Source organism: Manihot esculenta, chromosome 7 (assembly GCF_001659605.2).
Source record: "Manihot esculenta cultivar AM560-2 chromosome 7, M.esculenta_v8, whole genome shotgun sequence".
Lineage (NCBI taxonomy): Eukaryota > Viridiplantae > Streptophyta > Magnoliopsida > Malpighiales > Euphorbiaceae > Manihot > Manihot esculenta.
Window position 1 is genome coordinate 6146470 of NC_035167.2, and position 71649 is coordinate 6218118.

A 71649-nucleotide genomic window follows, 5' to 3' on the forward strand; every position below is an offset into this window, starting at 1 on the left:
TTGTAATTGGTTTTCAGGAAGTTTAGAAGGGTCTTTGTCACATGTGGGTTTTTACGAACAACATCAGAGTCTTGGACAACCTATTTTTCCTAATCAGTCATCTTTTTTGGTGCAAAAGAGTCGAACGAATAACTTCTCTAATTGTCTGACTCCTTTGCTGCAAACAAATCAGTTGATCAAGTCTACTGGTTGACCAGCATCAGGTGATCATCGATCGACATCAAGTAGGCATCCTGGGCTTAGTTTAGCTGGACGTGGCTTTCAAGCACAACGACATGGGATTCAAGCTAGTAACAATGCTGCTGGTGCTCAATCACGTCGACCATCACCACTTGGGGAGCGATAAATGATGGCTAAAAGACGTGAGCTATATCGAAATGAAATATGCCAGTATTGTGGTAAAACTTAGCATGTAGCTAAAATAGGTTGGTGGAAACCGAAACAAGTTAGTCAGAATGTTACAATTCCATATGCTCTTGTAGCACTCACTTTAGATAATTCAGCTGCAGATACAGAGTGGACAGCGGACACTGGATCCTCCAATCATATGACAAGTAAGCGTTCTTTACTAACTAAAATTCAGAATTATAAAGGTTTAAATTAAATTATGATAGGAGATGGTTCTTCGCTACCTATAACGGGTGTTGGTAAGAATTACGTCTCAGTTTAAGTATAAGGCTTCGACAGTTTATGAGTGGAATATAGATGGATTATCTGAGTATAATATTTTAAGTCTATTACAACAAATGACTATGGCGGCTAATGCATATAAAACCCAGTCTTTCGCCTCAGATAGAGCAATAGCTGAAATAATTATAGCAGGTTTTACGGGACAACTAAAAGGATGGTGGGATTACCATCTGACAGATATGCAACAATTAGAAATATTAAATTCTGTCCAGGTAGATAGTGATGGAGAACCCATATATAATGAGTCTGGGGATACTATTCAAGATGCAATATCAACTTTAATCCTAACAATTTCTTTACATTTTATAGGAGACCCTTCCCTTTTAAAAGATAAAAATGCAGAACTTCTAAGCAATCTAAAATGTAAAAAGTTAAGTGATTTTCAAAACTATAAAACTACATTCTTAACAAGGTTAATGCTAAGAGAAGATTTGAACCAAGATTTTTGGTAAGAAAAATTCTTAGCAAGACTCCCTTATTTTTTAGGAGAAAAGGTCAGAAATAATATAAAACAGCATTTTGGTAATCCAATACCGTATAAAAGATTAACTTATGGCCAATTAGTAAGTATAATTCAGAAAGAAGGATTACAGATATGTCAGGATTTAAAACTACAGAAAACTTTAAAATATGAAATGTATAGAACTAAATAAGAATTAGAATCCTTTTGTAAACAATTTGACTATGGAATAATACAAGATAAAAGTTGTAATGAGCAGTGCTCTAAAAGATGAAGTAGATAATAACTTTATATTATTATTGTAAGAAATAACTTCCAGAAAATATTTAGTAAAGCTAACAATTAAACTATCAGAAGATTTTAAAATAAATACTATAGCATTATTTGATACAGGAGCAGATTTAAATTGTATAAAATCAAGTTTAGTACCTAAAAAATTTTGGCAAGAAACAAAAGAGAGATTAAAAACTGCAAATAAAACTAATCTAAATATACTAGGAAAGACAGAAGCATTAATAATAAATCAGGATTTAGAAATAAAAACTATATTTTTATTATCACAACAAATAAGTCATATGGTGATATTAAGAACCCCATTTATAAACCTAATAACACCTTATATAGTCAAAGAAAATTGCATAGAAATTAAAACAAGAAATAAAAAGGTTAGAATAGATTTCAGAGAAAAGCCAAAAAGAAAAAATTTAAATCTAATAAAAGCACAGTCCATTAGGACAATGGAAATAAATTCAATGATAAAATCTAAAGAAGAAGATTTAAAAGATTTAAAAAACAATGTACACGTAGTTAGAATTAAAAAACAATTAGAAAGTGAAATCATAAAAAAAAATATAAAAAATCTAAAAAATGACATGGAAAAAGAGTTATGTGCAGATCACCCTAAATATATATATATATATATATATATATATTATGATTTTTATAAGTAAAATTAGATTTTTCAATTTATTAATATAATATAATCTAAATTTTTATAAGAAATTAATCTGATTAATTAAATTAATAATTTTAAATAATGAAAAATATTCTGTTATTTTTAATTGACAAAATATAGTGCAATTTGTCATTATCATATTCAAACATATTATTTTTTTTTAATCAATTTTCTTTTCTCCATTTTCATATAATATATAAATTACTATTAATTATAGCTCATGGATAGATATACAAAGATTAGAAATTAATTAACAAATAATGAATTTATTAAAATTAAATAGATTATGTAATTAATTAATTAAAATTTTATTTTAAAGAGACTATAGTTCATAAAAAGTTAACATTGGTAATTCATTTAAAAAAAATAACATTACCCAAAAAAGTGAATTTTATTATTCAAGTTTTTTTAAATAATTTTTGAATGAAGTAACAAGTTTTTTGAAAGAAAGCTTTATTTTATAATTTTATTTTACATTTTAATGCACAATAAGCTAATCCATTGAAATGCACATGCACATTATATGATCACAAGTTAGTTTTATAAATTTTATTTTACATTATTATCGTTATATTCAAAAAACAGAGTTATGCTATAATTAGTTAGACTTGCAAAAGAGAGAATGTGAGATGGTGGATGTCCACAACAACTATTGTGATGTTCAAGTTAATATACTGAAAAATAAGGCGAATGTACTGAATTGTTTAGAATTTAAGTAGTATGAGATAATAACATACCTTTACATCTATGATCTTTTTCATTTTATACTAGAAGAAGGTGGAGATAAAAATAATATTTTCTGATAATTCGATGATTATGTGATCGGCTACTTGATAAACAATATTGCCAGCTAATAAGTTGGCGATCCCGCGATTATAGGCGTAATGAAAATATATTGAAATGTGCTTGGTAATTTTATATCGAGATTCGTCCTATTTAGGGGAGGGTGAGTCTTAATGATGCATATTGTGTTAATGTGTTCGGGTCTTCTCTACCCGATCGGGACCGCATTACTCACTTATTAAACCTTTACCAAGTGGATCTATTTTATGGTTACAGTTCATGATTTATCTTCAATTATTGTTATTATTATTAAAATAATAATTATTATTAAAATAATTCTTATATACTTTTATAAGAATCTATTTAAATTTGTTTATGATAAAATGAATTATGCGGCTGAACTTGAATCTACTTACTCCTATTCATTCAAATCATGACATGTGGACTACTATCTGTCTTAATTCGACCAAAAAAAGAAAAAACAGTCTTGCACCTACGCAGACTCTTCACGTCTCAGTATGGGACAACTCCCCATTGTTTTTAGAAACAAAATTTTATTTATGAAAATATTACGGAAACTTAGTATCACCGTTCAATCTCTATCCCGATCAACCAATCTCCCCGAAAACATTCAATCTTAAGATAATGAATACTCTGTAACCTCCATCAATGGAGGAATACTTCTAACTATATCGCTGCCTAAGAAGAATGTAATCTTTTCATTGCCATTTCAATGGCGGGATTGGTAAGACTATAACCTCCGTCAACCACAAGATTCAGCCCACTCACGTACTTAGACTCATCGCTTCCCAAATACAAAGCAGCCTCTGCTACATTCTCTGCTTCTAACACAACCTGCTTCAAGTTCCCTGAAGCTTCAATCTCTTCCTGAATCTTCTCATTCTCCTTCCCCATTAACCCAAAACCAAATTTTAGCAGTGGGGTTACAATTCCATATGGCGAGACACAGTTGACTCTAATCCCATATTGGCCCAACTCTACACACAGATTCTTAGCCAAACCAACCACTGCATTCTTTGAACTAACGTATGCATGAGCAGCCTTCAAGTAAGTCATTGAAACATTACTTGCATTGAAGATAATTGAACCTTTCTTGGCAGGAATCATGACTCTAGCAGCGTGTTTGGCTGCCAAGAAACCACCAAACACGTTGACATCGAATGCTCTTCTGAATTCTTCGTTGTCTGTGTCTAAGATTCCAACCACGTTGCTTAGAAGTCCAGCATTGCTGTGCATGATATCAAGCTTTCCGTACTTGGAGACAGCTAAATCTACAGCGTTTCGGACATCGGATTCACAAGTTACATCGCAATGGGCGTAAGTGATAATTTCTTCTGAGCCCAGTTCTTGGCAAAGAGAGTGGCCGAGATCATCTTGAACATCTGCAACAATGACCTTGGCTCCATGTTTCAGAAACAGCTTTGCAGTGGCCGCACCTATTCCGCTAGCTCCGCCAGTTATCAAACCCACCTTTCCTTCTAGTCTGCTAGACACAAAAACAAATTAGCCTTTCCAATTTTTGATCTTCTGCCAACTGATCTAAGATTCTAAGTGAATGATTTTTTTTAATGATTAACCATTACCTCTTGGTTATTGAGATTGCAGCAGAACATGCTTTGCTCATCTTGATCCTCTAAACTGAACGGAAGCCGATATGCTGTTGAATTTCTCTTAGCTATAGTTGCTGGAATATATAGACTGTTTGAGATGAGAGCCTGACCACAAATTCTGGGGACGCACTTTCAGGAATAGTATCCATTTTGTTTTGTTAATATTGTGAATGCTACAGCATGTGGGTATTTTAAACCTGCGTTATATGTTTGTTTTAAATTCAATTATTTTAATTATAATAATAAAAAAAATTTAATAAATCATAATTTAATCAATCATATCCAAACTTATTGGTGTCAGCACACCCTTCAGTGCACTTAATTCATAATTAAAGATGTAAACGAGCTCAGTTGAGTTTTAAAATATTTAAATTTGATTGGTTAAAACTTTTTTAAATTTGAGTGGAATTTAAATTTTATTTATTTTGAATTTAAATTGAGGATTAATAAATTTAAATTTATTTTATTAAATAAATACACACCAATTAAATTTTTATCGATTTTAATTTTGAATAGTTTATAAATAGTTTAATTAGTTTAATTTATTTATATGTATAATAAATTTTAGTTTAATATTAATAAATTTAAAATTAAATAATTTTAATTAAATAAATATGTATATAAATTAGTTCGTAAATTTATAAAAATAAATTTTCAAATATAAACTATTTAAATAAATATTAATTTTAAAAGTGTAATTAAATTATATAAAATTGAATTTTAAAAAATTTAAATTTAATACATTAAAGTATATGCAGGTTTGAATTTATTTTTTTATAATATTAATTTCAGTCTACTTAACAAGACTGTTCATAAAATTATTTATGAGTGTATTCATAAATTTAAAAGCGAGCAGAATTTATAAGTTTTAACGAGTCGGATACTATTAAACTCAAATTTAGCTCATTTAATAAAATTTAAATTTGAGTTTAACTCGTTTAAAAATTAAATTCAATTCGATCGAATTTCAAATAAATTACAAATGATTTAATTCATTTATATCTCTAACCTATAAAGATGAAAAACTTGAAAAGTAATAGATTTTAAAACAAAAGTAAAAAACTAAGAAATTCCCTTGGATCAACATAAAATAAAACCACTCTAATTAGAACACAAGCTAACTCCATTAGCTTGTTTTCGAATTTAAGAAAAATCCAACCGACCCTATTGAAAAGACGATTGCGACAATCTTGAAAAACCTGGCAAAAGTCCAAACTCCGACTAGTCATCATCACTGAAATAAATGGCATCCACCGTTCGCATTAATTTCAATATCACCGTTAGTAACACTATTATCCTTTTATACTTATTAAAAATTTATTTATGTATATAATTGTCATTAAAAGTATATTAAAATAATTAAATTATAATATCATATTACAAATTAATTACTAAAATAATATATTAATAAATAATTATATTATAAATTCTATAATTAATTTATAAATAATAAATATAATTATATATTATTTATTTATTAATATATAGAACAAATATTAAGAAAAACTTGAAATATTTTAATAATTTCTTTATAAAAATAAATTATGTATTGACAAAAAAACAGCATAACATTTATGAAAATATAAATATTTGAGAGGATATATTTAGCGATAATAAATTTAAATTATATTTAATTTTTTATTTTTAACGGTTACCGATTAATACTAATTGTGATTTACTATATATATATATATATAATATTTTTCGTCTAAGTCATTATGTAAGAGAATGAAAATAAAATTATTTCTCTTTATTTTTTAAAAAGTGATTACAATAAAAAATCAAAATTCTTATTTTTCTTCCAGTTTTTCATTTTTTGTTTTCATTTTGGTATCAGAACATAATTGTTTCTTTTCAACTTGTAACATTCTCTCTAAAATTCCAGAAAAAAAAAAAAAAACCATAAGCTATAGTTTACCAAATTCTCAATTTGTTTTCCACCAGATATAATGTATCAAATGTCAATTCGTTTTTCAACAAAACCATCAAATCTTCTTCTAGTTTCTTATTAAATACAACATGCCAACTTCCATTTATTTACCAAACAATTTATCAAATTGTGTTCCAATCTCTAACTCATTTTAAAATTTTAACTTTCAAATTATTTTTTTTTCCAAAAAATAATTAAAAAAAATATTTATTTGTGCCTGACATTTCATCTGTCAAAATCGTCTCATCCGTACCGATTATCAATTCAACAATATTTATTTTTCATTTTCTCCTAACTTCAAAGAATGAGTACTTTTTTCCTCAATGTTGATAATTTTGTGAACTTAAAGCTCACACGAAGCAATTATCTCTTTTGGAGAGAGTAGGTTATGGAGTACACAGGGCAATTATCTCTTTTAGAGAGAGTAGATTATGGAGTTGGTTGAAAGTGCAGCATAAAAATATCTAGTTTAGAATCAGTTAAAAAAGGAGTTTGTTGTTTGGTAGAAATTTGACTAACTTCTACGTGAATAGAACATTGACACTTTTTCGGAGGAGACTTTAAAACTTTTGTCGATATTGACACAACGCAAGTTGTCTAGAATGTTTTAAAAGAACAATTTTCCAAAAATCACTGAAATGTAAAATTACTTTGGGGCAACAACTCACTTACCTTCGCAAAGATAAAATCAAGTTAATTCATTTACTTTCACAAAGATAAAACCAAGTTAATTGGAGAGCATATTCTATTTTTTACACGTATCTATGATAATTTAGCTGCGATTGAAAAATCAATACAAGATAAAGACAAAATTTTTTATCTTCTTACTAGGCTTAGACTCTCAATATGAAAACTTTACCACTACAATATTGAAACCACCTGCTTCTCCTTTTCGGAACATGCTTTGCTCATCTTGATCCCCTAAACTGCACGGAAGCCGATATGCTGTTGAATTTCTCTTTACTATAGTTGCTGGAATATATAGATTGTTTGAGATGAGAAAATGAAGTGGTGAGGATCTCCTGACCACAAATTCTGGGGACGAACTTTCAGGAATAGTATCTATTTTGTTTTGTTAATATTGTGAATGCTATAGCATGCGGGGATTTTAAACCTGCTTTATATGTTTGTTTTAAATTCAATTATTTTAATAATAATAATAATAATAATAAATTAATAAATCATATCCAAACTAATTCTTGTTTGTTTTAAATTCAATTATTTTAATAATAATAATAATAATAATAATAATAAATTAATAAATCATATCCAAACTAATTTGTGTAAGAAAATTCCTCATTACACTCGATTCATAGTTAGAAATTTAAACGAGTTAAATTTTAAAATATTCAAATTTGATTCATTAAAATTTTATTGAACTCGAGTTTTGTTCGTTTTGAATTCGAGCCGAGTATTAGTAAATTTAAATTTGGCTTGTTAAGCAAATGAGTATAAATGAGCCGAGTTTTTATCGAATTCAGTCTTTGAATAGTTCATAAATAGTTTAATTTATTTATATGTATAATGAGTTTTAGTTTAATACTAATAAGTTTAAAATTAAATAATTTTAGTTAAATAAATATATATATAAATTAATTCATAAATTTATAAAACAAGCTCTTAAATTTAAACGATTCAAATATATGTAAATTTTAAAAGTATAATTAAACTATATAGAGTTGAATTATAGAAAATTTAAGTTTAGTACATAAAAGTATATTCAAGTTTAAGTTTATTTCATTTATAATATTAATTTCGGTCTACTCATAAATTAAAAAATGAAGTGATTTTATAAATTTTAACGAGCGCGATTATTAAATTTAAATTTAACTTATTTAATAAAAATTAAATTTAAATTTACCTCATTTAAAAAATTAAATAGAATTCAATTAAATTTTTATTAAATCCAATTTTAAATAGTTCAAACAATAATTCATTTATCCCGCTATCTATAATGAGCAGAAAAACTTGAAAAAGTAGCAGATTTTAAAATAAAAATAAAAAAACTAAGAAATTCCCTTGTATTTAGCTTGTTTTCGAATTTAAGAAAAATCCAACCAACCCTATTGAAAAGACGATTGCGACAATCTTGAAAATCCTGGCAAAAGTCCAAACTCCGACTAGTCATCATCACTGAAAAAAATGTCATCCACCGTCCGGATTAATTTCAATATCACCGTTAGTTAGTAACATTATTATCCTTTTATACTTATTAAAAAATTATTTATGTATATAATTGTTCATTAAAAGTATATTAAAAATAAATAAATCATAATATCATATTGCAAATTAATTACTAAAATAATATATTAATAAATAATTATATTATAAATTCTATAATTAATTTATAAAAAATAAATATAATTATATATTATTTTATTTATTAATATATAGAATAAATATTAAGAAAAAGTTGAAATATTTTAATAATTTTTTATAAAAAATAAATTATGTATTGACAAAAAAAAACAACATAAGATTAATAAAAATAAGTATTAACATATGAAATCTAACTGCTACCAATATATATATATATGCTGGGTATTGAAGATAATCGATTAAAACAAAGATTATTAAACTATCTTTTAATAAAGTTGGAGTGATAAGAGTTGTTGAAGAGATAAAACAATTGAGAGATAGGATAGTGATAAGAGTTATTGAAGAGATAAAACAATTGAGAGATAGGATAGTTCATAAATATTTGAAGAGATATATTTAGTGATAATAACTTTAACTTATGCTTAATTTTGTGTATTTTGCTGTTATCAATTAAGATTAATTGTAATTTACTTTATACATTTACCGTCTATGCCGTTAAATAAGAGAACTAGAATAAAATTGTTTCTCTCTATTTCTTCAAGAAGTGATTATAATAAGAAAATCAAAATTTTTATTTTTCTGTCTGTTTTTCATTTTTTGTTTTCATTTTGGTATCAGAGTATAATCGTTCTTTTTCAACTTGTATAATCTATTAAATTTCAATTCATTTTTGCACAAAATCATCAAACCTTCTTCTAGTTTCCTATCAAATACAACCTGCCAACTTCCATTTGTTTACCAAATAATTTACCAAATTGTGTTCCAATCTCTAACTCATTTCAAAACTCTAACTTTCAAATCATTTTTTCTCTGCCAAAAAATAATTAAAAAAAAAACATTTGTTTGTGCCTGACATTTCATTTGTTAAAATCGTCTCATCCGTACCGATTATCAAATCATCAACATTTATTTTTCATTTTCTCCTAGCTTCAAAGAATGAGTACTTTTTTCCTCAATGTTGATAATTTTGTGACTTTAAAACTCACACGAAGTAATTATCCCTTATGGAGAGAGTATGTTATGTGGTTAGCTGAAAGTACAGCATAAAAACATTTAGTTCAGAATCAGTTAACGATGGAGTTTGTTGCTTGGCGGAAATATGACCAACTTCTTCATTGGCACTTTTTCAGATGAGACTTTAGAACTTGTTATCGATATTGATACAACGCAAGTTGTCTAGAATGCTTTTAAAGAAGAATTCCCCAAAAATCACAGGAATGTGAGATTACTTTGGGTCAGCAACTCACTTGCCTTTGAAAAGATGAAACCAAGTTAATTGGAGAGCATATTCGATTTTTTACATATATGTGTGATAATTTGGCTGCAAGGGAAATCAATACAAGATAAAGACAAAGTCTTTTGTCTTCTTACTAGCCTTAAGCCCTCAATACGAAAACTTTACTACTACAATATTGAAACCATCTACACCAACTTACTCTAAATAGGTCTCTTAGTTGTAAAATTTTGATCAAAGGTGTAATTGATTTTCAAGAAGTTCAAAAGGGTCTTGTCACATGTGGATTTTTACGAACAATATCGGAGTCTTGGACAACCTTTTTTCCTAATCAATCGGCTTTTTTGGTGCAAAAGAGTCGAACGAATAACTTCTCTAATTGTTCGACTCCTTTGCTGCAAAGACTGACATCAAGTAGGCATCATGGGCTTAGTTTAGCTGGACGTGGCTTTCAAGCACAACGACATGGGATTCAAGCTGGTAACAATGCTGCTCGTACTCAATCACGTTGACCACTACCACTTGGGGAGCGACAAATGATGGCTAAAAGATGTGAGCTGTATCGGAATAAAATATATATGTGAGTATTGTGGTAAAACTGGCATATAGCTAAAATAGGTTGGTGGAAACCGAAATAAGTTAGTAAGAATGCTACAATTCCACAAGCTCTTGTAGCACTCACTTTAAATAATTCACCGGATAGAGTGGACAGCGGACGCTGGATCCTCCAATCATATGACAAGTAAGCGTTCTTTACTAACTAAAATTCAGAATTATAAAGGTTTAAATTAAATTATGATATGAGATGGTTCTTCGCTACCTATACAGGTGTTGGTAAGTCTTTTTGTTAAACCAAAAAATAGGTTGCCACTTAATAATGTTCTCTTTATTTCTAATTTAAAAAAAATTTTGCTTTCGATTAGTTAATTAACATCACAGTTTCCTATTGATTATGAATTTTTTAACGTAATTTTTTTGTGTTAAAGAACGAAAAACAGAACACCAATTAATAACAAGATACGATTAGTTGTAGTCTACTATTTTACTCTATAATGTATTTGCCCTCTAAATCATTAAGCATGTAAAATAAAAATAAAATCATTTCTCTTTATTTCTTCAAAAATCAGTTACAACAAAAAAAACCAAAATTTTTATTTATTTATTTATTTTTTTCATTCTTTGTTTTCGTTTCTGGGTGCCCGCAATTCATCCCATCAGCTTGTAATATTTTTAGCAAAATCACCCAAAATTTATCTTATAGGCTCCGTAAGAAATAGTATCAAAAAAACAAGGCGCCTGTATATATATATATATATATATATATATATATATATATATATATATATATATATATATATATATATATATATATATATATATATATATATATATATATATATATATATTATGATTTTTATAAGTAAAATTGGATTTTTCTATTTATTAATATAATATAATCTAAATTTTTATAAGAAATAAATCTGATTAATTAAATTAATAGTTTTAAATAATGAAAAATATTCTGTTATTTTAATTGACAAAATATAGTGCAATTTGTCATTATCATATTCAAACATATTATTTTTTTTTATCAATTTTCTTTTCTCCATTTTCATATAATATATAAATTACTATTAAATATAGCTCATGGATAGATATACAAAGATTAGAAATTAATTAACAAATAATGAATTTATTAAAATTAAATAGATTATGTAATTAATTAATTAAAATTTTATTTTAAAGAGACTATAGTTCATAAAAAGTTAAAATTGGTAATTCATTTAAAAGAAATAACATTACCCAAAAAACGTGAATTTTATTATTCAAGTTTTTTTAAATAATTTTTGAATGAAGTAACAAGTTTTTTGAAAGAAAGCTTTATTTTATAATTTTATTTTACATTATTATTGTTATGTTCAAAAAATAGAGTTGTGCTATAATTGGTTAGACTTGCAAAAGAGATAATGTGAGATGGTGGATGTCCACAACAACTATTCTGATGTTCAAGTTAGTATACCGAAGAATAAGGTGAATGTACTGAATTGTTTAAAATTTAAGTAGTATGAGATAATAGTATACTTTTACATCTATGATCTTTTTCATTTTATACTATAAGAAGGTGGAGATAAAAATAATATTTTCAAAATAATTTGATGATGATGTGGTCGGCTATTTGATAAGCAATATTGCCAGCTAATAGGTTGGCGATCCCGCGATTATAGGTATAATAAAAATATATATGTGCTTAATAATGGTAATTTTGTATCGAGACTCGTCCTATTTAGAGGAGGATGAATCTTAATGATGTATATTGTGTTAATGTGTTTGAGTTTCTTCACCGATCGGGACCGCGTTACTCACTTATTAAATCTTTATCACGTGAATTTATTTTATGGTTACGGTTCATTAATTTAAAAGTTATTATTATTAAAATAATTCTTATATAATTTTATAAGAATTTATTTAAATTTGTTTATGATAAAATGAATTATGCGGCTGAACTTGAATATACTTACTCCTATTCATTCAAATCATGACATGTGGACTACTATCAGTCTAAATTCGACCAAAAAAGAAAAAGCAGTCTTGCACCTACGCAGACTCTTCATGTCTCAATTCATTCAGAAGGCGTCCGTATGGGACAACTCCGTTTTTAGAAACAAAATTTTATTTATGAAAATATTACGGAAACTTAGTAATCACCGTTCAATCTCTATCCCGATCAACCAATCTCCCCGAAAACATTCAATCTTAAGATAATGAATACTCTGTAACCTCCATCAATGGAGGAATACTTCTAACTATATCACTGCCTAAGAAGAATGTAATCTTTTCATTGCCATTTCAATGGCGGGATTGGTAAGACTATAACCTCCGTCAACCACAAGATTCAGCCCACTCACGTACTTAGACTCATCGCTTCCCAAATACAAAGCAGCCTCTGCTATATCCTCTGCTTCTAACACAGCCTGCTTCAAGTTCCCTGCAGCTTCAATCTCTTCCTGAATCTTCTCATTCTCCTTCCCCATTAACCCAAAACCAAACTTTAGCAGTGGGGTTACAATTGCATATGGCGAGACACAGTTGACTCTAATCCCATATTGGCCCAACTCTACACACAGATTCTTAGCCAAACCAACCACTGCATGCTTTGAAGTAACGTATGCATGAGCAGCCTTCAAGGAAGTCATAGAAACAATACTTGCAGTGAAGATAATTGAACCTTTCTTGGCAGGAATCATGACTCTAGCAGCGTGTTTGGCTGCCAAGAAACCACCAAACACGTTGACATCGAATGCTCTTCTGAATTCTTCGTTGTCTGTGCCTAAGATTCCAACCGCGTTGCTTAGAAGTCCAGCATTGCTGTGCATGATATCAAGCTTTCCGTACTTGGAGACAGCTAAATCTACAGCGTTTCGGACATCGGATTCACAAGTTACATCGCAATGGGCGTAAGTGATAATTTCTTCTGAGCCCAATTTTTGGCAAAGAGAGTGGCCGAGATCATCTTGAACATCTGCAACATGACCTTGGCTCCATGTTTCAGAAACAGCTTTGCAGTGGCCGCACCTATGCCGCTATCTCCGCCAGTTATCAAACCCACCTTTCCTTCTAGCCTGCTAGATCCAAAAACAATTAGTCTTGCTAATTTTTGATCTTCTGCCAACTGATCTAAGATTCTAAGTGAATGATTTTTTTATTTAAAATGATTAATCATTACCTCTTGGTTATTGAGATTGCAGCAGAGCATGCTTTGCTCATCTTGATCCCCTAAACTGAACGGAAGCCGATATGCTGTTGAATTTCTCTTAACTATAGTTGCTGGAATATATAGACTGTTTGAGATGAAAAAATGATGTGGTGAGGATCTCCTGACCATAAATTCTTGGGACGAACTTTCAGTAATGGTATCTATTTTGTTTTGTTAATATTGTGAATGCTATAGCATGTGGGTATTTTAAACCTGCGCTATATGTTTGTTTTAAATTCAATTGTTTTAATAATAACAATAAAAAATTAATAAATCATTACAAACTGATTCGTGTCAAAAGATCCCTAAGTGCACTCAATTCATAATTATGGATTTAAACGTGCTCAGGGAAGTTTTAATTTTTTTTTTTTTTTTTGAATCAAAAGTTTAAAATATTGAAGTTTGATTGTTATAATATTTTTGAATTTGAGTTAAATTAGAATTATATTTATTTAAATATTAAAAAATTTAAATTTAACATGTTAAATAAATAGATATATACAAACTAAATTTTTATAGAGTTTGAATTGAATTTATTTATATGCCTAATGAATTATAATATTAATTTTAATTTATTTAATAAAATTATTTATAAAATTATTGGTGAGTTATTTATAAATTTAAACGTGAATTGAATTGATAAATTTTAATAGGTTAAATACTATTAAATTTAAATTTAATTTATTTAATAAAAATTAAAATTAAAATTAATTTATTTAAAAATTAAATCGAATTCAAATAAATTTTTATTAAATTAAATTTTAAATAGATCATAAATTATTTAATTTATTTATACTCTTTATTTATAAGCAGTGAGAAGATTTTAAGATAAAAATAAAAAATTAAGAAATTAAAATAAAACCACTTTAATTAGAACACAAGCTAACTCCATTAGCTTGTTTTCGAATTTATCAAAAATTCAACCAACCCTATTGAAAAGACGATTGCGAGTTGAAAATCCTGGCAAAAGTCCAAGGACCAGTCATCATCACTGAAATAAATGGCATCCACCATCAGCATTAATTTCAATATCACTGTTATTAGTAACATTATTATCCTTTTGTACTCATTAAAAATTTATTTATGTATATAATTGTTCATTAAAAGTACATTAAAATAATTAAATCATAATATCATATTACAAATTAATTATTAAAATAATATATTAATAAATAATTATACTATAAATTTTATAATTAATTTATAAATAATAAATATAATCATATATTATTTTATTTATTAATATATAAGTCTCTTAATTGATCTATATATTAATGTATTCGTCTGTTAAGTCATTACGTGAGTAAATTAAAATAAAATTGTTTCCCTTACTTCTTTAAGAAGTGATTACAATAAGAAAATTAAGATTATTATTTTTCTTTCTGTTTTTCTGTTTTTCATTTTTTATTTTCGTTTTGATATCAGAGCATAATCGTTCATTTTCAACTTGTGATTCCAAGTCATAAAATCGCTCGGTTACAATGAGAAACATTCTCTCCAAAATTGCAGAAAAAAAAAACCCATAAGTCATAGTTTACCAAATTTTCACTTTGTTTTCCACTAGATACAATCTATGAAATTTCAATTGGTTTTTCAACAAAACCATTAAATTTTCTTCTAGTTTCCTATCAAATACAACTGTCAAATTCCATTTGTTTACCAAATTGTGTTCTAATCCCTAACTCATTTTTCTAACTTTCAAATCATTTTTTTCTGCCAAAAAATAATTTTAAAAAAAAATTTGTTTGTGTCTGATATTTCATTCGTTAAAATTGTCTCCACCATACCGATTATCAATTCAGCAACATTTATTTTTCATTTTCTCCTGACTTCAAAGAATGAGTACTCTTTCCCTTAATGTTGGTAATTTTGTGACCTTAAAGCTCACACGGAGCAATTATTCCTTATGGAGAGAGTAGGTTATGTAGTTAGCTGAAAGTGCAACACAAAAACATCTAGTTCAGAATCAGTTAACGAAGGAGTTTGTTGCTTGGCAGAAATATGACCAACTTCTTCGTGGATGGATCATTGGCACTTTTTCATAGGAGACTTTGGAACTCGTTGATATTAATACAATGCAAGTTGTCTAGAATGCTTTAAAAGAAGAATTTCCCAAAAATCACAGGAATGTGAGATTAGTTTGGGGCAGCAACTCACTTACCTTTGTAAAGATGAAATCAATTTAAACCAAGTTAATTAGAGAGCATATTTGATTTTTTACATGTATATGTGATAATTTGGCTTCGATTGAGAAATCAATACAAGATAAAGACAAAGTCTTTTGACTTCTTACTAGCCTTAGGCCCTCAATACGAAAAATTTACTACTACAATGTTGAAACCACCTACACCAACTTACTCTAAATAGGTCTCTTAGTTGTAAAATTTTGATCAGAAGAGTCTATGTCACATGTGGGTTTTTACGAACAACATCAAAGTCTTGAACAACCTATTTTTCCTAATCAGTCAGCTTTTTTGGTGCAAACAGTCGAACGAATAACTTCTCTAATTGTTCGACTCCTTTGCTTCAAACAAATCAGTTGATCAACTCTACTGGTTGACCAGCATCAAGTGATCGTCGACCGACATCAAGGAGGCATTCTAGGCTTAGTTCAGCTGGACGTGACTTTCAAGCACAACGACATGGGATTCAAACTAGTAACAATGCTACTGGTGCTCAATCATGTCGACCACCACCACTTGGGGAGCGATAAATGACGGCTAAAAGACGTGACCTATATTAGAATGAAATATGCCAATATTGTGGTAAAACTTGGCATATAGCTAAAATAGGTTGGTGGAAACCGAAACTAGTTAGTCAGAATGCTACAATTTCATAGGCTCTTAAAGCACTTACTTTAGATAATTCAGCTGCGGACACCGGATCCTCCAATCATTTGATAAGTAAGCGTTCTTTATTAACTAAAATTCAGAATTATAAAGGTTTAAATTAAATTATATATGATAGGAGATAGTTCTTCGCTATCTATAACGGGTGTTGGTAAGTCTTTTGTTAAACAAAAAAATGTGTTGCCACTTAATAATGTTTCTTTATTTCTAGTTAAAAAAAAATTTGCTTTCAATTAGTCAATTAACATCACAGTTTCCTATTAATTATGAATTTTTAACGTAATTTTTTGTGTTAAAGAACGGAAAACAGAACACCAATTAATAAAATAGTTATAGTCTACTATTTTACTCTATAATGTATTTGCCGTCTAAATCATTAAACAAGTAAAATAAAAATAAAATCATTTCTCTTTATTTCTTAAAAAATCGGTTACAACAAAAAAAACCAAAATTTTTATTTTTCTTATTTTTTTTTTCATTCTTTGTTTTCATTTCTGGGTGCCTGCAATTCATCCCATCAACTTGCAATATTTTTAGCAAAATCACCCAAAATTTTTAAAGTGTAGAGTTATGAGCTCCCACTCCAACTTTCTTATTTTCTTTAGAAAAATATAGTAGAAGATATAAATTTATTTTATAGGCTCCGTAAGAAATAGTATAAAAAAAACAAGGCATATATATATATATATAATAAATTATTATTTTTATAAGTAAAATTAGATTTTTCTATTTATTAATATAATATAATCTAAATTTTTATAAGAAATTAATCTGATTAATTAAATTAATAATTTTAAATAATAAAAAAATATTCTGTTATTTTTAATTGACATTATCATATTCAAACATATTATTTTTATTTATCAATTTTCTTTATTTTCATATAATATATAAATTACTATTAATTATAGCTCATGGATAGATATACAAAGATTAGAAATTAATTAACAAATAATGAATTTATGAAAATTAAATAGATTATGTAATTAATTAAAAATTTATTTTAAAGAGACTATAGTTCATAAAAAGTTAACATTGGTAATTCATTTAAAAAAAATAACATTACCCAAAAAAGTGAATTTTATTATTCAAGTTTTTTTAAATAATTTTTAAATGAAGTAACAATTTTTTTGAAAGAAAGCTTTATTTTATAATTTTATTTTACATTTTAATGCATAATAAGCTAATACATTGAAATGCACATTATATGATCACAAGTTAGTTTTATAAATTTTATTTTACTTTATTATTGTTGTGCACGAAAAACAGAGTTGTGTTATGATTAGTTAGATTTGCAAGGAAGAGAATGTGAGGTAGTGGATACCCACATCAATCACTCCGATACTCAAATTAGTATATTGGAGAATAAAGCGAATGTACTGAATTGTTTAGAATTTAAGTAGCATGAGAGAATAACATACCTTTATATCTATGATCTTTCTCCTTTTATACTGTAAGAAAGTAAAGATAAAAATAATATTTTCTAATAATTCGACGATGATGTGGTCAGTTATTTGATAAGCAATATTGTCAACTAATAGGTTGGCGATCCCGCGATTATAAGCGTAATGGGAAAATATTGAAATGTGCTTAATAACGGTAATTTTGTATCGAAACTCGTCTTATTTTGGGGAGGGTGAGTCTTGATGATGAATATTGTGTTAATGTGTTTGGGTCTTCTCTCCTCAATCAGGACCGCATTACTCACTTATCAGACCCTTGTCACGTGGATCTATTTTGTGGTGACAGTTCATGACTTACTTTGAGCGATTGTTATGTAGTATCAGAAGTCTCTTCGCTGGTCTTTAAATCTTTAGGTTCGAAGGTGATGGTTTATATTTTTGGTTTGAGACACGTGGCACGATTTAGTTGTTGTTTTCTGTATGCGTCATTCTACCTCTCTTTGGTCACGATGGCTGCCTTACCTCTCGAGTCGTATTTAAAATTTTGCCGGTTATATCGCTGTATAAGAGTCCTCCTATCTCTTTTTTTGCTTACGATTGTCATTTGTGGAAGAAATGAATGGAGGGCACTTTCTTTTCTTTTCTTGAGGATAACCAAATCTATACGGAGGAGATCCTCATGGTCTATGAAGAGCAGCTGAAGGTAGGTCTTCATGGGGGTGCAAGAACATTGCTCAGCTCCGTGTATTAGTTGAGAACTACAACTAGTCCGACTATCATGGCTTTACAGCACCACGACCTTAGGAGGGGGTGTTGGATTGTACAAGATTGATTTTAAAGGTCAGACTAGGAAAGTAGTTGGAGAAACAGTCCCCTTCATGCGATTTTTTCTGGTCAGATGACATCTTCTCAGAGAATGAGGTTAAGCAAAGGCTATGAAGAATCCCACCAACCAGGTCTATGTAATAGATGTTTAGAAAATTCTGATGTAATAGAGACTTGCGGGGGATATTGGAGTCTTCCTTCTTCCCTTGTGATCTTTTATAATAAAAATACATATTTTGCATATATATTCTTAGGTGTTTGTTTATTCCGTATATATTCTTGTTGTTACCAAAGATTTAAACAATTGGCCAAAGGGATACTGTCCAACCAAACTATGAATATGGTTATCACCGTTTTTTGCTCCAAAGAAGGGAGCTAACGTACTTTCACTTTGCAGTGCTTAACGCCCGTTTAGAAAACATAAAATAATTTGAAGAATTTTTATAAAATAAGATTAATACCTGGGCCTGTGACCTGGCGGACTCCCGTCTTCCTATCATAAAACACATTGGAGAAATTTTGCAGGAAGCGACTTTCACCCGGTCACTTGTTTGATACTTGGTCATAAGACTCGCCTCATCAATATTAATCTTTAATTAACCCCTTCATCTTCTGAGATTGGTATACCTGCCTTGTGGCCTGGCATAGATGACTTTATTAGTGGGACCAACGCTTGAATTGTGGTCTAGCGGAATCAGCCTTCTGACCTGGCCTGGTGGAACCTGCCTTGTGGCTTTGTTTAGTAGGACTAATGGCCAAATTTTGGTTTGGCGGAACCTGCCTTGTGACCTTCCTTGGCGGAACCCATAAGGTATTGTTTAGTAGGACCAACACCCAGATTGTGGTCTGGCGAAATTCGCCTTGTGACCTAACTTGGTGAAACCTGCCTTATGACCTCTTCTTGTCTCCTTAAACTTTTCAAAGAAGGCAATCCCATCATTCTTTGTCACTAAAGAACACACAATATGAAAAATATCTCGTTAACTTATTATTGATAAAATTTTCTTAGATTTAATGGGGTATGACTTGACCATCTAGCTTGGCCAGCTTATAGGATCCTAGGCGAATGACTTTTGAGACTCTAAATGGTCCTTTCCAGTTCTCTTCCAACTTACTAGACCCAACACTGCCACTTATTATATCTGTTCTTTTAAGGACAAGATCGCACACATTACAATTATGCAATCTGACCTTACTGTTGAATATTTTGGACATTTTATTTTTGTAGACTGTCATTCTGATTGCGACCTTCACTCGTAGAATTTGGCTTAGTTCAGATTGAATTGCATTTCTTCAGAATTTCTTGAAATCTCAAGGTGTTGTGTCCTGAAGCAGCTTACTTGGATTTCCACGGGGATGACTGCCTTGGCCCCATATATGAGAGAAAAGAGCATTTCTCTTGTAGCTGTCCTGGGGGTAGTCCTATGTGCTCACAATATGTGAGATAACTCCTTGGGCTGGTTGCCCTTGCCTTGGTTGAGCCTTTTCTTTAGCTCTTGAAGGATGGTCTTGTGTGTCACCTTGGTTATTCCATTGGTCTGGAAGTGATAGACTGAGCTGAACCTCAAGTCAATTTTCCATTTCTTGTAGAAGTCTTTAAACCTAGATCTTGCGAACTGAGTTCTATTATCAATTATTACTATCTTTGGGATTCTAAATCGAGTGAAGATATTTTTGCTGATGAAGGAGATTGCTTATTGGATAGTGATCGACTGCACTGCTTCAGTCTCGATACACTTACTGAAATGATCGACTGTTATGATTACGAACTTTCTTGACTCGAATACCATAGGGAACGAGCCAAGGATGTTTATTCCCCACTAAAAGAAGGGCCAAGGGCTTCTAATTGCTGCTTGCATTTCTCCCAGAGTCCTTGGGATGTTTGCATATACTTAACATTTTTGACATTTTTGGACAAGTTGCTTTTCATCTTGTATTATCATCAGCCATTAATACCCTTGTTTGAACGCTTTTCGACAATTGTCTGAGCTCCTTCATGACTTCTGCAATCACCTTCATGGATATCCTTTAAGATTACCTGACCCTCCTCCTCTGTATCACAATGCAGTCATAGTGTGTCGAGGACCTTCTGTACAACCAATAAACAATTAATGCGTATTTAGAGGACTATCTTATTACCTGTTTGGCTAATAACTCATCGCCTAGAAGATAATCTTGTGTAAAAAAATTATATACGGGCATCATCCACGATTCCCTCTCCTTTATAGGAAAAGACTCTTCCACTTTCATTGCTAGAGTGTGCAGTTCCTCAAACTGAAATGGTTGAGTCAGTTGATGTTCATCTGCCGCCGCTATCTTGGCTAGAATATCCATCTCCTCATTGTTGTCTCTAACCACCTGGCAAAGCTCATAGCTGCTATGTTTATCTTTGATCCTATATATTAGGAATCAAACCTTTTTCTCATATTTGACAAGATTCAGTTCTCGAACTTTAAATTGTCTCTGGCACTGATTAACAAATTATGAGTTATAAAAAATAATGAATTTTCATATGCCTAATTCCCTGATGATTCTCAAGACTATTATTGCAGTCTCGTACTCAGCTATATTGTTGGTAGCATTAAAGGCAAGCTTTGTCGTATATCGAGACTTTATACCGGTTTGAGACTGCAACAAGATCCCAATTTCAGAACCCCAATCCCACAAGCTCTATCAGCCCAAACTTTTCACTCCTCTATTATTGATTCAAGGGATTCCAAATGCTCTAACGGCGAGTCATTTCTGTGACAAAATCAGCTAGCACCTGGGCTTTCATGGCCTTTCTTGGAACATATCTGATATCATAGGCCGACAATATTATCACCTAGGTGGATAATCGACCTGACAACTTCAACCTGTGTAGAACCTTTCGCAGAGAATAATCTGTTCTGACTTATATGATGTGTGACTTGAAGTATGGTTATAGTTATGGCTGACATTAGGTCTGCAAATGCTAACTTATTAAGAGGAGGATAATTCAGCTCTATCCCTTTTAAAATTTGGTTGGCATAATATACTGGGCTTTGCTCCCTATTGTTCTCATAAACGAGTATCGAACAATCTATTTCTTATGTCACAGACAAGTATAGAAATAAAACTCACCTTTAACATGCGGGCTTAGCAACAGAGGAGATGATAAAAAGGTTTTTAGACTTTCAAATGCCTCTGCACATTCTTCCCCCCATTCAAACTTACCTTTGCCTTTTAAGATTTTAAAGAATGAGAAGCACCTTCTGGCCGAGCATGATATGAAATGACTCAGGGCAGTTACTCGCCCATTCAACCTCTATACTTCATTAATGGTTTCGGGTGCTTCCATGTTTTGGATACAGCTAATCTTCTTAGGGTTTACCTTTATGCCTCTTTCTGAGATTATATACCCCAAAACTTCTCAGCTTTTACCCTGAAGATACACTTTTCAGGGTTCAGCTTCATACCCATCTTTTCCAGTACATCAAAGACGTTATGGATATCTTCTGGATGGTCTTTCAAGGATCGACTGTTTACTACCATGTTATCCATGTACACTTTGACTAATGACCCCACCATGTCTTTAAAGATTCCTGACACTAGCCTTTGGTAAGTCATCCCTGCATTTTTTTTAATCCAAAAGGCATTACCTTGTAGCAGTAAACTCATTCATTTGTTATGAATGCAGTCTCTTTTGCGTCTTTGGCGTCTATCATTATTTGATGATAACTTGAAATGGCATTAAGGAAGGAAACCACTACATGACCCGAGGTCTAGTCTACTAACCTATCGATAGACGATAAAGGGTAATGATCTTTTGGATATGCTTCGCTCATGTCAGTAAAATTTACACACATTCACCATTTCCCATTAGCTTTCTTCACTAGGACCACATTGGCGAGTCATGTGGGATACTGGACTTGCTTTATCAACCCTGCACTCAAAAGCTTATTAACCTTTTCTTTGATGACTTACTGCCTTTCTAATGCAAACTTTCTTTTCTTTTGTTGGACTGGCTTGACAGTTTTGTCAGTAGATAGCTTATAGGTGATGAGAGCTGAGTCCACACCTATTACATCTTTTGGAGACCAAGCGAAAGTGGTTACTCAACACTTTAACAACTCTATTAAATGAATCTTTGTTTCATCGGTTAACGCAATACTGAACTTTACTTTTATTCCTTACCTAGTTGAATCTCCTTTATGGGGTTTGCTGTCTCTAGCTTTACGTGAGATTCTAGTTTCTCTAGTAAGTCGATGGGCATTGTTGCTTTTCCGAGACTTTTTGTTGGGTGCCTGTAACCTTCTTTGACCAATCTCGAATTGCCTCGGACCACGGTTATTCCTCCTAGAGTTGGTAGCTTAAGACACATAATACCCATGATTAATAATACTGTGATAGTTTAGGACTGGACGGTCGAATATCACATTGTATGCAAATAGGATATCTACCACCGTAAATTTTGCATACAATTTTCGCCTATATTTTTTATCACCCAATACCAGGGGGAGGTTGATGGTGCCCAGCACTACCACAATCTTATCTTCTAATCCTACTAACGTATAGGAAGCTCTAACAAGATTATTTTTATCTAAACCTAACTTGTTAAAAACATTTAAGATGAGAAGTTAATAAACTACATGTATCTACCAATTCTCGCCTTACTCCATACCTGTTCAGGAGGATCTTGACGATTAGCAGGTCATTTTAAAAGAATCCAATCATTTTGTCTGCAGGGTCGACCCTTACCTCTTGCTTGGCTAATGGTTCTTGCTCAACTGACAGAACGTCTTCTGCTATACGCTTATTTTTTCCTTTGCCCTTATCAGGTTCTCCCGTAATGACATGTACGATTTTGACCATTTCAAGAGATAGAGAGGAGAGATTCTTTTTTCTTAGAGAAAAAATGAATAAAAGACCGATTTTAATCCAAATGAACAGAGAAAATTCAATGGATTTTTCCTATAACGAAATCAAATGATGTGCCTGAAAAATAGAGTTGTATTGTGATTGGCTAGATCTGCAAGAAAGAACGTGAGGTGGTGGGTACCTACAATAACTACTCTGACGCTCAAGTCAGTATACTAAAGAACATAGTGAATGTAATGAATTGCTTAGAACTTGAGTAGTGTGAGAGAACAATGTACTTTTGCCTCTATGATTCTTGTCCTTTTATACTATAAGACGATAAAGATAAATATAATATTTCCTAATAATCCAATGTTGATATGATCGACTGTTTGGTAAGAGATATTGCCAGCTAATAAATTGGTGATGCTGCACGATTATATGCATAATGAGAATATATTGTATAGTGCCTAATAATGGTGACTTGTACCGAGACTCGTCCTATCTAGAGGAGAACGAGTCTTAATGATAAATTAAACATTGAAGTATTCTGTTCTTCCTATTCTTGATTGGACTACATTATTCACTTATTAAATTCTTACTACGTGGATCTGTTTTGTTGTAATAGCTCATAACTTAGTTTAAGCGATTATTATGTAGCATCAATTAAAATAAAATTTAATTATAATAAATTTTAATTAAATATAAACAGAAGAGTTTTAGGCTTATGTAAATTCTAACATTATATAGATAATTAATTTAAAATTAAATAAAAAATTAATCTAATTAACCAACTAATCAAATTAAAAATTTAAATAATAACTAACTAATATATGTTTTTAACCAATTACAATAAAGGAAAAATTGTAATGATCAATTCTAACTATGACATTTTAGGTAATTCCTTTATCCCTTATATCAAATACAAAATTTAACACAATTTTTTTAAATTTATTTAAAATATCAATAATTTCAGTCTTTAGAAATTGCTTCAAGTCCTAACATTGGGGAAAACGATACTCCTCACAACCCACACGAGTTCCATTCATTAAAAAAAGTCTTCAGATGGGATAGCTTCAAAATTTTTTTATAAATAAAATTTTATTTATGAAAATATCAGGGAAAAAAACAAAAATTAAACGTTCACCATTCAATTTATATCGCATTAACTGGGACAGAGACAATCTATATCCCAATCAACCAAGAAGATATGGCACAATCAAACAAGAAAGCATAAAGAAACTGATCAAAACCAGCCATAAACAACAAAACCTGTTGAACATGCTTAGAAAGTAGAAACCATGAGGGACATGCATACAGCAATAAAGACAAGACACCATAATTAAGCGAGACCATCAACCCAATACCATAACTTCCATCAATGGAGGGATACTCCTGATTATACACATCACTGCCTAAGAAGAATGTAATCTTTTGATTGCCATTTCAATGGAGGGATTGGTTAGAGTATAGCCTCCATCAACCACCAGATTCAGCCCACTCACATACTTAGACTCATCACTTCCCAAATACAAAGCAGCTTCTGCTATATCTTCTGCTTTCAACACAGCGTGCTTCAAGTTCCCGGCAGCCGAAACCGCTTCCTGAATCTTCTCATTCTCCATCCCCATTAACCCTACAAAGCTCTTTAGCAATGGGGTTACAATTGCATATGGCGAGACACAGTTAACTCTGATCCCATATTGGCCCAATTCCACACAAAGATTCTTAGCCAAACCAACCGCAGCATGCTTTGAAGCAGTGTATGCATGCGCACACTGAAAGCAAGACACTGAAAGATTACTTCCAGTGAAGATAATAGAACCTTTCTTGGCAGGAATCATGACTCTAGCAGCGTGTTTGGCTGCCAAGAAACCACCAAACACATTGACATCGAGTACCCTTTTGAATTCTTCGTTGTCTGAGCTTAGGATTCCATCCATATTGGCTGGAAGTCCAGCATTGCTATACATAATATCAAGTTTTCCATACTTGGAGACGGCTAAATCTACAGCGTTTTGGACTTGAGAATCACGAGTTACATCGCAATGGGCATAAGTGATAATTTCTTCTGAGCCCAGTTCTTGGCAAAGAGAGTGGCCAAGATCATCTTGAACATCTGCAACAATGACCTTGGCTCCATGTTTGAGAAACAGCCTCGCAGTGGCCGCACCAATTCCGCTAGCTCCACCAGTAATCAGACCCACCTTCCCTTCAAGCCTGCTAGACACAAAAACAAATTAGCCTTTCTAATTTTTGATCTTCCATCAACCGATCTAAGTCAATGATTTCTTTTTATGGTTAATTATTACCTCTTGGCAATCGAGATTGCAGCAGAACATGCTTTGCTCATCTTGATCCCCTAAACTGAACGGAAGCCGATATGCTGTTGAATTTCTCTTAACTATAGTTGCTGGAATATATAGACTGCTTGAGATGAGAAAATGAAGTGGTGAGGATCTCCTGACCACAAATTCTGGGGACGAACTTTCAGGAATAGTATCTATTTTGTTTTGTTAATATTGTGAATGCTATAGCATGTGGGTATTTTAAACCTGCGTTATATGTATGCTGTAATTGGGTTCGTCATGTTTTATTCCTCAATTCAGCTTATTTGGCAGCGATGGTCAATTTTCGAATTCGGTAACAACAATGGTTGGGTTTTTTTCTTTTTCTTTACTTTGTTCCTCAACTCGGCTTATTTGGCATCAGGGGGTCAATTTTCCAAGCCAATGCCTGCTGTGATTGAGTTTTTTCTTTGCTTTATTTCTCAACTTGGCTTATTTAGCACCAAGGGTCAATTTTTGAGGCCGATGTTTGCCGTGGTTGGATTTTTCTTTGTTTTATTCCTCAACTCAGCTTATTTAGCACCATGTGTCAATTTCCGAGGCTGGTGCTCGCCGTGGTTGGAATTTTTCCTTTTATGTCATGCCCAAAGTTTCAAACCAAAGTTTTTAAAGTTGAAAGAAATGAGAAAAGGAATTTCATTTCCATTGCATCAAGATTACACCGATCTTTCTATTGAAAGTACCTTTTTAGATGCTAGATGTTCCAAGGACGGGGTTCTAAATTTCCCTACAGATCTTCGAGTCTATATAGTCCCGGCTTGACAACCTTTATAATTCGGAATTGTCTTTCCCAAGTCAGTGCTAGTTTGCCCAAAATAGCCCTCTTCCTGATTGCCTCTAGCTTTCTCAGAGCTAAGTCATCCACTTTCAAATTTCTCTTGCGGATCTTTTGGTTATAATACCTAGTTGCCCTTTATTGGTAAGTTGTTGTTCATACTCGTGCCTCATTTCTAATTTTCTCAAGGGCATCGAGGTTGCTTCTTAGCTTTTCACCATTGAGGCCTTCATTGTTAAATTGCACCTAGTGTGTTGGGACTGCTTCTGTTCCATAGGGCCAGTGAGAATGGAGTCTCTCCCATGGCCAATCAGGGAGTGGTTCGAAATGCCCACAAAATGCTAGATAGCTCTGTAACCCAATTCTTTTTGGCTCCATCTAATCACTTATTCAGTCCTTGGAGAATAGCTTTGTTTGTCACCTTAGTTTAGCCTTTTATATCCAGATGGGCTATTGAGGAGAACTTGTACTAAATCCCCATATGTCGGGTGAAATCCTTAAAGATTTTGTAATCAAACTGTTTTTCATTGTCGGAAATCAATGTCCTGTGTATTTTGAACCAGCAGATAATGTTTCCCATACAAAATCCACCATCTTCCTTGTCGTGATATTAGGAACAGTCTTTGCTTCCCACCACCACGAATCTTTTCTGCCTCACTGTCTTTGGAAACAACCTCAGTATGTCTATTCCCTATTGTGAGAATAGCCACGGGCTAGATATACTCAACTGCAGTGTTGCTGGTATATTGATTGTTGTTTCCCTTTTCAATACAAAATTCCTCTTAATACTTGATAATTAGCGGCCTTAGTTGCGATCCTTCGAGCTTCTATTTAATCTTTTGACAATTTTCTCATTTTGAGGTACTCTATGTATGGGCTCATCCAGCTCTAATCTCCGTACGCTTGCGTTATCGGGGCTGGCTTCTCAAAGGTTGGAAAATGTACTTGTTGCACATATACCTCATTTGAGAGTTGCTCTAGCTCTTCTTTTGACAATTTACTAAGTAAGTCAGCCTTCTCATTTTCATCCTGAGGTATCTACTCATATCGGACCATTATTCCTTGGTCGCTCAGTCTTTTTCTAGTGCTCATATTATGTTTAGGTACTTCTACATAACTGGATCTTTAGCTTGGTATACACCCTTTATCTGGTTTACAGCCAACTGAAAGTCACTACTTATCCTGAGGTTGGTCACTCCCACTTCTATGGCTATTTGCATGCCATTTATTAAGGTCATACATTTGGCCATGTTGTTGGATGCCAGAAACTCAAGCCATAAGGCATAGCATACCTTGAATTCACCAGGTCCTTTTAAGAGGACTCTTGCTCCACTCTTGGCTGAACTCGACGCTCTATCTACAAATAAATTCCAAGAAATTTTGGCTTCGGTCTACATGCTATTTCTCCTTCCTCTAATGAGGCTTGTTCTTTCATAGCTGGACCAAATGAACACTCAGCTATAAAGTCCACTAAAGCCTACGCTTTGATTGCTGTTCTAGGTCGTTAAATGAGACAACATGGACTTATTTCTATCGACCAAACCAGCATCCGTCCTGAAATTTCAGGTTTGTGTAGGATTTTTTTCAAGGGCTAGTTTGTCATCACCACTCCATGATGGTCTTCCAAATACATTTTAAACTTCCTTACTATTAAAAGTAGAGCAAAGACCAACTTCTCTATGTTCATGCACCTGGTTTCTATATTTTTTAGTACCTTACTAACATAAAAGATTGGTTTCTGAACTTCTTCTTCTTCCCTTACCAGCACGGTGCTCACGCTTGTTCTGATGCGGCTAAATAGATAAGGAGTTCTTCTCCAGCCAATGGACTGCTAAATACATGTGTGAAATTGAGATATTTTTTGAGATTGTCTTTTTGCCTTTAGATAATTTTTTGTCCATTCAAGGTTAGGTACCTTCCTTGATTTTTTGAAGAAAGGCAAACACCTTTTTGGCCATTTAGACATGAATCGGTAAAGCGCCAGAACATGTCCTTTCAGCCTTTGCAAATCTCTCACATAGGTCGGTTTAGACATGTTCAGGGTTAGGTACCTTTCTTGATTTTTTGAAGAAAGGCAAACACCTTTTTGGCCATTTAGACATGAATTGGTAAAGCGCCAGAACATGCCCTTTCAGCCTTTGCAAATCTCTCACATAGGTCGGTTCAGACATGTTCAGAATGGCCTCCACCTTTTCCGGATTCAGCTCTATACCCTTTCCACTTATCGTTTAGCCTAGGAACTTTCCTCCTCGAATGAAAAAGGCACAATTAGCTGGATTCAACCTTATTTGGTACCATTGTAATGCCAAAAATACTTCTTCTAGATCAATTAAATGTTGCTCGAACATGTGCTTAAGGGAGCCATAACTTGCCTCTGAAAGTTTGACTTTTGCATCTGTAAGAGGACTTTAGTCCGCCAAACCTACTGCCAAAAGTCCCATGTCGAGCCGTTTTCAACTTGTTCTCTGCATACTTTCTTATATACTTTTAGGGATTTCTTGGGATAGTTTTAAAAGTTGTAAAAGTTATATTTAGTCCCTCATTTAAATCCATCTATGTAGGATCAGACTTGAGAGACCGAAGAGGCTGGCAGTGAGATATCTGCTTCAGAGCTAGGCTTGCCAGAGGTGAGTAGAACTAACTAAACTATTAATTTAAAAAAATCAAACATTTTAAGCATGCTCATGCATCACGAATGCCATGTGTATAAATTAGATTCATTAGAATTCACGAATATGATGCATTTGCATAATTAATTATTGTTGTAGATGGATGTTGGATGACTCACTATCCCTTGAACATGTAATGTTATGTTATGCTATGATAGATATGAAAGACTAGAGTGCCTATTCTATGCCTCTGGCACTATGATTATGTTATGTTTAAGAGAAAATCCTGAGGAAAATCCTGAGGAGCATCCTTTGTGAGCCAAGCACTATGGATATGTTATGCTATGTTTAAGAGGAAGTCTTGAGGAACATCCGTTGTGAGCCGGACACTATTAGAATTATGGAGTACTGCTGGTGACAAGTCCATCTTAATGTGAACTATTTGTGTTCTGACACATTCATACGATCTTATATCTTATTAAACTATTTTATGTTATGTTTCTGCTCACTAGGCTCTAATAGCTTATCATTTTCCCCTGACCCCAGGTTTGCAGTACTAGTGCTAGCTTAGGAGGTCAAAAATGTTCTATGGTATAGATTTTTCTAATAGTATAGTTGTGGACATGAAACATATGATAGTTTAGAATTGTGCTTTACCAGATTTTTCTTTTATGATCCCTTTGTTAATAATTTTTTATGTAAAAGTTTTAAGTTTAAACTATATTTGAACCTAACAGAAGCATGTAATGATGACCATACTGGAGCATTTAATGAGGGCTCTAGTATGAATTTATATTTTCAGTTATGTATTTTAGTTCACAAGATGTAATATTCATGTATGTTTTAAGATCATGTTTGAGATTATATGAGATATTGTAGGATGTATAGTAGGCTTGCTACAGGCTCCGATGACCTTAAGTCGATTTGAACTCAAGTGCTACTGGTAATCTGGTTTCCAAGTCATTATAGAGTGGTATTAGAGCCCTAGGTTTATATGGTCGGACCTTAGAGTGTTAGGATCATAGATGTTAGAGGACAAGCATAATTACAAAAATATATGTCCACTAGGGATAGGATGTAGAGTCTTGTCTTGATATATGTATGCCTATGTGTAATGTCATGACTATATGTATGTGTATTAATGATATGATGTTTATGTTATAGGTTCATGTGTATCCACATGAATCACCTTATGTTAGATGTTTATGTGTTTAATGTTGTTTTTCAGAAGACAGGATGTGCGGATCACATTGATCTGCACGATTGACCGGAGTCCCACCTGAAAATGAGGGCATGATGCCCTTCCTCTTGTTGGTCTATAAGAGCACGGACAAGTAGAAGTAACAGGGGAGAAGTGTCAAGGGACCCTAGAAGGTCATTTGATGTAAGCAGAAGAATAGATTTGGATAGGATGTCTGCAAATGTCAGGGAATCAGTGGATCAGGATCAGAGGAGAGATGAAAGTTTGGGTATGAGCTTTGAAAGAAAGGGTATGGGAGAGCCTAAAGGAGGAACAGGAGGTGCTCAGACCTTAAGATCTGCCTATCAACCTCAATATCAGCCTTACCCACAAGGACACGAGTATCAGATGGGAGGCTCAACCTACCACCCGTACCCCTCATACACGCCCTATCCTCCCTACTACCCACCATATCCACCCTATTCTATGTTTTCACTTCTACTACATTACTAGAATCCGACAAACCCTAACTCAAGGAATGCTGCACCACCACCTCCTCCCTTAACAAAACCAATCATTCCTGAAACTCAATCACCTAAACCTAACCCATCAGCAGGGAACAAGGTAAAGATGACAGATTACCTAAAGTTGTATGTTCCTAAGTATAAGGAGAGCCTAAATGAGGAACAGGAGGTGCTCAGACCTCAGGATCTGCCTATCAACCTCAATATCAGCCTTACCCACAGGGACACGAGTATCAGATGGGAGGTTCATCGGATTACTCTACCTACCACCCGTACCCCTCATGCACGCCCTATCCTCCCTACTACCCACCATATTCACCCTATTCTATGTTTTCACTTCTACTACATTACTAGAATCCGGCAAACCCCTAACTCAAGGAATGCTGCACCACCACCTCCTCCCTTAACAAAGACAATAATTCCTGAAACTCAATCACCTAAACCTAATCCATCAGCAGGGAGCAAGGTAAAGATGACAGATTACCTAAAGTTGGATGTTCCTAAGCATAAGGAGGGTGACGAGATGACCCGTTTGAGTACATCAAAGCAGTGAAAATGATAGCTGATGAGTTAAGAGCTAGTGACAGTAAAGCCATTCAGATGGCAGATTTCACTCTGAAGTGCAAGAAGGCGAAGGAGTGGTTCAAGAATTGTATGGAATTGAAACTGGATAGCTTATCTTGAGAGCAGTTTGCAAATGAGTTTGCACGATGGGCTTTTCCAGATAGTCCAAGGGAGTTAAAGGTGATAGAATTTTGAGCAGTTAAGGCAGACTGAAGAAACGAGTGTAAATGACTACACAGGCACTTTCTAGAGTTGTTGCAATGTGTAGGTCAAGCTTATGACACAAACCAGAGAAAGGCTAGAATACCATGAGACACCAATCTAGATATTCTTCCCTGATCTTAGCAGCAAAGAGAGAGAGTTTCCACACTATAGTAGATGCAACTAGAAAGATGGAGACTAGTACTATCATTCAGGGAACAAGGAAGCAACAGGTGACATAATCATCGGGTTCTAAGGCCTTACAGCTGTTACAGGAAATAGAAAGTGGAATAAGCCCACTAAGAAGATAAGAAGACTAAAAGACTAAGAGGAATAAGTTCTGGAACTAGTTTGGGAATGGACAGTGGTTCAAGCTCTGGTTCAGACAGCTCTAGATGTGTTAGATGTGGAAATCCACACAGAGAGCCTTGTCGGTTTGGGACTATAGCTTTTTATAGATGTGGACAGGATGGACTCATGGCATGTGAGTATCCCAATACAGCCAGGATGACACAATACCAATAAATAGCTTCTGGCAGTATGGCTCAGTTAACAGCTTTAGCTACATCTCAGGGAAAATGCGAGGTAGAGAAAGAGGGACAATCTTTTCTTCAGCAGGTTTCCAAGGAGAAGGTCCTTCAGCGCCAGAACAGATCTTCATCATGACACAGCAGGAAGCCAACACATCAAACACAGTGGTATCAGGTAAATTCACTATTGGGTATTCTAATGTATATGCTCTTATGAATCCTGGTTCCTGTCATTCTTTTGTTTCTTCGAGGTTTGTAAGCATTTTGGGTTTGATAACTTCTAGGCTAGAGTGTCCTCTTTGGGTCAGTGGCCCAAGTGTGATCCGTCTATGACAAAGTCAGTCTGTCGATTTAGTCCAATTATAATTCAGGGCAGGTGCCTTCCAGCCCACCATGTGACTCTAGATTTGATTGATTTTGAAGTTATTTTAGGGATGGATAGTGATTCTCTACTCATTGTGCTACCTTGGGCTGCAGAGCCAAGGTAGTTAGAGGTTCAAAAAACAAGATAAATCAAAGGTCGTCTTTGGAGGAGCAAAACTCAAGCGTGCTAAAAGGTTTGATATCTGCCTTACAGGCTCATAAGTTGCTTAGGATGGGTTGTCAAGAGTTTTTTGCTCATGTCAGAGAGTTTGACAGTTAGGTTAAGGAACCAGCTTCAATGCCTGTGGTTAGAGAATTTCTTGATGTTTTCCTAAACGATTTGCTAGATTTACCACTTGATAGGGAAATAGAATTTAAAATTGAAGTGTTACCAAAAACTAGACCCATCTCTATTCCCCCTTACAAGATGGCATTTGCTAAGTTGAAAGAGCTACAAGAACAGTTATAAGAGTTGGTAGACAAGGGTTTCATCCGATCTAGTACCTCACCCTAGAGTGCTTCAGTATTGTTTGTGAAAAAAAGACTGGATCCCTGAGACTTTATACTGACTACAGACAGTTGAACAAAGTCACTCCCAATAATAAATATCATTTATTTAGGATTGATAATTTGTTTGACTAGCTAGCAGGAGTCGGTTATATCTTCAAGATAGAATTGAGATATGGGTATCATCAGTTGAGAATCAGAGAAAAAAACGTACATAGGACAACTTTCAGGATCAGATATGGGTATTATGAGTTCCTAGTAATATTGTTCGGGCTAACCAATGCCCCTTCAACATTCATAAATCTCATGAACAGAATTTTTAGAAAGTTTATGGATCACTTTGTTATTGTCTTTATTGATGATATCTTAGTGTATTCTAGGAATGCAAAGAAGTATGGCCATCATCTGAGGAGAGTGTTGCAGACCTTGAGAGAATGGGTTGTATGCTAAGTTCTCTAAATATGAGTTCTGGTTGAGGAGTATCTCTTTCTTAGGATGTGGTGTCAGAAAATAGAATCGAGCTAGACCCTAAGAAAGTAGAAGCAGTAGCTAACAGGTCCAAACTCGCTACAGTAACAAATATCAAGAGCTTTTTGGGCTTGGCAGGTTACTACATTAGATTCATTCAGGATTGCTCCAAAATAATTACTCCTATGACCAGGTTGACTTAGAAGAATCAGAAGTTTGTTTGGTCAGATCAATATGATTAGAGTTTTCAGGAATTGAAGAGAAGGTTGACATCAGCACCAGTGTTAGCTCTGCCTATGAATAATGAGGATCTCACAGTATTTTATGATACATCTCGAGTGAGACTAGTTTATGTATTGATGCAAAATGATAGGGTAATAGCTTATGCTTCTGGGCAATTGAAGAAGCACGAGTGAAAATTACCCTACCCACAATCTAGTGATGGCAGTTGTGATCTTTGCACTCAAGATATGGAGACACTACCTGTATTGGGTGAAATGTGAGATCTTTACAGATCATAAAAATATGTAATACATTTTGAGTCGGAGAGAGCTGAACTTGAGGTAAAGAAAATGGATAGAATTAGTGATTATGACTGCAAAATCTAGTATCATCGAGTAAAGCAAACATAGTGGTAGATGCCCTTAGCCGAAAATCACTTAGCAGTTTATCCCATATGTCAGGGAAAAGGAGACCAATGGTGAAAGAGTTTTACAGACTTGTTAATAAAGGCTTGCAACTGGAGTTGTCTAATATAGGTGTTTTAGGGGTACAGATAAAGTGACACGTGTTTTTAAAACAAGGGGCATAGAAACAACACAAGGACCTAGAGATAATAAAAATAGCAGGAGTAGTTCAGCTAAGTAAGAATGGTGATTTTAGGTTTGACAATAGAGGTATTCTTTGCTATGAAAATAAATTATGTGTACTAGATTATATAGGATTGAAAGGAGATATTATGAGAGAGGCTCATAATGCCAGGTATAGTATCCACCCTGTAACCACCAAGATGTATCAAGATCTAAAAAAAGTGTACTGGTGGCATTCTATGAAGAGAGAAATGGCTCAATTTTTGTCTACTTGTGAGGTGTGTTAGAGGGTGAAGTAGGAGCATCAGAAGCCAGTTGAAATGTTCATCCCACTACCGATTCCATAATAAAAATGGGAAAATGTGGCAATGGATTTCATAGTGGGATTACCAGTGACATCCAACAGACACGGCTCTATATGGGTAATAATAGACAGATTGATCAAATTTCCTCACTTTATCCCTGTTAGGAATGTTTACTCTAGACAAACTGTATAATCTATATGGAAGAAATCATCAAGTTGTATGAGACTTCAGTTTCTATCGTGTTAGATCAGGAACCCTAGTTTACCTCCATATTTTGGTAGAGTTTGTGGAATTCTATGAGCATAAGGTTAGATTTCAGCATTGTTTTCCACCCAGAGATCTACCATTGGGATGGCTCCCTATAAAGCTTTATATGGGAAGAAGTGCATATTACCTGTCTATTAGGAAGTAAGAGAAAGGGCTTTAGTAGGGCTAGAATTAGTAGAGATCACCAACAAAGTGGTGTCTATTATTAGAGAAAAATCAGAATAACTGTGAGTAGGCAGAATAGCTGTGAGTAGGCAGAAGAGCTATGCAGACATTCGTAAGAAGCAAGTTGTCTTCCAGAAAGGAGACATGGTATTGCTTAAGGTGTCTCCTATGAAAGGGATGATTCATTTTTATATGTTATGAAAATTCGTATTAAATCCAAGTAAGGTTCTCAGTGAACCTGATATAGAGATCCTAAGAGATCTTACCTATGTTGAGTAACTAGTACAGATTATAGACATATCAAAAAGTTGAGAAATAAGAAAATCACGATGGTAAAGGTTTTATGAAATCACCACGATATGGAAGAGTGTACCTGGAAACCAGAGAGTTGATGCTTAGAACCCTCATCTCTTTTGAAGTAAGTTGTTAGATAGTTTTATGTGTTTTCTTGATGTGTTTGCATGTACGGTTGAACATTTGAGAATGAATGTTCTTAAAAAGGGAAGAATGTAATACTCAACTAAACTCTAGTGCCAGAATTCTAACTTTTCGATTAATCTCCGTTGAAATCCAGAATCTTCGATTTGAAAGCTTTAAAAGAGTAAAATAGATTTTTATAAAATGAATTTGAAGTATTTTAAATGTACGGTTGAACATTTGAGGATGAATGTTCTTAAAAAGGGAAGAATGTAATACTCAACTAAACTCTGGTGCCAGAATTCTAACTTTTCGATTAATCTCCGTTGAAATCCAGAATCTTCGATTTGAAAGCTTTAAAAGAGTAAAATAGATTTTTATAAAATGAATTTGAAGTATTTTAAAAGGTGTTTAAAAAAAATATTTAGAAAAAATTTTTAAGATCTGGCCGTCGAAAGTGGCTTCTCAAGCCTATATTAAAAGGGCTCTAGCCCGAAAAGGAGAGGAATTTTTCTCTATTTTCGGGCAGAGGTGAGTCAAAACACCTTCCTTAATGTTTTTGAGTTTATTTCTTCATTTTCACTTCAAAAAATTCACAATTCTCTCTCTCAATTTTGAAGATCAAGGTTTTGGGTTAGTAGCTTAAAGTCTAGAGTGCTCAAACATCCTTCATCTCTCCAAAATCCTTATTGTGGTCGTTGTTTTATCTCAAGGAGGTAAGTAAATCATTGCCTCTCTTCTGTCCTAAAATTCTAAAGAGATAGTGGATGAATTCTTGTTTTATTGATGCATGTTGAGATTAATAGGTCTTTTGAGTGGTTTAGGACCCTGTGGTATTGACTTAGTATGGTGTTTGAAGATCTAATGTGCTTTGATCTTATTTTGAACCTGCTGTTTAAGTGCATAATTGGGTTTGGCATAAAGCCAAAACCCATATTCGGTCGCCGAAGGTCCTTTTGGCCGCCAAACCTATGCTTGAAGTAGCTATCTTTGGTTGCCTAGCCTGCCTCCAAAAATCCTCTATCCAGCCATTTTCAATTCGTTCTCTACATGCTTTCTTATATGCTTTTAAGGGTTTCTTGGAATATTTTTAAGAATTATAAAAGTTATGTTTGGTCCCTCATTTAAGTCCATTTGTGTAGAATCAAACGTAAAGACTGTAGAGGCCCACAATGAGATAAGTGTTTCAGAGTTAGGCTTGCATCAGCTAGAGGTGAGTAGAACTAACTAAATTATCATTTTAAAGAAATCGAACGTTTTAAGCATGCTCATGCATCACAAATACCATGTGTATATGATTAGATTATTTTGCATTAGAATTCACAAATATAGTGCATTGCATTGCATTATTGTTGTTGTGGATGGATGTATCACTCATTAGCCCTTGAGCATGTTATATTATGTTATGATAGATATGAAAGACCAGGGTTTATTTTATACCCCTTTCACTATAATTATATTATATTAAGAGAAAGTTTTGAGGAGCATCCTTTGTGAGCCAAGCACTATGGATATTTTATGTTATGTTTAAGAGAAAGTCCCGAAGTGCATCTGTTGTGAGCCAAACACTATTAAAATTATGGAGGGTTACTAGTGACAAGTCTATCTTGATGTGTTGTTTGTGTTGTGGCGTATTCATACAATCATATATATCTTATTAAACTATTTTATGTTATATTTTTGCTCGCTATGCTCTAGTAGTTTATCCCTTTCCCTTTTCCCTAACCCCAGGTTTGTAGGACCAGTGCTAGCTCAAGAGGTCAGAAATATTCCATGGTATAGCTTTTTGTAATAGTATAGACAATTGGGCATGTTTTAAGTTTAAGGTATGTTTGAACCTAACCATACTGGAGTATTTGATGAGGACTCTAGCATGAATTTATGTTTTCAATTATATATGTATGCATATGCTGAGTTTCAATTAACGAGATATAATATTCATGTATATTTTAAGATCATGTTTGGGATTATATCACATGTTATAGGATGTATAGTAGGCTTGCTACAGGCTCCAACTACCTTAAGTCAATCCGAACCCTAGTACTGGTAGCAGTCTAATTTCTAGGTTGTCACAGGCAATTACTGCTATTAGTGCTCGATGAGACTCTCCCCGACTTGGTTCTTCTTCATCCTTATAAAAAGGCTTGAGCATGGCATGGAAACAAGGTGAGCCTCCACATGAGTTGACAACTTCACCTTATAGCTTTTTGTAGGACCAGTGCTAGCTCAGGAGGTTAGAAATATTCCATGGTATAGTTTTTTGTAATAGTATAGACAATTGGACATGTTTTAAGTTTAAGGTATGTTTGAACCTAACCATACTGGAGTATTTGATGAGGACTCTAGCATGGATTTATGTTTTCAATTATATATGTATGCATATGCTGAGTTTCGATTAACGAGATATAATATTCATGTATATTTTAAGATCATGTTTGGGATTATATCACATGTTATAGGATGTATAGTAGGCTTGTTACAGGCCCCGGCTACCTTAAGTCAATCCAAACCCTAGTACTAGTAGCAGTCTAATTTCTAGATTGTCACAGGCACTTACTGCTATTAGTGCTCGATGAGACTCTCCCCGACTTGGTTCTTCTTCATCCTTATAAAACGGCTTGAGCATGGCATGGAAACAAGGTGAGCCCCCACATGAGTCGACAACTTCACCTTATATGCAATCTTGCCAACCTTCTATTTTGTAAGGAAAGGACCCTCATATGGCTAAAGTATACCTTTATGCACCTTACTGTGTGAGGAAGGAGCTTCATTATTACCAAGTCCCCCTCTTGAAACTCAACATGTCTTCTAGAAGCATCAACCCACTTATTCATTTTCTTTTGTGCCTTAATTTCTTTGCCGCATCAGAATTTTCTTGCCACCCCTTGGCAAATTTATATGCTTTTGAGCTCTTTCCACTATATTGGGGAGCCACGGTGAGTAGAGGTAATGGCTGCTGCGCCTTAGCCACCTTAAAAAGACTAGCTCCTGTTGATTCACTCATTTGCAAGTTATAAGCAAACTGGAGATATTCAAAAGCTACACCCAGTCCCTTTGATTTGACACTCATGAAGTGTCTTAAATGAAGTATTTTACCCATTCTGTCTGCCCGTCTATGGATGTAAGCTAATAGAGAAGTTTAAGTTGGTACCCATAAGCTTGAACAGTGTCCAAAACCTCTCCGTGAACCTTGCAGCTCGATTATTAATGATGGATCTTAAAAGTCCCCAGTACTTGACCACATACAAAGTAAGTCTTCATATAATATCTCGGCACCCTTATCCTGTTGACATATAAAGCAAGTCTTCATATACAACTCAATGTCATCTGGCATCCATGGCTAGAAGTACATACGATAACATGCAACTCACATCTGGCTGTCCAGTCCACAAGAATCATGGCACTCCCATATAATGTCTTTCTGCAGATGTCTCCACTACGACACATAAAGATACCAACACCTATTTTCAAAAGGTCCCGTTTGCCACATACCTACACAGTCTGCCAGCCTTAGTGAGGTTCAACAACTCCTGCACTCGAGTGATAATGTTTAATTTTATATTTCCTGAGTGAGAGGATATTATGATGATTTTCCAGCTAGATAGTCCTACCACTTTTTCTCTTGGAGAGGCTCATATATGTTGGAATACTTTGACGATGTTTGAAATGATATATTATATTCTAGAATTATGCATTAAAAGAGAGAGAAAATGACATAAACTGGAAGCAAATGAAAGAAAATGAAATTAAAAAAAAAAAAAGAAACAATAAAGAAAATAGTAGAAAATGAGGAAAAAAAGGGAAAAAGGAAATAAAATGATAAATAGAGGAACAAGTGAAGGAAATGAAAGAAAAGGGAAATAGAAAACTAGTGCAATTAAAAGAAAGAGAATGAAAAATTATTTGAAGAGTGAAAAAAAATAAAATGAAAAAAAATAATAATATAAGCAATAATGAAGAAAATAGAAGAAAATGAGGAAAATGGAAAAAAATAGGAAAAAAGAAATAAAAGGTAAGAAATGGAGAGCAAATGAGAAAAAAAAAAAAAAGGGAATGAGAGAAAATAGAAGAGAGTTAATAAATAAGAGAGCATGAAAGAAAATTAAAGAAAAAGCGAGGAAAAAATGAGAACAAATAAAAGAAAAAAAAAATAAAAGGGAGAGACAAAGTGGAAGGAAATGAAAGAAAAAAAAAAAAGAGAGAAATTGGAAGAGAATGAGAAAAGGAAAAAAAATAGGAATGGAAGAAAATGAGCAAAAGGGAACAGAAAAATGAATAAAAAATGAAGAAAAAGGGAAAATGGTAGAAAATGAAAGAAAAAAAGAGAAAATTAGTCAAAAGAAAATAGAAACAAGAGAAAATAGAATGAAATGAAAGAAAAGTAATAAAAAATTATAGAAATTGGAAGAGAATAATATAAATGAAAGAAAATAGGGAAAATGAAAGAAAGAGAAAGAATGGAAGAAAAATAAGGAAAAGTGAAGAAAATGTAGAAAAAGCATAGAGATTGGAGGAAAAAGTAAAAGAAATGAAAGAAAATTGGATAAAAACATAACAAATAAAAGAAAATAGAAGGAAATGAAATAAAAAGTTACTGATAATGAAAAAAAAAATAAAATGAAATTAAAAAAAAAAGAAAGAAAAAGACTGAAATTGGAAGCAAATAAATGAAAATGAGGAAAATGAAGAATAACAAAAAAAAATGGAAGAAAATGCGAGCGAAAATGGAAAAGGAAAAGAAAACATTAAAAGATGGAAGAGAAAATGAGGAAAAGAGAACAAAATGAAAGAAAAACGTAGGGAAAATGGGAGAAAATAAAAGAAAAAAAAAAGAAATAAAAGAAATTCAAAGAAAATGAGAAAATAGGAGAGAAAATATGAGAGAAAATAAAAGAGTGCTAATAGAAAAGAGAAGGAAGAAGCATATAAAAGATAATAAAATCAAGTTAAAGAAAAAAGAAAGAGAAAATGAGAGAAATTGCAAGAAAATAGAGGAAAATAAGCAAAAAAAAAAAAGAGAGAGAGAAAGATAAAAGGAATAGAAAAAAGAGAAATAGAAGAAAATGAAAGTTGGATGAGAAAATGAAAAAACTGGAAGGAAATGAAAAAAGTAGAAAAAGAGAAATTGCAAATTAAAGAAAGACATAGAGAAAATGGGAGAAAATAAAAAAAAATGAAATAAAAAGAAAAAAAAGAAAATGAGAGAATAAAAGGGAGGTAATATAAAAAAGGAATGAAGCAAATTAAAGAAAAAAAAAAGATAGATTGAGAGAAATTGCAAGGAAATGGATGAAAATGAAAGAAAATAAGCAAATAAAAGGGAGAAGAGAAAAGGAAGAAAAAAAATAAGAGAAATGGAGGAAAATGAAAGTTGGAAAAGAAAATGAGGAAAAATAAAAGGAAATGAAAAATGAGAAAGAAAATGATGGAAATTGGAAGCGAATAAAAGAAAATAAGAAAAATGAGGAATAATGAAAAAAATGATGAAAATGGAAAAAAGAAAAGAAAATGTTAAAAGGAGGAAGAGAGAATGAGGAAAGAGAACGAAATAAAAGAAAAAAAGTAGAAAAAATGAGAGAAAATAAAGAAGATGAAGTAAAAGAGAACTAATAGAAAAAGGAAGGGGGAAGAATATGAAAAATAATAGATGCAAATCAAAGAAAAAAGAAAAGAAATCGAGAGAAATTATAAGAAAATAAAAGAAAATGGAGGAAAATGAAAAAAAATAAGCAAACAAAAGGGAGAAGTGAAAAAGAAAAAAAAAAGAGATAGAAGAAAATGAAAGAAAAAGGAAGAAAAATGAGTAAAATAGAGAAAATTATAGAAAATAGAATAATTAATGAAAATTAGAAGAAAATGGAAAAGAGAGAAAATAGAAGAAATGGAAGAGAATGAGAGGATATGAAAGGAAATAATTGAAAAATGAATGCAAAATGTGGGAAAGTAAGAAAATTAGAAAAAATGAGAGAAAATAGAAAGAAAAGAAAAGTAGAAGATATGAGAGAAAGAAAAGAATAAAATAAAAGAAAATGAGAGAAATTAACAAATAAAAAAATAGAAGATATGAGAGAAAATAGAAAAAAAATGGTAAAGAGAGAGAAAATGAAATATTATCAATTCAAAGAGAGAGAAAATGATATAAACTGGAAGCAAATGAAAGAAAATGAAATGAAAAAAAAAACAATAAAGAAAATAGTAGAAAATGAGGAAAAAAAGGGAAAAAGGAAATAAAATGATAAATAGAGGAACAAGTGAAGGAAATGAAAGAAAAGGGAAATAGAAAACGAGTGCAATTAAAAGAAAGAGAATGAAAAATTATTTGAAGGAAATGAAAGAAAAAAAGAAGAAAAAAAAAGAGAGAAATTGGAAGAGAATGAGAAAAGGAAAAGAAATAGGAATGGAAGAAAGGGAACAGAAAAATGAATAAAAAATGAAGAAAAAGGGAAAATGGTAGAAAATGAAAGAAAAAAGAGAAAATTAGTGAAAAAAAAATAGAAACAAGGGAAAATAGAATGAAATGAAAGAAAAGTAATAAAAAATTATAGAAATTGGAAGAGAATAATATAAATGAAAGAAAGTAGGGAAAATGAAAGAAAGAGAAAGAATGGAAGAAAAATAAGGAAAAGTGAAGAAAATGTAGAAAAAGCATAAAAGAAATGAAAGGAAATAAGATAAAAATATATCAAATAAAAGAAAATAGAAGGAAATGAAATAAAAAGTAACTGATAATGAAAAAAATAAAATGAAATAAAAAAAAAAAGAAAATGACTGAAATTGGAAGCAAATAAATGAAAATGAGGAAAATGAAGAATAACGAAAAAAATGGAAGAAAATGTGAGCGAAAATGGAAAAGGAAAAGAAAACATTAAAAGATGGAAGAGAAAATGAGGAAAAGAGAACAAAATGAAAGAAAAACGTAGGGAAAATGGGAGAAAATAAAAGAAAATAAAATAAAAGAAATGAAAGAAATTCAAAGAAAATGAAAATTCAAAGAAAATGAGAAAATATGAGAGAAAATAAAAGAGTGCTAATAGAAAAGAGAAGGAAGAAGCATATAAAAGATAATAAAATCAAGTTAAAGAAAAAAGAAATAGAAAATGAGAGAAATTGCAAGAAAATGGAGGAAAATAAGCAAAAAAAAAATAAAAGAGAGAGAAGATAAAAGGAATAGAAAAAAGAGAAATAGAAGAAAATGAAAGTTGGATGAGAAAATGAAAAAAATGGAAGGAAATGAAAAAAAAGTAGAAAAAGAGAACAAAATGAAAGAAAGATATAGAGAAAATGGGAGAAAATAAAAAAAATGAAATAAAAAGAAAAAAATAAAATGAGAGAATAAAAGGGAGGTAATATAAAAAGGAATGAAGCAAATTAAAGAAAAAAAAAGATAGATTGAGAGAAATTGCAAGGAAATGGATGAAAATGAAAGAAAATAAGCAAATAAAAGGGAGAAGAGAAAAGGAAGAAAAAAAATAAGAGAAATGGAGGAAAATGAAAGTTGGAAAAGAAAATGAGGAAAAATAAAAGGAAATGAAAAAATGAGAAAGAAAATCATGGAAATTGGAAGCGACTAAAAGAAAATAAGAAAAATGAGGAATAATGAAAAAAAATAGGAAAATGGATAAAAGAAAAGAAAATGTTAAAAGGAGGAAGAGAGAATGAGGAAAAGAGAACGAAATAAAAGAAAAAAAAGTAGGAAAAATGAGAGAAAATAAAGGAAATAAAGTTAAAGAAAAAGGAAAAGAAATTGAGAGAAATTATAAGAAAATGAAAGAAAATGGAGGAAAATGAAAGAAAATAAGCAAACAAAAGGGAGAAGTGAAAAAGAAAAAGTAAGAAAAATGAGTAAAATAGATGAAAATTATAGAAAATGGAAAAGAGAGAAAATAGAAGAAATGGAAGAGAATGAGAGGATATGAAAGGAAATAATTGAAAAATGAATACAAAATGGGGGAAATAAGAAAATTAAAAAAAATGAGAGAAAATAGAAAGAAAAGAAAAGTAGAAGATATGAGTGAAAGAAAAGAATAAAATAAAAGAAAATCAGAGAAATTAACAAATAAAAAAATAGAAGATATGAGAGAAAATACAAAAAAAATGGTATAAGAGAAGAAAATGAAAAAAAAGAATGTGAGAAAAAGTAGAAGAAATTAAGGGTGAAAAGAGAAAAAAAAAAAAGAGAAAAAAGGGAATAAAATATAAGAAAATGATAGAGAAGCAAAGAGAAATGAGGAAAAAAGGGGGAGAAAATAGAGTAAAAAGAAATGAGAAAAGAGAACAAAATGTAGAAAAAGCTAGAGAAAATGATAGAAAATAGATGGAAATAAAAATAATAAAAAGAGAAAATTGAAGAAAATGAAAGAAAATAAGAGAACAATAGAAAATAAGAAATAAAAAAATGGTAAAAAAAGGAATATAAGACTGAGAAATTGAGGAAAAAGAGAAAATAGAAAAATTAAGAAAAAATTGAAGAAAATGAAAGAAAAAATGTAGAAAAACAGATAAAAATTGAAAGGGAAGAGAAAATGAAGAGCAAGGATAAATGAAGAAAATGGATAAAATAAAGAAAAAAGGAAAAAAGGAGTGAAAATAGAAGAAAATGGAGAAAAAGTGAAAAAAGATGGAAAAAAAAAAAAAGAAGAGAATGTGGGAAAAGGGAATAACGTGAAAGAAAAAAAAGGAGAAAAAATCAAAGAAAGAATGAAATGAAAAGGAGAGAAAATTATAGAAAATAGAAGGAAAGGAAAGGAAAGGAAAGAGATGTCGAGAGAAATTGAAAGAAAATGAGAGAGTGGAAAAATGCTAATATAAAAAGAAAATAGGAGAAAATAAGAGAAAAAGAAGAAAAAAGAAAGAGGGAAATTGAGAAAAAAAAAAAAAAGAGAGAGAGAAAGGAAAAATGGAAGGAAATGAAAGAGAAAAGGAAGAGAAAATGATAGGAATTGAAAGGGAAGAGAAAATAAAGAAAATGGAGAAAAGTGAAAAAAATAGAAAAAATGAGAAAATTATAAAAAAGGGAATATATGGAAAAAAGAGAGAGAATCAAAGAAAGGGAATAAAATAAAATAAAAAGGAAAGAAAAAGAAATAGATAATTAGAGAAATTGAAAGAAACCGAGAGATAGAAACAAATGAAAGAAATTGAAATAGAAAAAAATGAGAGAATAAAAGAGAGGAAATATAAAAAGGAATGGAGAAGTATGAAAGATAATCAAAGCAAATTAAAGAAAAAGAAAGATAAAATGAGAGAAAATGGATGAAAATGAAAGAAAATAAGTAAATAAAAGGGAGAAGAGAAAAGGAAGGAAAAAAAAAAGAGAAATGGAGGAAAATGAAAGTTGGAAAAGAAAATGAGGAAAAATAAAAGGAAATGAAAAAATGAGAAAGAAAATTATGGAAATTGGGAGCGAATAAGGGAAAATAAGAAAAATGAGGAAAATGGAAAAAAGGGAAAGAAAATGTTAAAAGAAGGAAGAGAAAACGAGCAAAAGAGAACGAAATAAAAGAAAAAAAAGTAGGAAAAATGATAGGAAATAAAAGAAATGAAATAAGAAAAAAGAGATATGAGAGAAATTGAATGAAAATGAGAGAGAATAAAAGAGAACTAATAGAAAAAAGGAAGGGAAAAGAATATGAAAAATAATAGATGCAAACTAAAGAAAAAGAAAAAGAAAAAAAAATAGAAGATATGAGAGAAAATAAAAGAATAAAATACAAGAAAATGAGAGAAATTAAAAAATGAAAAAAATAGAAGATATGAGAGAAAAATAGAAGAAAATGGTAAAAGAGAAGAAAAATGATAAAAAAGAATGTGAGAAAAAGTAGAAGAAATTAAGGGTGAAAAAGAGAAAAAAGAAAAGAGAAAAAGGGAATAAAATATAAGAAAATGATAAATGGAAAAAAAAAAAGGGGAGAAAATGAAAGAGAAGGAATAGAGAGAAAATAGAGTAAAAGGAAACGAGGAAAAGGGAACAAAATGTGGAAAAAGTTAGAGAAAATGATAAAAAAATAGAAGGTAATAAAAGTAATAAAAAGAGAAAATCGAAGAAAATAAAAGAAAATAAGAGAACAATAAGAAAGAAAAAATAAAAAAATGGCGAAAAAGAAATATAAGACTGAGAAATTTAAAGAAAAGAGAAATGAAGAGAAAATAGAGCAATTAAGAAAAAATGAAAGAAAAAATAAAGAAAAACCGATAAAAATTGAAAGCAAAGAGAAAATGAAGAGGGAAAGGATAAACGAAGAAAATGAATAAAATAAAAAAAGAGAAAAAAGTGAGCGAAAGTTGAAGAATATGGAGAAAAAGTTAAAAAGATGGAAAAAAGAAGAGAAATTGGAAAAAGGGAATAACATGAAAGAAAAAAAAGAGGAAAAATAAAAATCAAAGAAAGAGAGTAAAATGAAATGAAGAGAGAAAATTATAGAAAACAGAAGGAAATGAAAGGAAAGAGAAGGGATACTGAGAGAGAGAGTGAAAAAATGCTAATATAAAAAAATAGAAAAAAATAAGAGAAAAAGAAAAATTAAGAAAAAAAAGGAGAAAGGAAAAATGGAAGGAAATGAAAGAGAAAATGACAGGAATGAGAAAATGAAGAACAAGAAAAAATGAAGAAAATGGAGAAAAGTAAAAAAAACAGAAAAAAGATGAGAAAATGGAAAAAAAGAGTATTATAACATGGAAAAGAGAGAGAATCAAAGAAAGAGAGTAAAATAAAATAAAAAGGAAGAGAAAATTATAGAAAATAGAAGGAAAGGAAAGAAAAAGAAAGAGATAATTAGAGAAATTGAAAGAAAATGAGAGATAGAAGTAAATGAAAGAAATTGAAAGAGAAAAAATGACATGAAAGAAATGAAAGAAAAAAAAAAAGAAAGAAAAATGAGATTAAATTGCATGAAAATAAGAAAAATGGAAGAAAATTTGAGAAAAAAGAATAAGTTAAAAAGAAAAAGAAAATAGGAGATGAAGGAAAATAGAGGAGAATGAAAGAGAAAAGGAAGAAAAAATATCAAAATTGAAATTGAAGAGAAAATGAAGAGAAAAAATAAAAGTAGAAAAATGGATAAAATGAGGAAAAGTGGAAAAAAAATGAGTGAAAATGGGAGAAAATGAAGAAAAAGTGAAAAAAAGATAATGATGAAAAATGGAAGAGAATAAAAGAAAATGGAAGAAAAAGTAAAAAAAATATATAAAGAGGAAGAAATGAAATAAAATAGAAATAAATGAAAGAAACTAAAAGAGAAAAAAAAAATAATAGAAAGGAAATTAAAGAAAAATGATGAAAATATGAGAAAAATTGCAAGAAAATGAAAAAAATGGAAGAAAATGAAAAAAAAAGTTTAAAATGAGAGAAAAGAAATAGAAAAAGAAAAAATAAGAGAAAATGGTAGAAAATGAGAGGAAGAGAAAAATGAGGAAAAAATAAAAAATTAAAGAAAATATAAAAAAGTTAAGAAAAAAAGAGAAAATTAGAGAAATTAATCAGAAAAAATGAGAGAAAATAGAGATAATTAAAGGAAATGAGAAAAAATAAATAAATAAATAACAAGGAAAAATAAAAGAATATTGCAATAAATTTGAAATCCATTGCTAAATGAATTAGTAATAAATTTAGCAATGAATATATTATCAATATGTTCCTTAGTAAAATGGAAAAAATAGTAGAATATATATATAAAAAAAAAAGATTAAGAAGAGAAAATGAGAAAAAGGCCAAGAACATGAAAGGGAAAGGAAGAGAAATGGATGAAAGGAAAAAGGAAGAAAATGTGAAAGGAGAAGGGAAGAGAATATGAGTTTTTTATTAATTTTTTTTAAAGGGTTTATAAAAATAAAAAAAATGATATTATTTATTATAATTTAATAATAAAATTCAAATTTTGTTATTAATTAGTTACACTCTTAATTTAGTTCATAAATTAGTAACGAATTTAACGATTCATTATTAAAATTAGTAGTAAATTTAAATTTATTTCACGCATTTTTATCACTAACAATGAATAATAGATTTCAATAATAATGAATTATCAAATTCATTATTAAAATTAATAATAGATTTAAATTTATTTCAAATTTAAATTACACGTATTTAGCACTAACAATAAATAATAGATTTTAATAATAATAAATTATCATATGCTGATTACAAATTTAGTAACTGATTTCAATATTAACTTTATTCGCTAGAAGTAACTTCCCAGAAGCTAAATTAAGAAATAAAAATCACTTCAATTTACAGTTTTGCAGACAAGAAGGTACCTTAAATTGCTGACGCCAAGTTAAAGGACTGAACAAGAAGTAGAGTTTGCTGAATAGGATGAAAGTCCATACTTGTTGGATCAGAACCCTGATTTAATGTACGTGTCACAGTTTTGGGCAGTTCATCAACTACATTAAAAGCCAGTCCTTGATGATCTTGAACCGAATTATTTCCTGGCATCATTATGTGCAGAAGGTATAAGAGGTATAGAAGTAGAAAGCAAACCCAGACAATGAATAATGTTCTCATTTAGTTAATAGTTCAACCAACCTTGTCTGGAACTAGATATCTTGTTTTGAGAGCATCAGAATCTTCAAGACCTTTTGACATTGCAGCTATACCAGACAATTTGATGATGTTAAATATTAAACTATCAAAAAATTTCTTTGTTGATTGAGATATACATGTGAGTATTTAAGGATGAATAGCATCTGCATTAAGCAGCTAAAACTTTATTGCTTACAGCAAGACGGACACATGGATCACTGGGAATTTGGCTTGGATGTCCACAAAGAGAATGCTGCCAATTTAAAGCCGTCATATTAGATATTACATACCAAGGTCACTACATTCTTTATGGCTGATCAGAATTTCTACACCAAGAAATCAAACTTCAAAACTTTATCACTGGAATAAAGTGAAAACAAAAACAACTCCAAAACCACTTTGTAAAAGCCCCATATGCAACTGAAGAGAAGCAAAGGCTGCAGCATCCATTTGAAAATAAAAGAAATTTTCTTTCTTATTCTCCTAAAAGCTTACTTGTCTTTGATTGACAAGCGTCCGCAACCTTGAGCCTTCTATGTCGGGAAATTGCAATTTATTGCGGAAAAGGGCATTAGCCTGGATAAGCTTATTTAGCTCCCGCCACATAATTTCCCTGCGATCTAAGGACCCAATAATCACCAACTTAAAAAGGAAAAGGAAAAGGAAAAGAAAAAATAATCCAAATGACATTCATACCGGAAATAATCCAACAGGAATCTAAAGCCGCAGCCCGATCAAGCCTGGTAAATTATGGGATCGTAAGCAAGCGCAATATGAAAGCCGAACCAAAAACATTAGTAAAATAATTTCACCCAATCCCGATTCTTGCTAAGCCTAGCCAACAAATGAAACGAACTGCAAAATTCTGAAGATGAGAAGACTTCATAAACCAACAATATGATTTCACCCAAGAAAAGAAACAAAAATAAAAGAATTCATAAATCCCCTGGAAGGACTCTCATTGAATGAAGATTTCACTAATCTTTCATTTAAAAATGAAAGAAACCTACATTTAAGTGAAAATCAAAATTAAAAAGAATTCCGCGATCGCACAAAGAAAATTCAAATACAACAAAGAAGTGCCAAAAAGAAAATCAAGAAACACAAACGAGCCTCCATTTATTTGAGTGAGAGAGAGAGAGATGCGAGGGGGACTCTCATTGTCAATTAAGGAAAAATTTTCACTCATTTTCATTGAGAAATGGAAGGAAACTTCATTCAAGTGAAAATCAAGATTGGATAAAAAAAATTCCCCATCGCCCAATGAAAACACTGCTTTATTGATCAAGATCATTCAAAGACAATAAAGAAACGCTAAATGTTTTCAAGGTATAATTCAAATTAGAAAGTAGGAAAAATTTGGGGTCTTCAGAGATTAGAAACAGTAAAGAAATTTGAAACAGAGGATAAAGAAACAGAGCAATTCTTCAATCTTCAGCCATTTTCTCCCCACTCAGCTCTCCACTCTTTCCCCATATGACGTTTCTGCTTGAGTTTTGGAGGCTCTTCAGCCTCGAGTCTTGAGCGAAGGGAAACTTATAATAGAGGCTGACGCACTTATCATATAACGGTTGTTATAATTCAAAATGCTATTGATGGGTCCCGCGGAAGATATTTCCCTGGACAGATGTCTTCAGTTTATTAAAAGATGAGAGTGACGTTTGAGGTATGTCGTCACGCTCTTGTTAAGTAAGTGCGGTACTCCCCCTATCATAGAAAAACTTTCCCGGAATTTTTATGTTTCTTGATTTAAACTAAAGTAAATTTTTTTATTATAAAAATAAATTAAACTTGAAGGAAAAGTATTTAATTTTTTATTATAAATTTATGTAAAGTGATGTTTGTTTTGGAATGTAATTATTTTACGAAAAATATATTTAGTTACAGAATGTTTCAAACATATAAATATATTTTTATATAAATTAATATCATACAAATTATGTTTAATTAATAACATTTTGATGCTCCGATTGCCAATTCAGCATAATCATGGTTTAAAATAAGTCATGAACCGACACTATAAAATTAAATGGTAAAATATGATATGTGACAAACACAGTCTCATTTGAAAAAATTAAAATTCAGACATCTTCAAACACCAAATTCATCATAATACTCATATTTTTTCTATAAAACATAAGTTTCAGTATAAGGTTACCGTTATCAAACACAACACAATATATCTCATTATATTTATAATCGCGAGATCATTTATTTATCCACCGATAATGATGATATGAGATCCAGAAAATAGGGTTTTACAATGCGTTCTGTAAGACAGGAAAAATTAGACCTAGAGGAGAGTATTTCTCCTTTTATATGTTTCCTTTTATCTGCTAGTGACGTGTAACAGAACGTGTATCATTGGACCACCTATCCCTGCTACGTTGATACGGACGTACGAGGGAATCAGATCTCTATCCCATGCATAACGGCCCCTGATTCTCCCCGGGCGCGCATGCGGATGGTCCCACGAGGCGAAAGGACTGAACTCCCTTCTAGTTCTGGGCCGGGCCAGAGGACGAGGTTAAGATTAGACCCGGAGGGAATTTGTCCATCGGGCCAGGAGAGCTAGACCGGCCTATATGAAGAATCGGACTGGAGCCCAGTCTTTAAGCTGAATGGACTGGCCCTGGCTCTTGAAAGAGGCTTAGTAGCCTTTAGGCTATGAGCTGCCCTAACGGGTCTGACCCTAGACTGGGGTGAAGAAACCCAGCGGTTATCAGATAATATTTCTTATCAAGCAGTCGACTACATAATCGTCGAATTAATATTTATCTCTATTTTCTTATAATATAAAAGAAAAAAATCAAAAAAATAAAAGTACGATATTTTCTTACACTACTCAAATTCTAAATAATTTATTACATTCGCTCTATTCTGTATAATTTGAGTATTATAGTGACAGTCGTGTACACTCACCGCCTTATATTTTCTTTTTTTTAAATCTAATCAATTATAATACAATTCCGTTTGCTAATCCCATCACATTATTATTAATTAAAAATAATGTTTTATTGATATTATTATTTTTATATTTTAAAATATTAATATTTCTTATATCTTTAAAAAAGTTATTTTTTATTAATTTAATAATTTTTCTAAAATAATCCCTCTTAGTAAATATACACCATTCCACATAAATTTACAATACAAAATATTATAGATTTTAATTTTTAGTTTTTTAAAATAATATTATGCTTATATATTCTTTATTCTTTAAATTTATTTTCTTTTTTTCGTTAACATTATATATTTTTTCATAATATGATTAATTGCGAGAATTTAATTCATTGTATAAAAAATTAAATATAAAATTTTCATAAAATATGCTTAATATTTGTCTTGAAAAAAATAAAAAGAAACGGTATTTAAATTATATTTAACCGTAACACAGACGAAAATAACTTATATTTTAATAAAATTAAAATACAAAGGTTAAATAGTTTAATTTTTATAGAGCCATTGAACGTTGCTATTATTTATACCTCAGAATTTTGAAAAACTTGTTAAAAGCGTATGACTTTTACCTCTATTAATCATTTATAGGCTTTTCATTCAATTTCATTGATCTATTTTTGCTTTTAAATACCCATAAGATTGCCTTTATACAATTCCTTTCTCTTTCCTGCACTCGTTTCTCAGCATTTTCTCGTTGACCAATCACTCATATCTTGCAGTCACATCCATAGCCTAGTATTCTTAGATTAAATTTCACAAAAATTGTACTTGCTATTTTTAGATCAATTTGTGCAATTTTTCTGATGATTTGCTTGAAATTCATTCTCTTCTTCCAAAATATATTTCAAGAGCATTATATAAAGAAAAGTAGATAATGCTTGTCAATAGTCTAATCTGTGCTTGGTTAAGTTATGTTCCGCATTTTGTTTTTAGTTGTTTGGTCTGCTTTGTCTTGTGTGGTTTTGAAAATACTTCTAAACTTTGCTGATTACAATTTCATCATTTGACTTATTCAGACAAGGACTATTTGACTTGTTCAATCACTGTAAAACGTTAGTTCATGGACAATCAATATCATTTAGCTATCTATACCTAACTATAAAAGGTGAGCAAGTTCTGTTAGAAGAAAAAAGAGCACTCCTTGAAAAGCCTTAGCAATTCATTTGCAAAAAGAAACAGAAAGCAAAGAAGAATCCCAGCCTCAACTCTGCCCAGTGCATTGTACATTCATCTCTGAAGATGGATTATAAGCTTGTATTGGGAGGGATAATAGCTTCTCTCTGGGCATTGGTTTTGTTGTATGTTTTCAGGGGAAAGAAGAAGAGCAATGCTGTCGTGAAGAACTTCAAAGATGAATCTTTGAAGAGCCCCAGAAGAGAAATAGGCCAGTCTGAAATAGCTGCAGGCCTGATATAACCATTGTTGGGGCTGGTGTTGCTGGTTCAGCACTTGCATATGCTCTTGGAAAGGTGAACTTATGTGATCATTGATATATTATCAATAAATCAATCATAGTTTGTGGTTAATGAATCTCAATCCTATGACTAAAGCATTATTTGGGGTACTCGTTGCAGGATGGACGCCAAGTGCAAGTAATTGAAAGAGATTTGAATGAGCCTGATAGAATTGTTGGTGAACTTCTTCAGCCTGGCGGGTATCTGAAACTGGTTGAGTTGGATCTTGAAGGTACCAATTCTTAAGAACCAACAACTTGCATGTGTAGCTTAGAAATTTATTACAGCTTCAGATTTTTTAGTTAATTGACGATATAATAACTGCAATCATTCTCCCTCCAATAGACTGTGTAGAAGAGATTGATGCACAACAAATATATGGATATGCTCTTTTCAAGGAGGGAAAGAGTACCAAGCTATCATATCCTTTGGAAGGTGTTAGTCTAGTTGAGATTGTAGTTGGAAACTAGTTAGAAATATTTTGTATTTTTGTTAAGTTTTATCCTTTGGTTATTGCACTCTGGTTCTGTTAAACCTGCTTTATCAGAAACTCTGTTTCTGAAATCAGAATCCCAGATTTGATGGGATTATGCTTTTTAATGTTAGAAAGGTTAGATGCTAAGATGGACACTTTTGACTTGTAAAAGCTTTCTATAAAAGCTTCCTTTTGTAACTTCTCAAGTAAGAGAATACCAGATCAATAGAGAAGTCTTCTTCCTCAATTTTTCATTTTCTTCCCTTGCTCTCCATTGCTGCAATTGTTAACAGTAGTATCAGAGCTTTTTATGGTCTTTGTGTGACCTGTAAAAGAGAGAAAACTAGCAAGGAAACCTTCCTACTTATTTACATTAGAAACCTGAATCCAGGTTGCGGTCAAAATCAAATTCTTGTGAGTGAAAATATGGCTTCAAGTAGCTATTCAGCTCCTCCACCACCTGTTTTCTCAGGAGAAAACTATCCCATCTGGTCAGTGAAGATGAAGGCTTATTTGAAGGCCTATGATCTATGGGAAGTTGTGGAAACGGGTAGAGACCCACCTCCTTTGAGAGACAATGCTACGGTTGCTCAAATGAAGCAACATAGTGAAGAGTGTGCAAAGAAGTTCAAGGCACTCTCTTGTCTTCATTCTGCTGTTTCTGATGTTATTTTCACAAGAATCATGGCTTGTGAATCAGCAAAAGAAGCTTGGGATAAGCTGAAGGAAGAGTTCCAAGGAAGTGACAAAACTAGAAGCATGCAGATTCTAAATTTGAGAAGAGAGTTTGAAGTCCTTAAAATGAAGGATTCTGAATCTGTCAAGGAGTATTCTGATAGATTACTCTCTGTTGTCAACAAAATTAGACTTTTAGGAGAGGAGCTTAGTGATAAAAGAGTTGTGGAGAAAGTTCTTGTAAGCCTACCCGAGAGATTTGAGCCAAAGATCTCTTCTTTGGAAGATTCTAAAAACTTGAGCACCATTTCTCTTTCAGAGTTGGTTAATGCTCTACAAGCTCTTGAGCAAAGGAGGACATTCAGAATGGAGGAGTCCTCAGAGGAAGCTTTTCTTGTGAAGCAAAAGGGCAAGCTAGTTGAAGAAGTAAAGAAAGCTGCAAGTAATTCTTTTAACAAGGGCAAGCAACATGCAAATAGAAGGAAGGGAGGTAGAAGAGCAAATTTCCCACCTTGTCCTACTTGCAACAAAACCAACCATCTTGAGAAAGATTGCTGGCAAAAGAGTGGAGTTAAGCCACCACAATGTGGTTATTGCAAGAAGCTGGGTCATGTTGATAAAAATTGCAGACTCAAGCAATATAGGCAAAACCAGAATCATAACCAGCAACCTGCACAACAACTTAATTACCATGATGATCAAGCTCAATGTGATGATCATATTTTTGCTGTTACACACTCCTCAAATACCGGTTGCAGACACACTTGGCTTGTGGATAGTGGTTGCACTTGTCACATGGCAAGAGATGAAAGCTTGTTCTCTTCTATTGATAAATCAGTGAGGGTCAAAGTAAAGCTTGGAAATGGAGAAATTGTGGAGTCTCAAGGCAAGGGTTCAGTATATATTCAGACTAAGCAAGGTATCAAACTAGTTCCTGATGTTCTTTTCATTCCTAGTTTAGATCAAAACTTGCTTAGTGTTGCTCAAATGATGAAGAAGGGTTATTCCTTGTCATTCAAAGACAATGTGTGCTCCATTTTTGACTCTCATGGTGCTGAAATTGTTAAAGTAAATATGGTGGGTAATAGCTTTCCTTTAAATTGGAATTCAGTTCAACAACACACCTCATATATTGCTAGAAATGCTGAATCTGATTTGTGGCATAAAAGATTTGGCCACTACAACTTGAATTCTCTCAAATACATGCAAAATAAAGAAATGGTTAGAGATATGCCTGAAATTTTTCTTGATGGTAGTGTATGTGGAAATTGCCAACTTGGCAAGTCTCATAGACAATCTTTTCCCTATAATGCAACATGGAGAGCCAAGGAAAAGCTGGAATTGGTTCATACTGATGTTTGTGGGCCAATGAGGACAGCTTCCATGAGTAACAACTTGTATTTCATCCTCTTTATTGATGATTTGACAAGGATGACTTGGGTTTATTTTCTCACCAACAAATCTCAAGTTTTTTCAGTATTTAAAAAATTTAAAGCTCTTGTTGAAAGGCAAAGTAGCTGCAAATTAAAAACTTTGAGATCAGATAACGGTACTGAGTATACTTCTGGTGAGTTTAACAAATTCTGTGAAGATTTGGGAATCAAGCATCAATTTTCAGTTAGTTATTCTCCTGAACAAAATGGTGTCTCAGAGAGGAAGAATAGAACAGTAATGGAGATGGCTAGATGCATGATGATTGAGAAGAAATTACCAAAGAATTTCTGGGCAGAAGCTGTACATACAGCTGTATATCTTCTCAACAGGCTTCCTACAAGGTCAGTGCAAGGAATGACACCTGTGGAGGCTTGGTTTGGTTCAAAACCATCAGCAAAACACGTGAAAGTGTTTGGTTCCGCTTGTTACATCCATGTTCCTGCAGTAAAGAGAGGCAAGCTTGATGATAAGGCAGAAATTGGTATCTTTTTGGGTTATGCAGCTCAATCGAAGGGTTATAGAGTGTACAAAGTTGAAGCCAAGAAGGTGGTTGTGTGTAGGGATGTGAAGATTGATGAAGATGCTTATTGGAATTGGAAAACAAATCAAGTTGAGTATTGTTGTTCAGATCAGCAGCAAACTAGAACCGTTCCTGCAGTTCCAGAATCAGATTCTAATTTCGATACAGATTCTGATTTTGATTCACCTCCACTAAGAACCAAATCTCTTGCTGAGATTTATGAGAGTTGTAACCTGGCTATTTCAGAACCTTCAAACTATGTTGAAGCCTCAACCAATGATGCATGGATAGCTGCAATGCAGGAGGAGATTGGGATGATTAACAAGAATGAAACTTGGATTCTTACCCCTAGACCTCAGAATAGGAGGGTCATTGGAGTTAAATGGGTATACAGAGTTAAATTAAATCCTGATGGAAGTGTGTTCAAGTACAAAGCAAGGCTAGTTGTTAAGGGATATGCTCAAGTCCCTGGTATTGACTATGGAGACACATTTGCTCCTGTTGCAAGGCATGATACTGTGAGATTGCTGATTGCACTTGCTGCTCAAAACAAATGGAAGATTTTTCACTTGGATATCAAGTCTGCATTCCTCAATGGCAACTTGGAGGAAGAAATCTTTGTTGAACAGCCTGAAGGATTTGAAATTGCTGGTTGTAAAGATCATGTCTACAAGCTTAATAAAGCCTTGTATGGGTTAAAACAAGCTCCAAGAGCTTGGTACAGCAGAATGGATTCTCATTTACTTGATCAAGGCTTTCAAAGAAGTCCTAATGAGCCCACTTTATATGTGAAGCACACCAAAGGCAAGAGTTTGCTTATTGTTTCTTTGTATGTTGATGATTTATTGGTAACAGGAGACAACTTAGAGGAAATTCAAAGATTCAAAGAAAGGGTTATGCATGAATTTGAAATGTCAGATCTTGGTTTGATGAAGTATTTCCTTGGCATTGAAGTCTACCAATCTAAAAGTGGAATATTCATCTCTCAGCACAAATATGCTCTTGATATGTTGAAGAAATTCAATATGGAGAATTGCAAATCAGTTGCAACTCCATTGGTACTGAATGAGAAGCTTCATAAAGATGATGGGGAACCAAAAGTAGAAGGTTCTACTTTCAGAAGTCTAATTGGCAGCTTGTTGTATTTGACTGCTACAAGGCCTGATTTGATGTTTTCAGCTAGTCTTTTATCTAGATTCATGCAATCTCCAAGTCAGAAGCATTTTGGTGTTGCTAAAAGGGTCCTCAGGTATTTGAAAGGTACTGCAAACTATGGTATTTATTATACCAATGTTGAGGATGCTACTTTGATTGGCTATTCAGATAGTGATTGGGCTGGTTGCTTGGATGATTATAAAAGCACCTCTGGTTATGTTTTTTCCTTTGGGTCTGGAGCCTTCACTTGGAATTCAAGGAAACAAGATATTGTTGCTCAATCCACAGCAGAAGCAGAGTATGTTGCAGCTGCATCTACTGCCAATCAAGCCATTTGGTTAAGAAAAATTTTATTTGATTTGCAACAACCTGAAGAGGAACCTACAACTATTTTTGTGGACAACAAATCAGCTATTTCCATAGCTGAAAATCCAGTTCAGCATGGTAGGACCAAGCACATTAATGTGAAGTTTCATGCTTTGAGAGAAGCTGAGAAGAATGGAGAAATCAAGCTGGTCCATTGCACTTCAAATTTGCAGCAGGCTGATATTTTTACAAAAGCATTACCAAGAGCAAAACTTGAGTTCATGAAATCCTTGCTTGGTGTTTCCAAAAACAATCTCAAGGAGGAGTGTTAGTCTAGTTGAGATTGTAGTTGGAAACTAGTTAGAAATATTTTGTATTTTTGTTAAGTTTTATCCTTTGGTTATTGCACTCTGGTTCTGTTAAACCTGCTTTATCAGAAACTCTGTTTCTGAAATCAGAATCCCAGATTTGATGGGATTATGCTTTTTAATGTTAGAAAGGTTAGATGCTAAGATGGACACTTTTGACTTGTAAAAGCTTTCTATAAAAGCTTCCTTTTGTAACTTCTCAAGTAAGAGAATACCAGATCAATAGAGAAGTCTTCTTCCTCAATTTTTCATTTTCTTCCCTTGCTCTCCATTGCTGCAATTGTTAACAGAAGGCTTTCGTTCAAATGTGGCTGGCAGAAGCTTCCACAATGGCCGTTTCATACAGAGAATGCGAGAAAAGGCTGCATCTCTTTCCAAGTAATCTTCCCTTCCATATACACCGAAAAATTAACAAGAATTGAACCTCTTCCCAGTTCATCTCATCATACTGTTTTTCTTTTTTTAATATTGCTCTCTCTCTCTGTAAGATTGGAACAAGGAACAGTAACGTCTCTTCTTGAAGACAATGGAGCTGTTAAAGGAGTGCATTACAAAACCAGAAATGGTCAAGAGTTGACAGCTCATGCTTCCCTCACAGTTGTATGGTTGTTTCTCAAACTTACGCCGCTCTCTCTGCAAACCAAAGGTAAAAGATGAAAAGTTTAGCTTGTACAACACCATATGTTTATCTACTTATTACTAAAAGCCTATTGCTCCATCGTATTTTTACCAAGAAAGAAAATGTTTTCTAAAATAAATGCACTTTTTCATAATATGGCCTTTATATACTCCAATTTACTTACTCTCTCTTGCCAATTGAGATTAACCGAAGCTACAACTTCCCACCAATTCAACAGGTTGACATACCCTCTTGTTTCGTTGCTTTGGTGCTGGAGAACGGTGATCTCCCTTTTGCAAATCATGGACATGTTATTCTAGCTGATCCATCTCCCGTCTTGTTTTATCCTATTAGCAGCACTGAGGTCCGTTGTTTAGTTGATATACCTGGCCAAAAGGTTCCCTCCATTTCTAATGGTGAATTGGCCCAATATTTGAGAAGTGTTGTGGCTCAGCAGGTACATATCTGAATCTCTTTGATGTTAAGCAATTGAAAAGCACATAAGATGTATGGTTTCTATATGTCTTTCAATTCTTTAATTCATTAATCCAATTTCCATTTGTATGTTTCAGATTCCCTCTGAGTTATATGATGCTTTCATATCTGCAATTGAAAAAGGAAACATAAGAACAATGCCTAACAGAAGCATGCCAGCATCTCCCCCATCCAACTCCAAGTGCTCTCTTGTTGGGAGATGCATTTAACATGCGCCATCCTTTAACAGGAGGAGGAATGACTGTAGCACTTTCCGACATAGTTCTATTACGGGAATTTCTTCGACCTCTGCACAATCTAAATGATGCATCTGCCCTTTGCAAATACCTTGAATCCTTTTATACTCTTCGCAAGGTGAGAAAACATTTACTTGCAATGTATTTGATAGTTTCACTTTTGGCTTCCAAGTTGCAAGATTTCAAATATGATTGTGAAATTTCTAGCAACCAAAGTGAAAGAAAAGGCCAAATTTTTTTTATATGGTAGCAGAGGTAAAAGTAAAGGCTGATGAATCCTAACTTGAACATCTATTAGAATTCAATACTAAATATGAAGTGTTTTCTGGTGCAGCCAATGGCATCTACCATAAATACATTAGCAGGTTCCCTTTATAAGGTTTTCTCTGCGTCAACTGATCTAGCAAGAAATGAAATGCGACAAGCATGCTTCGACTATTTGAGCCTTGAAGGTGTATTTTCAAAGGGACCTATCTCTCTACTCTCGGGGCTAAATCCTTGTCCATTAAACCTAATCTTACATTTCTTTGCTGTGGCTATTTTTGGAGTTGGCCGCTTATTGCTTCCATTTGCTTCTCCTAAAAGCATTTGGACTGGAGTTAATTTGATTTCGGTACGTATGTTGCAGCCATTGTTAGTGCAAATAGTACATCCTTAGAAGCTTTTGTCTACAAAGATATGTGATTGTTATAACAGATGTTCCATTTTGCAGACTGCATCAGCTATCATTTTTCCAATAATGAAGTCAGAAGGAATTGGGCAAATTCTCTTCCCTATAACCATTCCAGCATGTTCTAAAGCTCCTTCTGGTTATTGAATTTTAGGAAGGATGTAGTAGCATGTCAATGGAAGAAAAACAGGGAATTTATTCTTTATTCTTTGATTAAAGAACAACTATTTTCCATGTAATGTTGAACTTACTCAACTTTCAATTATTCTTTAAAAAAAGAAAAAGTCTGCTATAGATAGGTCAGAGGATAACACAGTTCTTTAGTTCCCTATGTCGGTTTGGGACGATAGCCTGTTACAGATGTGGTCAGGAGGGGCATATGTCTCGAGAATGTCCAAGAGCAGCCCCGATGGCACAGTCCCAGCAGACAGCTTCAGGCAGTGTAGCGCAGCCAGCAGCTCCAGCCACAACTCAGGCCAGTGGCAGAGGTAGAGGGAGAGGGGCAGCCTCTTCTTCAGCGGGTTTCAGAGGTGAAGGTCCATCAACTCCAGTACGGATCTTCACAATGACACAGCAGGAGGCAGATACATCTAACACCGTGGTGGCAGGTAACTTAGTCATTGGTTGTTCAGATGTGTATGCCTTGATGGACCCTGGTGCATCTCATTCTTTTATTGCTCCGAGAGCCGTTGAGAGGTTGGGGTTGATGATCTCTGGGTTAGAGTGTCCTCTCTAGGTCAGTGGACCCAAGTGTGATCCATCAGTGGCAGAGTCAGTCTGCCAGTGTAGTTCTGTGTTTGTTGAGGGAAGATGCTTGTCCGCCGACCTTGTGGTTCTAGACTTGACAGATTTTGACGTCATTCTAGGGATGGACTGGTTATCTACCCATGGTGCTACCTTGGACTGCAGGGACAAGGTAGTCAAGTTCAGAGGACAGGATGGGTCAGAGGTCGTCTTCAGAGGAGACAGGAGGGGTACACCTAGAGGTCTGATATAAGCTCTTCAGGCTTGTAGGTTGCTTAGGAAGGGATGTCAGGGGTATTTGGCTCATGTGAGAGAGCTTAGCAGTCAGGTTAGAGAGCCCGCCTCAGTGCCGGTGGTCAGAGAGTTTTTGGATGTGTTCCCAGACGAACTGCCAGGTTTACCACCTGCTAGGGAGATAGAGTTCGAGATAGAACTGATGCCTGAAACCCGACCGATCTCTATCCCTCCTTACAGGATGGCACCAGCAGAGTTGAAGGAATTGAAAGAACAGTTGCAAGAGCTGGTAGACAAGGGCTTCATCCGACCGAGTACCTCACCTTGGGGTGCACCAGTTTTGTTTGTCAGAAAGAAGGATGGATCCCTTAGACTTTGTATCGACTACAGGCAGTTGAACAAAGTCACTACCAAGAATAAGTACCCATTGCCAAGGATCGACGATCTATTTGACCAGCTAGCCGGAGCAGGTTGTTTCTCCAAAATAGATCTGAGATCGGGGTACCATCAGTTGAGGATAAGGGAAGAAGATGTGCCAAAGACAGCTTTCAGGACCAGATATGGGCATTTTGAGTTCCTTGTAATGCCGTTCGGGTTAACCAACGCCCCTGCAGCATTCATGGATCTCATGAACAGAGTGTTTAGCCAATACCTGGATCACTTTGTTATTGTCTTCATAGATGATATCTTGGTGTATTCCAGGAATGCAGAGGAGCATGCCCATCATCTGAGGTTGGTTCTGCAGACTTTTAGGGAACATGGCTTGTATGCCAAGTTCTCTAAGTGTGAGTTATGGCTGAGGAGCATTTCATTCTTGGGGCATGTAGTGTCAGAGAATGGGATCGAGGTAGACCCCAAGAAAGTGGAAGCTGTAGCTAACTGGCCTAGACCCACTTCAGTGACGGAAATCAGGAGTTTCTTGGGTCTGGCAGGTTACTACAGGAGGTTCGTTCAGGACTTCTCGAAAATAGCAGCTCCTCTGACCAGACTAACCAGGAAGAATCAGAAGTTTCTGTGGACCGACCAGTGCGAAGAGAGTTTTGAAGAGCTTAAGAAGAGGTTGACTTCAGCACCAGTGTTAGCTCTGCCATCTAGTGATGAGGACTTTACAGTCTTCTATGATGCGTCCCGTGTGGGACTGGGTTATGTACTAATGCAGAATGAGAGGGTGATTGCTTATGCTTCTAGGCAGCTGAAGAAGCATGAGTTGAATTACCCCACACATGACCTTGAAATGGCAGCAGTAATCTTTGCACTCAAGATGTGGAGGCACTACCTCTATGGGGTAAAATGTGAGATCTTTACAGATCATAAAAGCCTGCAGTACATCTTGAGTCAAAGAGATTTGAATTTGAGACAGAGGAGATGGGTAGAGCTGCTGAGTGACTATGATTGCAAGATTCAGTATCATCCGGGTAGGGCGAATGTCGGGGCAGACGCCCTAAGCCGGAAGTCACTAGGCAGTCTATCCCACATCACGGCAGAGAGGAGACCAGTGGTGAAGGAATTTTACAAGCTCATTGATGAAGGTCTACAGATGGAGTTGTCTGGTACAGGTGCTTTAGTGGCCCAGATGAGAGTGACACATGTGTTTCTAGAGCAAGTAGCTCAGAAGCAGCATGAGGACCCAGAGTTAGTGAAGATTGCCAGGACTGTTCAATCAGGCAAGGATAGTGAGTTCAGATTTGACAATAAGGGGATCCTCCGGTATGGGAGTCGATTGTGTGTACCAGATGACATAGGGCTAAAAGGAGACATTATGAGGGAGGCTCATAATGCAAGATACAGCGTTCACCCCGGAGCCACCAAGATGTATCAAGATCTGAAGAAGTTTTATTGGTGGCCAGCGATGAAGAAAGAAGTGGCACAGTTTGTGTCAGCTTGCGAAGTGTGTCAGAGGGTGAAGCTAGAACATCAGAAGCCGGCTGGAATGCTTAACCCGCTACCTATTCCAGAATGGGAATGGGAAAATATAGCTATGGACTTCGTAGTGGGGCTACCGGCAGCGTCCAACAGATTGGACTCCATATGGGTGATCGTGGACAGACTCACCAAATCTGCTCACTTCATCCCTGTCAGGAGTGGCTACTCTGTGGACAAGTTGGCGCAGGTGTATGTTGATGAGATCGTTAGGCTGCATGGGGTTCCTGTTTCTATAGTGTCTGATAGAGGGCCCCAGTTCACCTCCAGGTTTTGGCGGAGTCTGCAGAATGCCATGGGTACTAGGTTGGATTTCAGTACTGCCTTCCATCCCTAGACTGATGGACAATCAGAAAGGACCATCCAGACTATCGAGGATATGTTCAGAATGTGTGTGCTGGACTTTGGCGGTTCTTGGAGACAACATCTACCTTTGGTGGAGTTTGCCTACAATAACATCCATCATGCTAGCATCGGGATGGCTCCATATGAAGCTCTATATGGAAGGAAGTGCAGGTCACCTGTTTGCTGGGAAGAAGTTGGAGAAAAGGCCTTGGCAGGGCCTGAGCTAGTAGAGATTACCAGCAGGGTGGTACCCATAATTCAAGACTGCTTCAAGCAGACAGAAGAGTTATGCAGACATCCGCAGACGGCAGGTAGAGTTTCAGGAGGGGGATCTGGTATTGCTCAAGGAGTCTCCAATGAAAGGAGTGGTTCGGTTCGGAAGGAAAGGTAAACTGGCTCCACGGTACATCGGACCCTTTGAAGTCTTGCAAAAGATTGGGAATGTGTCGTACAAGCTGGATTTACCTGCTTCAATGGCAAGAATCCATCTGGTTTTCCATGTTTCAATGTTGAGGAAGTTTGTGTCAGATCCGGGCAAGGTTCTTAGTGAGCCTGATGTGGAGATCCAAGAGGATCTCACCTATGTTGAGCAGCCAGTGCGGATCATAGACACCCAGATCAGAAAGCTGAGAAACAAGGAAATCCCGATGGTGAAAGTCCTGTGGAACCACCATAATTTGGAAGAATGCACTTGGGAGACACGGGAGTCCATGCTCCAGCAATACCCTTATCTTTTCTAAGGTTAGTTTCTTATATGTTCCATGTGTTTTATGTGTATGATGTGTTGTATGCCTTGCATGTGCTAGTTGAGGAACATTCGGGGACGAATGTTCTTAAGGGGGGGAGAATGTAATACCCGGCTAGACTCCGGTATCGGAATTCCTACCGTCCGGTAGAATCACGGATGTTGGAGACCACTAGAAGGGTAAAATCATGTTTTTATGAAATGTTTTAATGTTTTTGATGATTTTAAGTAAAAAGAAAAATGAGTTTTGACTGAAAATAGCCTTAGAGGAAAACCCAGGTTCGGCCGCCGAACATGCATGCGTTTCGGGTGTGCCTTAGGCCCCCGAAGGCATAAGTGAGGGAAGTCCAGGTTCAGCCGCCGAACCTCAAGTTCGGCCGCCGAACATGGCATGCATGCGGAGGCACTTTCGGCCCCCGAACGTGGCCTGGCCAGCCACTATAAAAGGGTCCCTTAGCCGAAAACGGGCGAGCTTTTCTCCCCATTGCCGGCCAAGGTGAACTCTCTGCCATCCCTCACCATTTTGAGTTCCTTCCTTCAGATCTTTCAAGATTTTCATGAGTTTTTGCTTTGTTTTGAAGATTTTCAAGCTTTGAGCAAGTTTTGGAGCTTTGAGGTTTAAGGAAACTCAACCCCTCCCATCTCCGAGTTTAGGTCGTCTCTCTCTCGATCTCCACGAGGTAAGAGCCGATCTTAAGCTCATTGCATGTTTTAAGTAAGTTTTAAGTAGATCTTTGGGTTAGAATGCATGTTTAGCTCATGGTTAGGTTTATGGGTTTTAATATGTGTTTATGAACAATGTGAGTTGCTTGATGTATTGTAGATGGGGTTTAAGGTAGTTTGAAGCCCCTAGGAGCTTGTATGCTTGTGTATTTGTGTGGTAGAATAAGTTTATGCATGATTGGAAAGTTTTGGAGGCAAATATGCATAGAAGAGCTGAGTTTCTGCCATTTTGGGAGAAACCAGGTTCGGCAGCCGAAGGAACTTTCGGCTGCCGAACATGCTTGTGGAGGCAGCCTTCGGCTGCCGAAGTTTGCTCCCGAAAGGAGACTTTCGTCTCTGTCTGGGAGTTTCGGCCGCCGAACATGCATGAGTTTCGCCTCTGTCTGGGAGTTTCGATCGCCGAAGGTGCCGCCGAACCTGCCTGACTTTCGGCTTTGGAGGGACTTTCGGCAGCCGAACCTGCCGCCGAAAGTGCCATGTCTAGCCTTCCTTTGCATGTTCTTGCATGGATGTTTTGAGGTGTTTTAGAGGGTTGTTGGGGGATGTTTTCAGAGTCATGTTATAGTATGTTGGTCCCTCATTTGAGTCCACCTGTGTAGATTCGGACCCGAGGAACCGAGGCCCCCAGCAGTGAGTCAACTGCTTTAGTCAGTGTCAGAGCTAGCCAGAGGTGAGTAGGATAAACTCTTATCTTTTAATAAATGAAAATTTTAGCATGAATCATACATCACGAATGCCATGTGATATTTTAGGTTGTTTGCATTAGAAATCACGAATATGTTGCATTGCATAATATGTTGTTGATGTGGATGAATGTTGAATGATCCATTAGCCCTCATATGTTATGACATGATGATATGATATGGAAGTCCAGGTGTGACCTGCACTATGCCCCTGGCACTATGTAAGAGAAAGATCGGGTGTGGCCTGCACTACGCCCCCGGCACAATTGGTTATGTATGTTATGTTATGTATAAGAGAAAGACCAAGTGTGGCCTGCACTACGCCCTTGGCATGATTGGAATATGTAGAGGGCTATACGGTAACAAGTTCATCCTTGATATGATTAGTTGTGATGTGATGCATTTCATGATAGCATGTGTTTTAAATGCTTTATTATTCTGCTCACTGGGCTCTAGTAGCTCACCCTTCTCCCAAATTCCCCAGGTTTGCAGGTACAGGGTAGACTAGGAGGTCAGCAAGAGTATTGAAGTCATTTGTATGTAATAGATAGAATGTGGACATGATAAAATGTAAAGTTATGAATAGTTATGTAATGTAATGATATTGAGGATTAGAGGTTGTGCTTGACCTATGTGTAAGGTATCCCTTTTAATGCATGATCCTAGATCTTTTATGATGTTTATGTAAACCAACTCAACATATGTTGTATTTGCCCATTGGGGCATTGGTGAGATCCCATGGAGGGGTTGATGTTTATGATTATGTCTATGTTCAGTGCATGCATAGGTTGAGTTTGGTGTTTGAATGAAAGAAAAGTTTTAATTTTTATGTATGTTGTTGATCATGTATGGGATTAAACAGGTTTACAGGTTGCATGTCAGGCTTGCTACAGGTCCCGGCGGCCTTAAGCCGACCTGGATCCTAGCGCCGGTAGCGGTCCGATTTTCGGGTCGTTACAATACATTTTCATAAAAACTTTAAACTTTTCATATATCAAGCTTGACCTGTGCATGCACTGCTGCAGGGTCAATTGTCCGATCATCTCCCTCAATTCTGCCAAAGATGCCTCAATCGCAGCAAGTCGCACCTCTTGGTTATCTGCCATGGTCGAACTTTGCTTTGATACCAATATGATAAAGGACTATTTTGACTTTGTCAGGAGTTTTAACCAATATCGTTTGGCTAAGATGAAATAAGAAAGAAAAGATAGTCTAGAAGACTAAAAGTCTTATTGAAAAGTGAATTTCTAATAGCCAACGAAGACTATTTATAATAGAAATAAAACCCTAATATGCAAAATTATGAAAATACCCAAAATATCCAAAAACATAATTAAAATGCAAAATTGTTAGGCCCGGTGTAATGATCCGAAAATCGAATCGCTACCGGCGTTAGGATTCAGATCGACTTAAGGTCACCGGGACCCGTAGCAAGCCTACTATACATCTGAACACCTGCTAAAATCCCATACAAGATCATACATTTTCATAAAAACTTTAAACTTTTCATATATCAAGCTTGACCTGTGCATGCACTATAACTTTATACATACAAACCTCATATTAGAGCCCTCATCAAATGCTCTAGTTGGGTCAACATTACATGCATCAAGCTTGATTCAACATATATCATCATTAAAACATTTACATAAAGATCATGTACAACAGGGATTATCAATACATTAGGGCCAAGCACAATACTAATCCTCATTACATTACTTTACATTACATTATTTTCGGGCATAGGTGAGATTTCGCCCTCCTTTGGTTGATTTTATGTTTTCCTTCAAATCCTTCAAGTTTTTGATGAGTTTTTATCTTTGTTTTGGAGATTTTAAGCTAAGATCAAAGTTTTGAAGCTTGGAGACCCCTGGAGCTCGTTCCTCCATATCTCCAAGTTTGGGATCGCATCTCCTCTCGATCTTCAAGAGGTAAGTGTAGATCCTCATCTTATGTTTTTAAGTAAGTTTTATGAAGGGTTAAGGGGTTTTGATGCATGTTTAGGCTAGTTGTAAAATGTTAGGGTTTATGTTAGCTTAATGATAAATGTATGTTAAATGTGATGCTTGTTGGGGTTTAGGCTAGTTTTATACCCCTATATGCTTGATAATGTATTTATGCATGCTTTTAAGTGGAGTATGAGTTTGGAGTGATTTGGGAGGCTAGATGTGTGAGGCGAATTATTGGGTTCTACCATTCTGGAAAACCCAGGTTCAGCCGCCGAACCTGCCTGTGGAGGCAGTTTTAGGCCGCCTAAACTCGCCCCCAAAAGTTAGACTTTCGACTCTGGAGGGAGTTTCGGCTGCCGAACCTGCCCCTGAAAGTGCCTGACTTTCAGATCTGGAGGGACCTTCGGCCGCTGAACCTGCCGCCGAAAGTCCCCTGCCCAGCCTTCCTTTGTTTGTTTTGCATGCATGTTTATGATGTTTTAGGGGGTTTTTGGGGAGTTGTTTAGAGTCATGTTAGAGTATGTTTGGTCCCTCATTTGAGTCCATCTGTGTAGGATCAGACTTGAGGAACCGAGGTGATCAGCAGTGAGATAGCTGCTTCAGAGTTAGTTCAGAGTCAGCCAGAGGTGAGTAGAACTAAACTAATCTTTTATTGCAAGAAATCAAATGTTTTAAGCATGTTCATGCATCATGTATATGTAATAGGTTGGTTGCATTAGACCCCACGAATATGACGCATTGCATTATTTATTGTGGATGTGGATGGACAACAGGATGACCCATTAGCCCTCTAGATATTATGTTATGTAATAGAAGTCCTGAGGAGCTCCACTGAGGGCCGGGCACAGAGCTTATGTATGTAATAGAAGTCTTGAGGAGCTCCACCGAGGGCCGGGCACAGAGTAGAGGGATTTTTGGGTCAGTCCATCTGTGATGTGAATTATTTGTGTTGTGATGCATTCCATGAAAGCATATGTTTATTAAATTGTTTTTACTGTTCTGCTCATTGGGCTTTTGTAGCTCACCCCTTTCCCCTAACCCCTAGGTTTGCAGGTTCAGGATAGACCGAGAAGTCGTTAAGGTTGAAGGTTGTGTTAAGTGTAATAGATTAGTAGTGGACATGTAATGCAAAGTGGCATAATGTCATGTAATGTAGAGATATGTTTCATGGTTTAATATTGTGCTTGGCCCTAACAGTAGTGGTAATCCCTTTTTTGTACATGATTTATATGAAATGTTTTAATGATGAGAAATGTTGAACCAAGCTTGACGTATGTTATGTTGACCCAACTGGAGCATTTGATGAGGGCTCCAGTAAGGGGTTTTATGTATATAGTTGTGATGCATGTTCAGGTCAAGCTTGGTATATGAGGAGTTTAAAGTTTTTATGAAAATGTATGATCATGTATGGGATTTTATCAGATGTACAGGATGTATGTTAGGCTTGCTACGGGTTTCGACGACCTTAAGTCGATCTGAATCCTAGCGCCGGTAACGGTTCGGTTTCCGGGTCGTTACACTATGTATATGGGACTAGGTATAGAGGCATCTATTTCTTCATTAACAACTACTCTTTGTAAGGTTGTCTATCTGATATCTCATTAAATTGCGGCTATAAATTGCTTCATTAAAATTTTAGCTTTAGTTGAGAATTAATTAGAAAGAAAAGTAAAGGCTTTAAGAACAAATCGAGGTAGAAAATTTTTGTCAGGAAGATTTAGAAATTGTGTAACAGAAAGAAGAAATAGAATCCTATTGGATTAGGTTAATAATGAGATGAGTTAATATTGTCAATCAACTATTGAGGTGATACATTATTAGTAATCACTATTGAGCTTAACATAGTATCTATATAATCAGTTCATTCCACTCCATATATGTTATAGACTAAAATAAACTTGTTTGTTGATTTTAAAATCATAGGGTTGTAAGATTGCTCATAAACCTTCATATAAATTTCAGGTCCAAAGGGAAAAATATATTCTTTCCTAAATACTTTTAGGTAAAAGATATGTGTTCTTTAATAAGCAAGAGAATGGAAGTATAGGTGAGTTTGAATCATAGGGTATCACATTTTTTTAATTTTTTTTGAAGCATGTGGAGATAGGACAAGCCTTATAGCTATTACAAATACTAAAGTTAAAAGACAAGTTATGAAATTTACTGCATAATCTTTCAAGAAAGTACAACATTTCAAGCTAATGTTGACAACTTCAAATGGTTTACTAGAAAAGATATATTCATTCCTAGAAGATCATATCCTCCACATAAAAACTAAGAAAAGTTCAAGATAATCGGCCTCAACTTGTGTGATAAATGAGCAAACACCTTAGTAAATGCATATGATGAAAGAGCCAAAATATTCAACGTTAATAGACTTATATACCATAATTTGTTGGACAATTGGACATGTAAAGAATAAATGGTGAGCACTTTCTACCTTAGCACCACAGAATGAGCATATGAGATTAATTTGCAGACTTTTTTTTTAATAGACAAGCCTCAGCAGGTAAGGTATCAAAGGCAAGTTTCCATAAGAAATGCTTTACCCGAGGTGGCACTTTTAACAACCAAAGTTGTTTCCACCACTTGATGTAGGAGCCAACGTTCTTTCCATATTTTCACAGATACACCATCCCTAAAACACCATCGGAGGCCAAAATTTCGATTCTCTAAATAGAGCTAAAAATATTCCTCCAAAGATAGCCTGGACGAGAACTCAGAGATGCGTGTAATATTACATTTTTAATAGCATTGCCAATCCACCATCAAGTTTTGAAGTTGAAAGCTTGGTCCGATTAGCCCAATGAATACCCTTAATAGCATCCTCGTCATCCCCACCTAATCCCAAAAATACATTAGTTCCAACAGGTGAAAAAATAAAATCGCGAAGCTTGGCGATAGGAACAATAGTGAAGCAAGTGACAGAGGAGAATCTCAAACTTTAGTGTTGAAAACAAGAGTGACACGTTCATTGCATTGAAGTGCATTGTTAGGTCCTAGTCAAAGCCAAAAAAAATTTTTTTCTCCTTTTCTACTACAAGTACAAAGAATATAAATAGAAGAATAAACAATAGCTTGGTCCTATTCTCAAGTCCACATAATCGGCTAACATGAGATTTTAGTAGCAGAACTAGTCAATATACTTCCTATTCTTGATAATATTTATCGACGATCGTCGCAATGATCTATCATTACCTCCCCCATCGGAAGGAACCTTGTCCTCAAGGTTCAAATTGGGAAATCGAGCTTTTAAATCTGCAGTAGACTCCCAAGTAGCATCCTCAGGCGAAAAATGCTTCCAACGAACTAGACTTTCCTCCGTAATGCGATTGCCTGATCGAATCCAGTGAGTATCCAAATTAAATCCCATCTTGCTTCTGATCCTTACATGATTAATGTCAGTCGGTTGGCTTCTACCAACCCGGGTCATCCATATTCATGGAAGAATGGATTACTTTTCTACAAGAACAGAGTAGTGGTTCCTCCTCACTCTGACTTGCCCAGTAAGCTTTTGCAGGAATTCCATGACTCCCCATGTGGTGGCCATTCTGGTATTTTACGCACCTTTAAGAGAATTGCCCAACAGTTTTACTGGCCTTCTATGCGATCCTACATCCAAGACTATATTGCTGCCCGTTCTGTTTGTAAAAAAAAATAAGGCTGCAACTACAAAGCCAGTTGAACTTCTTCAGCCCCTGCCGATTCCTCATCAGGTTTGGGATGATATTGCAATGGACTTCATCGATGGTCTTCCTTTTTCGAATGGAAAGACTTCAATTTTGGTTGTCATCGACAGGTTAAGCAAGTATGCCCACTTCTTAGCATTGGACCGATTGAATGCGAGGATTTCAACGAGTCCCTTTCTAAAATTCGACAAACTGGGCCTTTGAGAGAATACCAGCGGGAATTTGAACGCCTAGGCAATAAGGTGAAAGGATGGATGCAGAAGGCGTTGGTGGAGACTTTTATGGGCGGCCTCAAAACAGAGATTTCAAATGGAATCAGAATGTTTAAACCTACGACGCTCAAGGAAGCAATTAATTACGCTCGAATGAGAGATGAGCAGTTGCTTCGACAACGAAAGGCAACTCGCCCATCTTATCAGTTGAGCTCTTCTTCTCCAGTTAAGAGCAAACCGACGACACTAGTAAAGAGGCTCACCTGGGACGAGATGTAAAAAAGGCGAGCTGATGGTTTATGCTTTAACTGCAATGAAAAGTTTGTGCCAGGGCACAGGTGTTCTAAACCTCAACTGCTTCTACTCGACGGTGGCTGTAATTTTGATGACGACGATGAGGAGGCAGAATCAGAAATTTCATTACATGCCCTTACTGGGTGGTCTTCCACAGGTACCATGAAAATCACAATGATCTACCATACATCAATGTCTTGAACAAATGGGAGAGATACTGCAGGATTATCCACAATTAGCACTCCGCAAGAAGTAGAAAAGCATAGATTTTGCATGGTGGAAATTTTCTCATGTCCACGACGTGGTGGGGAAGCTCGCAGAGAATCACCATAAGGAAACAGTGGCATATTATCTGGTGGAGAAGAAGAGACACCCAATAAGTCCCTACAATCGGAATGAACATGGCCAATGTGACCACAAAAATAACAAAATGTATTTAGTTTTTCATACTTAAAATTTTTAAATTTGAATCTGGTCTAACTCTCTCCAAAAGTTAGTTCAAATAGAAGAAGTGCCCAAAACTCTTATAAGGTCACATGA

At 34.1% G+C, this 71649-nt stretch overlaps 2 protein-coding genes and 2 pseudogenes across 5 annotated transcripts; 1 reads left to right on the forward strand and 3 right to left on the reverse strand.

Annotated features, from left to right (window-relative positions):
* Positions 1 to 3454: 3454 nt before the first annotated feature.
* On the reverse strand, positions 3455 to 4406 carry LOC110619649 (secoisolariciresinol dehydrogenase; the record flags this gene model as incomplete). Its single annotated transcript, XM_021763175.2, has 1 exon — positions 3455 to 4406. A coding segment is annotated over one exon (819 nt), but the record flags the coding sequence as incomplete, so codon positions are not given.
* Positions 4407 to 12536: 8130 nt separating this feature from the next.
* On the reverse strand, positions 12537 to 14109 carry LOC110619110 (annotated as a pseudogene).
* Positions 14110 to 24776: 10667 nt separating this feature from the next.
* Positions 24777 to 49744, reverse strand: LOC110618766 (secoisolariciresinol dehydrogenase-like). 4 transcript variants are annotated; one of them, XM_043958416.1, is made up of 7 exons: positions 48900 to 49744; positions 48699 to 48816; positions 48400 to 48456; positions 48207 to 48271; positions 47936 to 48109; positions 25964 to 26078; positions 24777 to 25871 (listed from the first exon to the last, which is right to left on the reverse strand). In XM_043958416.1, exons 6-7 carry the CDS (start codon positions 26002 to 26004, stop codon positions 25067 to 25069), a joined length of 846 nt encoding a protein of 281 aa, XP_043814351.1. In that variant the 5' UTR covers positions 26005 to 26078; positions 47936 to 48109; positions 48207 to 48271; positions 48400 to 48456; positions 48699 to 48816; positions 48900 to 49744; the 3' UTR covers positions 24777 to 25066. The 4 variants fall into 4 exon arrangements, with proteins under 4 accessions (XP_043814351.1, XP_043814350.1, XP_043814352.1 ...); XM_043958415.1 differs by having other exon boundaries at positions 48699 to 48823; XM_043958417.1 differs by having other exon boundaries at positions 48400 to 48529; positions 48699 to 48823.
* Positions 49745 to 52403: 2659 nt separating this feature from the next.
* On the forward strand, positions 52404 to 59718 carry LOC110619776 (annotated as a pseudogene).
* Positions 59719 to 71649: the final 11931 nt, after the last annotated feature.

Coding starts and splice junctions, on each gene's coding strand:
- LOC110618766 (XM_043958416.1), bottom strand. CDS start 26,004: ATGAGCAAAGCATGTTCTGCTGCAATCTCGATTGCCAAGAG. Junction 25,872..25,963: donor GCAATCTCGATTGCCAAGAG/GTAATAATTAAC, acceptor TGTGTCTAGCAG/GCTTGAAGGGAAGGTGGGTC.